This window comes from Mustela putorius, unplaced genomic scaffold (genome assembly GCF_011764305.1).
Source record: "Mustela putorius furo isolate JIRA1106 unplaced genomic scaffold, ASM1176430v1.1 tig00003909_pilon_pilon_pilon, whole genome shotgun sequence".
Taxonomy (NCBI): domain Eukaryota; kingdom Metazoa; phylum Chordata; class Mammalia; order Carnivora; family Mustelidae; genus Mustela; species Mustela putorius.
In genome coordinates this window covers 2,462,283-2,523,230 of record NW_025422057.1, presented here as the reverse complement: position 1 = coordinate 2,523,230, position 60,948 = coordinate 2,462,283, and the positions used below count along the sequence as shown (strand labels likewise).

At 53.1% G+C, this 60,948-nt stretch overlaps 1 protein-coding gene across 2 annotated transcripts; it reads left to right on the top strand.

Moving 5' to 3' along the window:
• Window positions 1–2,409: 2,409 nt before the first annotated feature.
• Window positions 2,410–34,980, top strand: GLRX3 (glutaredoxin 3). 2 transcript variants are annotated; one of them, XM_045068484.1, is made up of 11 exons: window positions 2,410–2,561; window positions 8,910–9,018; window positions 17,688–17,762; window positions 18,505–18,706; window positions 23,964–24,136; window positions 24,358–24,419; window positions 26,694–26,751; window positions 28,384–28,436; window positions 31,465–31,504; window positions 31,598–31,690; window positions 34,741–34,980. In XM_045068484.1, exons 1-11 carry the CDS (start codon window positions 2,473–2,475, stop codon window positions 34,789–34,791), a joined length of 1,005 nt encoding a protein of 334 aa, XP_044924419.1. In that variant the 5' UTR covers window positions 2,410–2,472; the 3' UTR covers window positions 34,792–34,980. The 2 variants fall into 2 exon arrangements, with proteins under 2 accessions (XP_044924419.1, XP_044924418.1); XM_045068483.1 differs by lacking the exon at window positions 2,410–2,561 and adding an exon at window positions 7,651–8,084.
• The last annotated feature ends 25,968 nt before the right edge of the window (window positions 34,981–60,948 follow it).

Here is a 60,948-nt window from a genome sequence, read left to right as displayed (position 1 = left end):
TCCGTCTTCAGGACCCATCACCCAAGCTTCCTCACGTTCCTGGTCCCTGAGGTGCCACACAGCACCCTTGGGGAGACCTAACACCCATTTCAGGACTGTGCTGCTGTCCTGGGACAGCTGTTCCTGCCTGAGGAGAGTATGGAAGCCCAGGAGAGGCCCCTGCCCCAGGGACATGTCAGGTAAAATATCACTGGGTTCCCAAAAGGGATGCCGTGAGGGAATAGGACATGGCTACATGGTGCTTAAATATGGGGTCGGCAGAAGGTCAGTGTCTGGTATGAACACACACTGGGGACAGAGGCCAAAATCAGCCACAGTATCTTGCTTTCCTGTGTTTTTAAGCTTCTGAGCCCTAACAGGGTGTTGGGAAAGCCAAGTCCAGAATATTCTGTAACAGGCCAAACCAGTTTAAAATGATGAGGAGGAGTTTTCCCCTTTAGGTGCTACGTGGTTAGAGACAGGACAGGGTATTAACAGCCTGTGGGTGGGATGGGGGCTGTGGTGGGCCGCCAGGTGGGCTTGAGGTGGTAACAGCAAGCCTGGGGGGGGGGTCTTGATGCAGCCCCTTCCCTGCTGTGGATCTGGGCGTTTCCTTAGCTCCGGTGTGTAGGTAGGTGGTGATGTCTTTACGTCAGCAGCTGGACAGAGCACTGAGTGATTAACGCAGACGCAGGGTGAAGACTTTGGCAGGGGCAGGTATATCTGCCTGCAGATCCGCCGCTCACCAGCAAGAGCCGCACACTGGTTGGGCTCAGGGCCTGGCAGAGCGGTCTGGTCTCTCTCGGCAAAGTTAGAGCGGTTTTGTTTTTTTTTAAATTTTATTTTACTTTATTTATTTATTTGACAGACAGAGATCACAGGCAGGCAGAAAGGCAGGCACAGAGAGTGGAAGGGAAGCAGGTTCCCTGCTGAGCAGAGAGCCTGATGTGGGACTTGATCCCAGGACCCTGGTATCATGACCTGAGCCGAAGGCAGAGGCTTTAACCCACTGAGCCACCCAGGTGCCCCAAGTTAGAGCGTTTTTAAAGCTCAGAGGTCAGCTTCTAACCCTGAGGCCTGTTGATGTCAACAGTGAGAGCTGCAGAGAGAGCCCAAGGCAGAAGTGGAAAGGTAACCTGGGAGTTTCCCTAACATTCTTTCCTGAAAGCGGAGAGGTGCTCTGTAGCTGGTGTGTGCTGCTCTTAGCAAATTCCATTTAAAGGGAAAATCAGGCTTTTTAAAACAGCCCCATTAGAGGGAGTGATTACTGCTGCTTTTTGAAAAAGAATGACTATAGCACATTTTCCTAGTGCATTACAGTTTCATTATTTTTTAAATGACAAAGTCAGTCCATGTCCTTTGAAAAAATGCAAATGACACTAAAAAGTACCGGTGTAAAAAGGGAAGGTCCTCCCTTTGATTCCCCTCTTTTCTGGGGGCAAGCTCTGCTAACACTTTGGGACATATCCTTCTGAAGACCTTTTTTCTGTGTACTGTTCAGCTTATATACAGTCGTGCTATTTTACTTACCTATAGTTCTGTTTAAAACGGCCATCGGAGTACATTCATCCTATTTTGCCTTCTATTGCATTTTTGCATAGTAATTGCTAGGTTTCATTTATTTTTTAAAAAAGCCTTTTTTGGGGTGCATTTTAAAATAATTTCGTGCCACGTGCAGTTGTTAGGAATCATAGAGAGAGATCCTGCGCATATTCTCCCCCAAAGATGACCTCCCGCAAAGCTGTAGCACGAAATCACAACCGGGATGTCCACATTCCCGCCATCCGCCCCTCTTCTTCGGGTTCCCCAGTGTTACTGGAAAGCGTGTGTGTGTGTTTTGTCCCATGCAATCCCATGTTTAGGTTTGCATGTGTACCACCGCAGTTGGGATACAAAACAGTTCCTCGGGGGCGCCTGGGTGGCTCAATGGGTTGGGGCCTCTGCCTTCGGCTCAGGTCACGATCCCAGGGTCCGGGATCGAGCCCCGTGTCGGGCTCTGCGCTCAGCGGGGAGCCTGCTTCCCCCCGCCCCCGCCTGTTTCTCTGCCTACTTGTGATCTCTGTGTCCAAAAAAACCACAAAAACCAAAACCAGTTCCTCGTGGCTCTTACTGTATTTTAAACGTGATTTCCCACTTTCGGTAATATCCCCGTCTTCTGCTTAATTTCATGTTAGGTTACAATGTCATCCTGTTGAATGCCCAGACCTCGTGACTTCACCTGCACTCAGCGACCCGCGCGCACCCCTCCCCCCGCGGCCGTAGGAGCGGCGCCGAGCGCGCGGGGCCCGGGGGCCGCGCGGAGCCGGCTGGGGGCGGGGGCCGGCAGCGCGCGGGTCCCGCACGCGGACGCTCCCCGGAAGCCCCGCCCCGGCTCCGCGCTCGCGGCCGGCGCCGGCCGGGCTCGGGGCGGGGCCAGGGGCGGGGCTTCCGCGCGCAGCCCGAGGCCCCGCCCCCGCCCGCCGCGCTCGATTGCTCGAGTCTGGCGGCTGCAGCATGGCGGCGGGGGCGGCCGAGGCGGCGGCGGCCGTGGTGGAGGTCGGCTCGGCCCAGCACTTTGAGGAGCTGCTGCGCCTCAGAGCCCAGTGAGCGGGCGGCGGCGGCGGGCGGCGGGCGGCGGGGCGGCCTCTCGGGCGGCGGGGCGGCCCGGCTCCTTCGCGCCCGGCCCTGGGGCCTGGTGGGGCGGCGGACCGGCGGCGCCCCCGGCCCCGAGCCCGGCCCCGGCCCCCGAGGGAGGAGGAACGGGGGAGACAGGGCCGAGCTCGGCCTCCGGCCTGGCGGCCTCCGGGGCCTCGGGCGACGCGGTGACTCAGCCCCGGGGCCGGGGCAGCGGGTGCGCGGACCCCGCCGGCCCGACCGAGGCGCGGGCCCGGCTGGCTTTGTCCGGACGGCGGCTCCGGGAGGCCCGGCTGCGGGGGCGGCCGTGCCCGGCGGGCGCGCGGCGTTCGGGGCTCGGGCCGTGCAGCTCACCGGCCGGCGCGCGCGGCTTCCCGGGGCGGCGGCCGCGGTCCGCTCGGGTCTGGGGCGCGTGCCTGCCTCTGTCGGGCCGCCCCGGCGCCGAGACGGTGCGGGGAGCGCGTGCAGGCCGGGCTTCCGGGCGGCCCCGCACCTGGAGGCCGGCGGGCGCGGGTGGGAGCCCGGCCCCGCGAGGCCGCCCCGGCCCCGCCTCCCGCTAGCCCTGGAGCCCCGGGCAGGTTGCCGACGGGGCCTCCGTTTCCCCGGAGGCGTGCGTCCTGCCGGCACAGGAGACGATGCGGGCCGTGCGACCGGGCCTCGCGTGCGGGGCCGAGGGGCTGCGTGGTTCCGGGCAGGGCAGCCCGTGCGCCCCAGCCCTGGGCGGCCCGCCGGACCCGAAGCCGAGGCCGGGAGCGCTGGCTCGCAGCGCGGGTGCGATGGGGAGTCGGTCGGGTGCGGGAAGCCGAGCGCGGCGGCAGGTCCCGCCTCGGCACGTCCCGCCTCGGCCCTGGTTGGCCGCGCGCCCTGGAGGGGTCGGCGTTCCCCGCGCCAGCCGGAGCGCCCGCCGGACGTTCGCGTTTCCGTGGAAACGTGTGAGGGACGAAAAGGGAAGTGACCGTCCTCGTCCTCGCTGACGAGGGGTGGGGGCGACCCAGGCCGCGCCGGTGACGGGCTCGGGCGCGGGAGGCGGGCTCGGGCGCCTGCCCCTCCTCAGCGTCCGAAGGACGGTTGTGCCGCGAGCTGCACATTTTCGTTCCCGTGTTTCATGTTTCATCACGAAGACCCGTGCGATCGCACAGGCGCACGATTCGGTTGTGCTGCCCGGCGGCGTGTGCCGAAGTGCGGCCGGAGCCGCGCACCTGCTCCTCGGGGACCAGGCCCTGGAAGCGGCCGCAGGGCGCACCGCTCGGCCGGTGTTGGCGAAAACGTAGTAAACGGCCTTGTCGCCCGGAGCGTTAAATACTCGACCTCTGAGTGCCGCTTCTCAGTTTTCAAGCGTTGAGTGAGCTGAAATCTGGGTGGCTCCGCGGGCGAACTGTCTGCATTCTGCTCAGGTCCTGGGCCCGGGGTGCAGGGCCCGGGGTGCAGGGGCCGAGCCCCGCCCCTCCCTGCTCGGTGGGGAGCCTGCGCCTCCCTCTGCCTCCCCGCTGTGCTGGTGCTCTCCTCGCTCTCAAGTAAATGCATCAAATCGTTAAAAAGCCTGTATTTTTAGCTTTCCTAAAGTCGTCTCAGCTGTTTGTTATCACTGCAACCTCACTCGTCTGCACAGTGAGGGTGCGGCTCCCACCTGCAGAGGAATTGGAAGAGGGAGGACCCGTTTGTGGAAGACCTGGTGCTCGGTAGACGGTCGCTGCGGCGCAGAGCACCCAGGAGGAGCGGGGAAACAGCTGCGCACTGAGCACTGATTGTTCTGCTGACGCGCGACTGCTGTCCCGTGCATTGTCCTAAGTCGTATTAGTTGGGATTTGAACCTGATCTTTAAAGTTTTTCCTCAGACAGTGCACTGTGCCAGTTGGGTGATTTCATGCAGGCAGCGGGCACTCTTGCTGGAACCTGAGAGAGGGCGGCGGCGTTGGTGTTCCTTTCAGGTTTATGACCTGGTGCTCCTCGCAGTGCTGCTGCTTTCGGAAGCGGAGCGCCTCAGTGGGAGGTCACTGTGGCTGATGTAAAGTTACTATTAATATTAATACCATGCTTTTATCTTTCAAATGTTTTTACATTTTTGTTTGATCGTTCCAGTATCCCAGGGTATCAGGTATTTCTATTGTATTTTGTTTAATTTTTAAATACTTTTAAAAAATATTTATTTGACAGAGTACAAGCAGGGGGAACAGCAGAGGGAGAGGGAGGAATAGGGTCTCCCATGAGCGGGGAGCCCAGTGTGGGACTCTATCCCAGGACCCGGGATCAGGACCTGAGTGGAAGGGAGATGCTTAACTGACTGAGCCACCTAGGTGCTCTATATTTAAAAAAAAAAAAAAATATATATATATATATATATATACACATACACACACACATTTATTTATTTTTAAAGATTTTATTTATTTATTTGACAGACAGAGATCACAAGTAGGCAGAGAGGCAGGCAGAGAGAGAGAGAAGAGGAAGCAGGCTCCCCGCTGAGCAGAGAGCCCGATGCGGGGCTCAATCCCAGGACCCTGAGATCATGACCTGAGCCAAAGGCAGACGCTTAACCCACTGAGCCACCCAGGCACCCCCCGCTTATTTAAAAAATATTTAAAAAATATTTTATTTATTTATTTGACAGAGCACAAGCAGGGGGAGCAGCAGGCGGAGTGAGAGGGAGAAGCAGGCTTCTGCTGGGCAGGGAGCCCAATGTGGGGCTCCCTCCCATGGCTCTAGGATCATGACCTGAGCCAAAGGCAGACACTTAGGCGACTGAGCCACCCAGGGGTCCCTAGTTACTGCTGTTTTACAGTATGGAAGTTAAGATCGCACATTTAAATTAAGATTTAAATTACTCTTCAAAACCATGTCAGTGGTAATGAAATTTAAGTTGTGTGGGTATGCCATTTTTTCCTTTTTATTAAACTATTATAGTATAATTGATACGCAATAGTATATTAGTTTAAAGGGTATCTTTTTTTGCATGTTAGTTCATATTGTTAAAAATATCTTAAAATTTTAAAAAATACAGTCATTGTGAAAATTTTTCCATGTCATTAAAGTTTTTTGAAATGATTTTTAATGGCTTGATAATATTTTGTTATAGGACCATTAAAAAAGCTATAGTGTTGTTGAAGAATTGGTTCTTCCTGTTAAATGTTGTGTAAGATCATGGGAAAGTACTCCTATATATACATCTTTGTGTCTTTAATTACTTCTTAGGATACTTGACAGTGTGTAAGAAATTTCTGAAAGGTTCCAATTTAATCTTTACCAGTAGGATATGGAAATGATTGGTTTCTTCCATCTTTTTTTTTTTAATCATAGAATATTATTATTTAAAAAATCCTTTTTCAATTTAGTTAGAAGTGGTATCCTGGCTTTTTTAAAAAGATGAGGCATTACTTAACATACCATAAGGAAATGCACAGATCTTAATAGCTAGCTGCGATGAATTTTGACAGTCATATATACAAAAGTAACCACCATTCCGAACAACATAGAGTCCCAGAATGTTCTTTCCCATAGTTTCTGCCACTGACCTGCTCTTTGTTACTATAGGTTAGTTTTGCCGGTTCTTGGTACTTGATGTAAATGGAGTTACACAGCTCATGGTCTTGTACCTCTAGGATGTTCTCTGCATCATGTTTTTAAGGTGCATGTTGTGTGCCCCTGTAGGTGGTTCCTTTTTACTGCCGACTAGTATTCTGTTGTTTAAAACGTATAAAACCGTATAAAACGGTTTCTCCAGCTTGTGGTCATTTGGGGTTATTTCCAGTTTTTGGCTGTTGTGTCCGATGACGCTGTGAGCATTTTTATTGACTTATGTATTAATTTTTTAAAAAATGTATTTGAGAGAGAGCGAGCGCGAGTTGGGGAGGCAGGGTCCTAGGGAGAAGCAGACCCCCTCTGAGCCGGGAGCTTGACGTGGAACTGGGTCCTGGGACTCCAGGATAGCCACCTGAGCCCGAGGCAATCACTTAACCAGTTGAACCACCCAGGCGCCCCTGCTTTCAGCATTCTTGTGCAGTTCTTATCCTTTTGTGGGAGCCCTGGGCCTTGGGGCCTCCCCAGCATCCTCTGCAGAGGCTCACTGGCCAGAGCTCAGCCCCAGAGCCCCAGACAGCGGCAGGGATGACTGAGCAGTGTCGTCAGGCTCAGTGCCAGGAGGAAAGGGACACAGCACAGTCTCTGCCATAGACCCCGAGGCCCGCCCAACCACACATGGAAGTTTTTGAGTTCTGCTGGACACCCACGGGTCAGGGACCCACAATACATCCTTTCCAGCCTTGGCTGGGTCTTTCGCGCTTTCCTCTTGCGTGCCCCTGGGCAGCTCTGCCTTCTTCCTCACTGCTGTCTATGACCGCAGGCCTCAGCAAATGACTTTGCTTCCTTGCCTGGGAAAACCGGCCTTCAGGAGCCTCCCCCACCCCCCCACCCCAACATCTAACATTTATTTGTAGCTTCACCCATTCTTGATTCCTTCACTCCTGACCCAGAGGAGGCTGTGCCTTCCCTCACGGTGAATTCTCTGCTCTTGTATCCCCTCTCCTGCCACCCGAGAGCTGGTATCCTCAGCCTCTCTCGCATCTCATCCTTCCCTCCCCCCTGGACTACACCCTATGAAACCAACACGAAGATTTTCTTGCATTAAAGAAAAAAAGCAAATCCCTTGATCCTGTCTTCCCCTCTGCCTAGCACTCTCTCTGTTTACAGGCAGCTCTCTTCGAGTGCAGATTTCTAGCCCCTGACAGCCTCTTCTTCGTTCAGTCCCTGCATGCTGCCGTCTGGCCCGGCTGGACTGGACGGTTGTCACTCCTTGGTTCTCGACATCCTTTTCTTGACTTTTGGGAGGTATTTATTTATTTATTTATTTGACAGAGATAGATCACAAGCAGGCAGAGAGGCAAGCAGAGAGAAAGAGGGAGAGGGAAGCAGGCTCCCTGCTGAGCAGAGAGCCCGATGCGGGACTCGATCCCAGGACCCTGAGATCATGACCTGAGCTGAAGGCAGCGCTTAACCCACTGAGCCACCCAGGTGCCCCTTGGGAGGCCTTTTAACCTTGCTGTGCTTTTTGGGCTTCATTCTCTGATCTACTGCCTGGGTTCCTTTTCCTCCATCTGTTCTAACTTACTGTCGATTAAGTCCAGAGGCTCTGACCTCTGTCTTTTATCCTCTAGTGTAGGAGAGCTCGGTGCCAGCTCTATTCTTGATTTCCAAATCAAGTTCTTTTCTGTGCTCTGGACCATCGCTAACAGCTCCCCGTGCAGGTGTCCTTTCCTCTCAGGCTGGCAGCTTCTATACGTGATGAGTGGCCTCTGCCACCCGGCCTCATCAGTCAGTGAGCCAGAAGCTAGGAGTCTCTCGACATGCTTCCAAGGTCACCAGATCCTGCCCCTCCTACCTCTCCCCCAGGCCCTCCCTTGGCTTCTGATCCCCGGCCCTGGGTGGGAGGCTCCTGCTTCTCGCAGCTGTATTGTTCCCCTGGTTTTACGGTTTGCCGCTCCTTTTCTTGCCCACAGGTTAGTAGTCCTTCGTTCCTTTCTCTAGATAACGTATTTTTCAATGTGTTTTCTTGCTGATTTTTCAGATTCTTTTGGTTGGGGATGGTTATAACTTGTACTTAGAATCCTATAGAAGGGGTTTCCAGTTCAATATGAAGACAGACTTGAAGGATAGCTTAGCCAAGACTTTTATATGAAAATAGTTGATAAGTACATGCTGAGATGCCCAAGAACTTAGTCAATAATTTATTAATCCACTGTTCTGTCTGGTTCATACCATCAATTTTTAGAAAATCTTTTGTGGTAGAATATAAAAAAAGCCCGTCTTTGTGAAAATGATTTCCATTTTTTCCCTTGTTTTCTGCCTGTGTGCCTTGCATTTTCAACATTTTATTCCTGTTCCTATGGTCACAGTTAGTCACTGGCATCACAGTGCTGTGCGTAAGCAGTGAAGGCTGCAGAGTGACTGTGCACGTGTGGTCATTTGTCACCGACGGGCGTCTTGGCTGCCGCAGTCTAGTTTCCACCTATCCTAAGGGTCTGAAAACACAATTGATTTATTTGACTATTAGTTGAGATGGATGAATATTTAGAACCACTTCATATGAGCTAAGTCTTCACTCAAGAAATACCATTAACTTGAAAATTCATCCAAAAGATTGCTAAGACGTTGCAAGCCTCATATTCCAGTCTGTGTTTAATACAGTAGAATTCTAGCAGTAGAAAAACAATTCAGGCACTTCTTGTGAAGGTTGTTTTGGTAATAGAATTTAACCTGTGTCAGTGTTTCCTTATTTCTAAAGATACTGTAACTTTAAAACGTTGTATTTTGTTGATTTCCAGGTCCCTCCTTGTGGTCCATTTCTGGGCGCCATGGGCCCCACAGTGTGCTCAGATGAATGACGTGATGGCAGAATTGGCCAAAGAACAGCCTCGCGTTTCATTTGTGAAGGTATGTTTGTGGCGCCACGTTTTTTAGGAGGCCGACTGCATTGTATCAGTACCAGGGAGGAGGGATGTGGAGTTCCCTGTGTTTGTAATTGCCGCTAGTGTTCTTTTTGCAGTAGATTATTATTATTATTATTATTATTGTGAAGGTTTATTAAGTGAAGATCTAGAAGAAGCTCTTAAAAGCAAGGGGATCTTGACAGGGTTGCCTGCAGTAGATTATTCTTAAAAATCTTAAAATTGTTTTGCATTTCTCAAGTACCAAGTACCGTGATCATCAGCACACGTTCCCTAACACACGTGTGGCGGGAGGACACAACCAGGAAATTGCAGCGTGAGCAGCGGGGATGTTTTCCGGCAGAAGCAGCCGGGTCATTCACTGCGGACCGTCATGGTTTGAGTATAGTAACAATATTAACGAAGCTTGCTTCCTTGAAGCGCAGGGCGTGATGTGGAAAGCCAGTGAAGGAAGGGTGTGTGGAGGCCGCCAGGGAGCAGGGGCGCAGGAAGAGCAGCTGCCTGCGATCGGGTCCATGCAGACCCCCAGGAGAAACGGAAAGCTTTTCTCATCTGTTCAGGAAGCGGAGGAGGAGAGCCCAGCATCTCCCCGCCTTGCCTTGTTTTGCCCAGTGTCACAACACTCTGCGTCCCCGGTTTGTCTCTTGTGGGGGCACGTGCCGGGAAGGTGATGGTCGAGGCTGTAGATCAGCTCACGTGGTTGAGCACATTTAATGCCGTCATTCAGGACTTAGTCCTGGTTGAGGCAACAAAGCCCAAATAGGAGTCAGGAATCTTAGAAATGAAGTTTTGAGAAGGAAGGCACACCCTGTATTCAAGAGCTTGAATCCTTAGGATTTAAAGAAACAAAAAGTACCAAATCCTTATTTTTTAAAACCAGAATTAGTGAGTTGAGAGCACATGTTGACAGATACACCCATAGATGGGGCTAAAAGTGGTATCTTCTGTATTTTCCGCTTTTTATATAAACTGAAAACAGAATTCTGACAGACTGTTTCATCTGTGTAATAGGCGATGTCATTTTCAGGCAATTTCTATACAGGTAAGTGTGCTTCGAATAGGTTTTGCAGTTAGATGTCTCAGAATCAGAACAGCGTAAAAGGTAGACAGTGAGAGCGCTCCCCTGTACCTTCCCCGTCGGCCCTGGTATCCCACCCCGTAAAGAAGGGCCTGCTTATATTAATTTTGCATGAATCTTTTCAGTGTTTTTTTGTGAAGGTAGAGCAAATATAGATGTAATAGTTAGCTTTTTAAAATTTAAGGACTTATTTAAAATTCCAATGAAATGTATAATGTAACCTTAGAATGTAACCCTAAAATGTCCAATATAAATAATAGAAGGAGACATTAAAACTGCATGTTTGGTCAGCGATAAAAGATAATGATTACCAGTGAAATGAATGATTAAACATTTCAATCATAAGATTAATCAAGATGATGGTAATTGTTGCATGTCTGGCTTTATGTGTATAATGTTACTGGTTAGGTAGCACATTGTTCGTAGTTGCCATCTGAATGATTTATTTAAGGCGACTATAGAATTACTTCTCACATTGGTACCACACTTGGCAGTGAGATTGTAAGTTGTTGAAGTACTTAAGTGTCTGAGTATGCCAGGGGTTGGGACGTCCTTATCTGTCGGGGACTCCGGAACCTGAGTGCACCTGCTCTTCGTGGGGAGGCTGACCGCACGAGGTGGGTAGCCCTCCCAGGAGGCGTTGCTTTCTGGAAATTCACTCTATGGAGTAGTTTTGCTTCTCTTTCTTCCTTTCCTGTTTTTTCTTTCTTCTTTTTTTTTTTTTTTTTAATACATTTTTTAGGATTTTATTTATTTTAGAAAGAGAGCACGTGAGTGGAGGGGAGCTGCATTGGGGGGGGCGCGGGTGCGGGAAGAATCTCAAAATCTCAAGAGACGTTGCACTGAGCATGGAGCCTGACACAGGGCTCCATCTCACAACCCTGAGATCGTGACCTAAACTGAAACCAAGAGTTGGATGCTCAAGCAGCTGAGTCACCAGGCATCCCAGTAGTGTTTCTTGTAAGTGGTAAAAATAATTTTCATGGAGTTTATAAGGTAGGTAATTTAAATGTTGAGCAAATAAGTGAAATATTTGAGCGATCTGTTGGTATGCCTCAGTAAGAGAGGATGCAGTTCCTTTAAAAAGAGCTCGCTTTTGTCAGGGAGAGCTCTTGAGCCATCTCGGGTAGAGAACCTATGTTCAGCCTCCTCTGTCTTTTAATTTGATTTCTTAGTTTTTTGTTTTTGTTTTTTTCTTTTTAAAGATACTGTTAGAGAGTGAGAGAGAGTGCACGAGTTCTGTGGTGGGGGGCGTGGCATAGGGAGAAGGAGAAGCAGACTCCCCACTGAGCAGAGAGCCTGACGTGGGACTTGATCCCAGGACCCTGAGATCATGATCTGAGCCAAAGGCAGGCGCCTAACGGACTGAGCCACCCAGGTTCCCCCAGTCTGGCATTTTTGACTTGTGAATTATAGAGATCAGTTGATTGCTTAACTTACATTTACAAAATCATTGTATGAGGTGTTCTTAAACATGATGTTTCGAAGAGTTTTGAAGGTCATAAAGTTTTGCGACCATAAGTAGTTTCTTACTTTGTGGATGATGGAAAAGCAATACCTGAGAAAAGCAAGCGTGCCTTTTGGCCTGGGTATCCTGCTCACTGGAACAGGTTGCTGAAAGGCAGGACCCGTAGGTTTACTGGAGCTGAATGAGCTCGCTTTTGCTTGTGCTGAGGGTGCGGTGACGGAGGGCGCCCGTGCTCCTCGGCACTGTGCGGTGCGTCCTCTCCCGCGCTGGCCACCCTGTCTAGACCTCCCTGAGGCTCTGGGCCCCAGGCGGAGGGTTGCCCGCATCCAAGGGCTTAGAGGAGTTACACGAGTTACTTGTACAGCTGAAAGTCTTATTGAAAACTTAACATTTGTTCAAAATAAAGTTAAATGACGAATTAAAATGTTACATGCCCTTGCTTTTCAAATTATGTAAAGTCAGCTTGTTGGCACTTTATCTTTAACTAAAATGGGAAAACACATTTATCATTTAATCGCTTGTTTGGGAGATAGAATCTTTCAAGATCTCGTGTCTGGTGGAGAGGGAGGAAGAGCAGCTCAAGGCTCCTTGTGCTGGGGACGCTGGGTGCCACCTGCTCTGTTTGAGCTCCAGATCAAGTTCATCTTTTTATAGGCGTGGCCATTCATTTTTAACTTTACATTTGATTTTATTATGATTTAGTTATTGAAATTTTATTCAATTTTTTAATTATTAAATTTATCATTACCTTTTCTCCATATTAAAGTTGTATGTTGTTAAAGTATTCAACGTGATGATTCAGTTCAAATCCATTTTCTATGAAATCTCCTGTGTACTCCTGTGGCTTTTATTCCTTTCATCTCTGAACTTAGTCTGTGCCATTGGTTCCACTATTAGTTAGAGACTCTTGTGTTTTTTCTGTTCTGTCATTTGATTTCTTGTTTTAATTGGCCTTTTTTTTTTTTTTTTAAGAGAGAGCACTTGTGGGGGTGGGGTGAGGGAAAGAAGGGAGAGAGAGAATCCCAAGCAGACTTCATCCCCAGCCCAGAGCCCAACGTGGGGCTCGATCTCACAACCCCGAGATCATGATCTGAGCGAAAATCAAGTGGGACACCCAACTGCCTGACCTACCCAGATGTCCCTTGTTTGTTCTTGACTAGATGCTGGGATACTTGAAACAGAGACCTTTATCTTACCTTGTTTTCATTGCTTTCTCTGTGAGGTGGCCCCCACCTTCTGTGTCACCCTCCAGCCCCCCTCTTCCAGCTTGGTATTCTGCTCTAGTTAGGCTGTGGTATTCATTTCCTTGACAGTGCACTTTAGTCCATCAATTCTCAAAGTCAGGCTTATTTTCTGCCTGGTTGGTGAGGTTTGTACTACTGTTTCATTTAGTAATGGTCTTGTTACACTGTACGGTACCTGCCATACTTGAATTTTATTATGTCCGTGGTCACTTTAGGTATGATGGCGGAGGTATAGAGGGGGTTATATACTTAAATTAGCATTTTTTTATTTTCAGAAACTAAGACTTGTTTTAGTTTGATTTATCATTGAATGTGCAAGTATCTTAAAATACAGTTCATAGTATTTAATTTCTAAGGGTTTATATAATCAGTGTAGATAAATTCTATATGGTTATAGAATTGTTTTATTCTAAATGTCTGTACAATTAGCTTGTGTAAACAGACAATGTCGGGCAATCTCCAGAAGGGTACTAACCAGCTGTCTAGCTAGGTACCAGTTAGCTGAATTCCTGTTTCTCAGCACCAGAGAATACTGGTATAATAATAATAATAGTAATATTGATAATAACGATGATGATGGCATTTTAGAGAACATATGTAGGATTCCATTTTGGGGGAACTCTTAAAAATGCCTCTCAGATAATTCAAGTAGAATTGCTAAATCTTAAAAATACCCCAATTTTTATTTACCCTATCTGGGTAATAAAAAAAAATACAAATAATTGACAAAGTTTATTAGTTATTCCTGGGCTAAGTTCGGTAAAGGGCTTTTAAAAGCTACCAAAAAATTTGATTTTAAAAAAATTTTCCTTTTAGATCACATGTCACAAGAGTTAGAAAAGAAGCCTCTTTAAGAAACTTAACAAAATGTCTCTGAAGGTCAGGTTTAATTGTTCGCAGCCTTGGGGATCAGGACCACCCTGGCCAGTGGGCAGTGCCATTGTAGGCTTAGCAGTAGTGACCAACATTTGTTCAGTATTGTGTTAGAATTTATTTATCTAATACTTACATAGACCACTATATGCTAGTCACTGGGAGTACAGAACAGTAGGGAAATGGAGTCACATATAACCAAGGTAATTCCAGATAGTAGTAAGTTCCGAAAAGAAGGAAATAGGCCATTGAAGAGGAGGACTTGGGGGTGGGTGGGCACTTTATTTGGGTTGGGCTAGAGAGGTGTATCTCGTAAGGGAAAGCAGGAACGTGAGAAGGAGTTCTTGGAAGAGCTGGGGATGAACATTTAGACCATACATCAGCACGTGAGCACTGTTGGAGGGCCGACAGGAGGCCGCTGGAGATAATGAAGAAGGAGAGGTTATGGCTAGAGGTTGGAGAGGTAGGGAACAGCCAGATGACCTTGTGGGTGCTGGAAGAGTTTGGGTATTATTCTGAGTGCAGTGGAAGTGACACATAATTGGATTTCTGTTAAGTTGATTCCTCCATCTGTCCTGTGGGGTGGTTTGAAGTGGGGGAAGGAAGGAGGCAGCCTAGAAGTACACTCATCACGAAGCTGTTTTCACAGGCCAGTGACCCTGTGACTCTAGTGGAGAGGGAGCATTGAAATGATGTGATGGTCTGATTTGGCTTATATTTTGGAGGGGAAACCTGGAGGACCTGTTGATAGAGTGGATGTCCAGTGAGGGAAATGGATTCATCAAAATTGTCTCCTTTTTGATTTGGTCATCTGGATGGATTAAAGAGATCAGGTTGCCGTGGGGAGGAACAGGTGTAGTGGGAGACACCTAGTAGAGATCTGAGTGCACATGTTGAGCGTCTAGCTTGGAGGCGATGGGCAAGGTCTGGCCTGGATACAGCTTGGGCGTTGTTGCCGTATTGGCGGTACTTAGAGCCGCAGGGTTGGAGGAGACCACTGAAGGAGAATGAGGATAACTAGGAGAAGTGCACTCAGAACCACGTCCTGGGATGTGCCAGCCATGTAGAGGTTGGCCAGATGTGAAGGAAGATGCCAGAGAGACTGTCTCAGTTTGGGAAAAAGAAACAATGGGAAGCCAAGTGAAGGCTTGGTGAGAAGGTGGGTGTGGTCACATGGATGATACTGAAAAGGCAGTAAAATGAGGAGAGCATTTGCTGAAATGGCAGCATGGCCGTGGAGAGCAGAACTTGGCTCTGGAGCATACTTGCCCTGCTCCACCACTCAAGGGTGTTGGAATCTTGGCTGACTTACCTAACCTTGTTAAGTGCCAGTTTCTTCTGGAAGTTAGGTGTGATAACTTCCTAATAGTACAGCATCTGTTATTGTGCCTTGAGTACACAGAATGCACTTAGAACAGTGTCTGGCCTAGATGAGTCATAGATACTAACCGTTACTGTCTTAGTGGTCTTCGGTGACCCTGGAGGCAGTGAATTCCCTGCCTCTGGATTTCCCTTGCTGTGGTAACACCTCCCTGCCTCTCTTCACCCCGCTCCACAGACATAAAGCAGACTTCAGGGGAAGTGTCCGACTTCGAGAGTCATGGTTGGCAAGCAGGTGGTTCCCACCAAAAAGCATGCTGTCTGAAAATGTTCATGTTTGGTGGATGCTCAAGTCATGTATAAATCCTGTCTTTGAAATTTCATCTTTATTTTTGATTGATCCAGTAGAAAAAGTGTACCACAATATAGTGAAAAAAGCATAGGTTTTATAGTCAAGCAAACTTGTGTTTGTTTCTTAGCTCTACTACTCATTAACCGTGTGTCTGTGGACAAGTTACGTCTTTACCTAGCCACCATTACGTATTAATTAAAACCTTTCCAGGTTTTAATTTAGTAATTTAGGCCATTGTCTGCAAAGGGCTTGTCATGGTTTGTGGTGTTGGGCAGGCTTTCCAGGAAAGATTGCTGTTAACTCGTGACCTTTGGTCTTTTCTGAATGCAGGTCAGTGTTCAGTACTCTTTATTTTTATTGATAGAACTGTCATGTTGTTTTACATCCAGTAAAAATATTCCCAACGAATTTCAGTGTGCAAAGGTTTTAGAACTTCAGGTACCCTTGATGTTCTGGGGAATGGGTTTGCCTTCAGTGGCACTGCTGGCCAGTGCTCGGGGGAACTTGTCTGTCACCACCGCCTTACTAAGATGTCACCGCTGTCTTACTAAGATCACATCTTCCTAGGAGCTGCTTTGCCAGAGGTGCATGTGGTGATCTTCCTGGCTTTAGGAATTTCAAAATTTTTTGAAATTTTCTGGAAAATTGTCATTAAGGAAGACTGTTGGAAACCAGCAGGAACATGAGACCAGGCCAATTTTTAGCCACAGAGAGGCCTGTGTTTTTGAGTCCCGATGCTTCCTGTCTGGTTTGGTTAAGACTATTATGTTGTGGGTTTCTTTTTTTTTTTTTTCCTTCTCTTCTTAGTATTGCCCCTTTTTAAAATTTGTCTTATTTTGTGGTTAGAGTCCAGTAGTACCACAGGTGGGGACAGTAACTGAGCCTAACCCAGTGCCAAAGTGTGGTGGGCCCTCGAGAGATTATTTGAAAGAAAGAAAATAATGAACCACCTTAATCATTGCCTTTTTTGTTCGTCTTTGGTCTGAGTGTGCAATTGTATGAAAGAAAACAACACAGAAGTTTTAAAAACTTTGAGAAAGTATGTTCTAAATAGCTGTCTTCAAATGCTTTGTCTTCTCCTTGCTCATTTTTCCAGGTTTATTGGACAGTGGATATTGATTTAAAATGTATATAATTTTCACGTTAGTACATTTTGAAAAATGAAAGTAATTAAAAATATTGTTTCAAAAAGGTGTTTTAAAGAAAAAAAAATAAAGTAGGAAAAGAGCACCCAAGAAATATTTGAAATGGAAGGTAGGAAGCAGAGACAAATGACTCTGCCTCCCACTTACCGTCAGGCTTCACTGGGATGGATAGATACTGGATCGGGGGAGTGCTAGGTAAAAATAGTGTTTTAAGCCCAGTGGAAATCTTTCATTCCTGGAAAAATACAGGATATATATTTTTAAATCTTTTAACAATATAATTTATCAATAAATTTTATTTCCTACAGGTATAATGTGAATACAGATTTTTATTGGTTTTAAAGAGTTTATATTAAATTGACAGTCCTATGAGGGAAGGATATAATATTATGTCTTGGTTTTTCTCAAAGTGTGTGGTTGAGAAAGTCCTACATAAATAGCTTACAGGAATTGTGTTCTAATTACTTAGAGTTGAGTTACTAAACATGTTTAAAATTCATATGTCAGATACACATCAGATCGTGTTGAGGGGCCTCAAGGAGATTACCAAGCAGAATGCAGTCATCTTATTTAAAATGCATTTAAATGTGTGAATAGACCCAGAAGCAAATAGCCTAGCAAGGTATCTGCTTAGCATCTGGCAGCCTTGCAGGAGTTAACGGTAAAATTTATCAGACATCAATAGTTTATTGAAGAAATACTCCTTTTTGCTCCATAATTTGCAGAAGGCTACAGCTGTCAGTCGTGATGTACTGCCTCCTGAAATCCGTCAATAGAGCAAACAGCAAGAATTGCTGTGGGCAGAAAATAAGCGCTGTAATCATGACATAACTGGGGTCAGTGATTTATGGATTCCAATATAGTAGTAGCTGCATATGATTGAGAATTTACTAGGTCACTAGTGCACCAAAAATTTTATTCACAGCCTCCAGGCATCTTTTGAAATGTGCAACAAAATAAAAACCTCTGAACCTGTTCTGACACTGCAGACTCAGTGATGACACACAGGCCCAGTGAGTCTCATTTAAATGTAAATGTGTCATAAACTTTCCTTCCCTACTCTTTAAAAACATCAACAACTTGAAGGGATGATGCATGTGAAGCTGATTTACATATTGAAGTAGTAAAAAAAAGGACCTTTTTATAATCAAGCTTTAAATTCTTTTATTTTAAAGTTGGAAGCTGAAGCTGTTCCTGAAGTATCTGAAAAATATGAAATTAGTTCTGTTCCCACCTTTCTGTTTTTCAAGGTAAGGATAAAGATGGCACAAGAGATCCTGCATCTGTCGTGGGCCACGGGGCTCTGCTTGGTCCCTTTTCCCTCTCCCCGATCCCGGAACATTCAGCACTTAGTTGTTCCTCGCTGTGCCCTGTCTTCTCATAGTCTCTGTGTGTTTGCACTGACGCCGAAGCTTGGCCTGGGGATCCTGAAGAAGTGACATGGGCAGTCAGAGTTGGGGGTTCTAGACAACAATCCAGATACTTGACTGTAGACTCAGAATGTTCCCTGAATTGCGTAAAAGTTGGTTAATTAGGGCATGTGCCTGGGCGTAATGGAACATCTGGCTGGTCCTGGTTTGATTAATGACTCTCTTAGGAAGCAGGTGCACAGCTGTGCTTTAGGGCACCCGGGAGTGTTACCACGTCCCCCCCCCCCCCCAGTACCGCATTTATACCCAGTGATAGACTTGTCCCAGTGAGGGAGGGGAACTCTTCTGTTTTAGGTCACACTCTGATCCGGTTTGAGTTTGAGGCATAGTGATGTTCTCCTAGTATGTTTACAAAAAGAGAAAACAGAAGACAATTATGTATTTCTAAAATTGAGATGCATCTGACAGTTGGTAATCAGGTTTTAAAAGACATATCTAATAATAGCTTTGACGCCTTTACAAATTGGCTAGAGCTGTGAGTTCATACTTGTTAAAATTTTGGATCGTAAAAGGGATGATGAAAGATTGCCACACATATTCTAAACGACTTTTTTAACTTCAGAATTCTCAGAAAATTGACCGATTAGATGGTGCGCATGCCCCTGAGTTGACCAAAAAAGTTCAGCGACATGCATCTAGCGGCTCCTTCCCACCCAGTGGTAACGAGCACCCTAGAGAAGATCTCAGCCTTCGCCTGAAGAAGTTAACTCACGCCGCCCCTTGCATGTTGTTTATGAAAGGAACTCCACAGGAGCCGCGCTGTGGTAAGAAGCTGCTTTTCCAAGGACACACACTGAACGGGTGCTTTACGAGTGGGGGCGCGGCCAGGTGCCCGTCTCTGTTCTGTCCGTCGCTCTTATACCTGTGCTGAGGTGCCTTTAGAAAATCCGGAGAGTTGTAATTCCCACTGGCGTTCTGTCGTGTGGTGGTGAGAGTTCGTGTGCAGCAGACACAGAGAATGCTGGAACCCAGAGGCATCTTAGAAATCATCTGATTGAAGATTTTTGTTTTATTTACATAAATACCCGAAGAGGGGGAGGCTGATCAGGTCACCTTGGAGCGGAGTTGGGATTAGGTTCCAGCCACCACGTTGCTGTCACCTGAATGGGCCTTTTGTCTGCTCAGTTCATTTTGCTATTAACAGTTCCCTAGCTTTCTTAGCAGTCTCTCTCGACTCGTGTCATCCAGATTCAGCAGTTTAAAAATATGTAGAAGTTTGGTGGCGTTCCTGTCTCCCCTGTGCTTTTACCTTCCTTCTTGTCCCAGAGTCGAACTATGTGACTGCAGCGTTCACCTGTTGCTTATAGGTGCTAATAATGGAAAGATTCTGAATTCTGTGGCTTATAGTCACTCTTATTTTCTGTACATATATGCTTGTAATTTTGTCCTTAAGTGAGTTTTAGAGTTTATTCGACCCCTCTGGTATTGGGTTTATGTTATTTTCTTTTTACTATGCCTAGTGCAGCGTTATTATGCTTCATAATTGAGCATTTAATGCCCTTTGATGGTGCTGTTGAGAATCTGAGAGTGTTTGTTTCAACTGTACAGGAGGGAGTTTATTAAGATACGCAGCAGTAAAATAGAATGTGCTACGGATCCAATTACTGCGTGTCCAGTGTGACTTTATAAAAACAACCCAGCTTCCAGTGTAAATTTAATTGTAAGTTCTTCCCTATATGGTTAGCAAATTCCATATTAGATTATGAAAGTCTAGTTTTAAAAATAAAGTTTCATCTTGAGGCCTGTCTTAAAAAGGTAAAGAAGTGGTTCCTTTTTCTTTCAGTTCTACTTGAAAAATGTCCTTGCTACTATTTACATATCAGGTAATGCCTGCTATTTATATGTTGAAAAACCTCGTTTCTAGGGGCACCTGGGTGGCTCAGGGGGTTAAGCCTCTGCCTCCAGCTCAGGTCATGATCTCAGGGTCCTGGGATCGAGCCCCACATTGGGCTCTCTGCTCAGGGAGGAGCCTGCTTCCCTTCCTCTCTCTCTGCCTGCCTCTCTGCCTACTTGTGATCTCTCTCTGTCAAATAAATAAATAAAATCTTAAAAAAAAAAAAAAAAAGAAAAAGAAAGACTTCATTTCTACTAGAATTAAGCCCAGATAGCAACAGCCGGCCTTTGTTGTGCTGGTTTGTTTTTAATAGTGGTTGCAACTGGTTTACTTTCTCTCAGGCAGGAAGAACATTTCTGATACTTTCTGTGGTGACCTGAGAACAGGGACTGACAACACGAGTGTGATGGGTTTTATTCAGTGCCTTCCTTGCGTCCTGAACCGCGGTGACTGCTGTCAGATGCTGATGAGCCCGTGGGACAGGTTCTTCCCCGTAAGCCTGCAGTAAAACCCATCGAGTCCTCTCTTCTTGGGATTGGCACAGGAGCCTTCTCTCTTGCCTTTCTGAGTGAGAGCCTGAGAGGACAGGCAGGTGGTTAAAGTGCAGCTTGGGAAGAGTTGCTAAGCAGCGGGGAGGCGCTGCGGTGGGAAGCGAGGTGGCCCGTGTCCGTGCAGGTGAGCTGCATCCCAACACCACCTTATGCTCCTGCCCTGGTGATGTGGGTACCGGTCAGTAACCCTCCCTGTGCCCTCAGTCCTTCCTTTGCTGGTGTTGGGGTTGGAGCCGGTCTTGGAGATCCTTTTCAGATCAGGTATTGTATGATTATTCAAGTAAGTTAGAATGACGCTTAGAGATAGTCATTTTCCTGCTTACCTTTTTATTAGACTTAATGTATAATATTTTTCTAGCCATTTGTATATTAACTGCCTGACATTTAGAAGACTATAAATAAGGTAGAATAAAAAGGAAGCTTTATAACATGTCAGAACACTCTGAAAAACACAGTATATTATAGACATTTAGATAATAAAAGATGTAATTAGGGAATTTGAAAGAATTTTTTAGATATATATGATTTACCAGTTACAGTTCCATTCCAAACAAGTACTTGTTTTATTCTTTGTAATTTCTTAAAAACATTTTCTCTATTTTGGAGAGAGAGAGAGAGAGAGATTGATTGATTGGCGGAGGGAGGGGCTCAGAGCCCGACAGCAGACTGGATGCCACGACCCCAAGGTCATAACCAGAGCCCAAATCACGAGTTGGATACTAACTTGACTAAGCCCCCCTGGCACTCCTATTCTTAATCATTTTTAGAATTACATTTTAACAGGATTCTGTTTCCTAATGTCCTGATTTCTGTAACAGCATCATTCTGTACCTTCTGTTAGAGGTAGTAAATATGTGACATAGGGTCAACAGATCTTTTTAGAATGTAGGTATTCTTTAAAAAAATATCTACTTAAGGATCAGCTGGAAGGGGTTTTTGCTGTGACTGCCCTGCCACTTCCCTCACTGACGCGTCTCTGGCCCCGTTTCCCCCTCTCTGTGCCCGCGACACAGCTGTCCGCCTCTCCGGCTGTGTTCTCACGCGGGCGCACCTGACTTTCACTCTCATCCTTTCTGCGCTGCTAGGGGAGGGGGGGTTGCTCTTGTGTCGGCACATCGGAGACGGAGGGTAGCCAGAGTCTCCTTTATAGAATCAGCAGCCGTTCGTGCTCATAGACGCACCTGGCTGGTATTTCCATGTTTCGTACAAGATTCCCGAGGAAGGCCCTGCCGTCGGTAGCACCCAGGGCTCCCTTGGGTCCCGTTGTGGAGTAGGGCTGTGGTGAGTTTTGATGAGCTGGCCCTCACCTTGCTTTCGATTAATCAAAAACCATTAGTGAGTAACATTAAATTTTTTCTCAAGGAAGCCCTGAAAGCCATTTCAGGGTCTGCTGTGGAGCCCGCTGGCTCTCAGCTCGACCCTGTCTCCATCGCTTTTCCTTTTGGGCTCTACCGGCAGAAAAGTGTGTTTGTGTGTTATGAGCCTGGTGCGTTGATAGGGTGTGGTGTCTGTTGTTGAAGAATCAGATCATCCTTATTCTGTGTTCCTCAGGAGGACAGGAGAGAGAGGGCGCTCATGTTTTAGGCAGATTTTCCAGAAGCACCGAGATGTCCGTGTTTTTGAACAGAATGTCAAGTCTTCGAGCGCACCGGTTAATGACGCTATTGGGGAGTTCTTGTGTTCGTTTCCGTCAACAAGACTTTGAGCGAAGCAAAGGACATTGGAACCACGGGACAGACATTTCTTCTGCAGGAGAAGTCCCCCTTAGTGGGGTTTTCTTTTTCAATCAGACACAGCAGTGTAGGTTCAGAAGTGGGTTTTAGGGTTTTACTGGGACTGCATAGTGCTGGCCTGGCTGAGGTCAGTGCACTGTTCATGCCTCCTGTTGTGAGTACAGACAACCGTGGACTGAAGCACTGGTTGTGCGGCAGCTAAACGTGGTTCTCCCTTTTGCAAATATTTCTATGGCATGCGTGCATTTTTCTTAAAAAAAAAAAAAAAGTGTGTAAATATTGTGTTATTGGTAGGAAAACTTCTCACTATTTTATCCTTAAGCATAACATTTCCAGTCTGCTACTTTAACCCTTAAAAATGAAACATTACCCATCAATCTTTCTAGTCTGCATGTAATTGCCTAAAGCTAAAATAAAGCTTTTCCGCAGCCAGTTACAGTAGAAATGAGTTAATATATTGGCAACAGAATAACCATCAGCAATCAGCCGTTAGCTGTTTACTAATGAACTCCCAGATGAATGAAAAAAATCTCAGAATCAGTGTTTTACTTCAGGCTGTACATGAACTTAACACTTGAGTTGGAGGAACAGCAACTTATATGCTGTACAAATAAATACCAGTGCTTCATCTCAATAAACTGTAGATCTGAAAAATGTCTGGAGCTCAGTAAAACATCCAGGTTTTAAGAGTAGAAGTGTTTTTGCATGACAGCAGGTGATGCCCATTTTTGCAATTAATCTTACACCGAATTTTATGATTTGATTTTATTTCAAAAGGCTGATGAAATCCTGCAGAAATTTTGCCCCTGAAGAACAGGTGATTTTCTCGTGAATTATGACTGTTTGAAAAGAAGGATGGAAAGTGAGAGGCGTGATACAAAGTATTGAAAAACAATTGGGAAGAATTAGCTTATGGAAAGAAAAATACCCTCTTTTCAGATAAGACTAATAGATTTACAAAGACTGATATTCACACTCTCGCTCTCCAGTGCTAATGTCATAATCAGAAAATGATGTCAAAAAAGTACAGGACAAAAATGTGTCACAAAAGTATAATAAAATCATGGAACATAAGATTGTCACTACAGTGCAGTAAAAAAAAATCACATTACATACTTTAGGGAATGTAAATAGTTTTAAAAAAGAGACTGTCAGGTTACGGTACCAGATGAGAAAGAACAGTGTCAGTCTGTTGACAGTGCCTATATAACAACAGAGAAGACAGGTTTGAAATTCAATGCACCAGTTTCAACTGAAAGAGCACATTCCTCCTTGACTTTTAATATATTCTATTAGAGATGGCAAAAGACAGAGAAGAGCTGGACCGGGCACCCAGACCTAGTACAAGGCACTAGAAACCAAACAGTTGGGTTTCCATTCTGTGTGCACAATGAGTGGCTAATGATGGCTGCTGTGGGGCCTTTCCTCCATCCAGTGGTGATTCCTAGAGATTCACAGACAGCAGAGCTGGGAGGGATGGTCTGGGGCATCCGGCTCCGTCCTCTGATTGGTGGGGAAGTGCAGGGAGCGAGGGAGCTGGTGCAGGCCCCAGCTGCTCGTCTCCCTGCTGGACGGAGCGGGTGCCCGGGCCTTCTGGCTAGACTTGTTTCCCCTCCAACAAAAAATGTGCCTAAGAGTAAGAGGAACATTGATAAATATGTACAGACTTTTAGACTCAAAAGTGTGCTTTACACTAAGCCATACTGGAGCACGTGATACAGTTCAAAGTCAGATAAGGGGTTTTTGGAACTCATTTTTCTCCTTACGTGCCGCATAGGCGTGCTGATGAAGTCGTGGGTGAGACAGGCAGACTCTGGTCAGTAGCTCATGTGTGCTGTGAAGCAGTATGAAATCACGGGTATGAGAAAGAAGCTAAGTTCTTGATTTTCTTTTTCCTATGCAGGTTTCAGCAAGCAGATGGTGGAAATCCTTAACAAACATAATATTCAGTTTAGCAGTTTTGATATCTTCTCAGATGAAGAAGTTCGTCAGGGCCTCAAAACCTATTCCAACTGGCCTACCTATCCCCAGCTCTATGTTTCTGGAGAGCTCATAGGAGGACTCGATGTCATTAAGGTTAGAGCTGAGAAGTCTGTACTTTGTGATGGATTTTCATTTAGAGATCACTTTTCTAAGTGCAGTAATCAATCTAGAATATAAATTAATTTCTGCATTTACAAAAATGAATCTGGGATGCATATGAAGTATTTCTGATGAGTTGATTGATATCTGTGTTAAACAAAGAGATTTCTGTTGTGGTGAATGTTTTCTTAAATTTAGACCTGGGTTTATTTCAGGAGCTGGAAGCATCTGACGAACTAGATACAATTTGCCCTAAAGCCCCGAAATTAGAGGAAAGGTAAGTATTTTAAAACTTTCAAATAGTCTACTGTTTAGTACTTTAAAAATATTGCTTAATTCTTGGTTTTTGCATTGCTCTTTCCATATAGATCAGGGATTTGTTTTTGTGTGCCAAGCATAATTGTGTTGTTTGCAGTCAGATTGGTCATGCAAACTTGGGACGGTCTCATTTGCACTGGAGAAATTTTTACACGAAATTAATGATTAGGTGGAGGGTATTCTTTGTTTTTATGGAAATATCACTGTTTCAGTGGAACAACTCCGTTTTTCTCTGTGTTTTGGAGCTGGGATCCAGCAGTCCTGGGCCTCAGGTAGCAGTCCCTGCCGGTGGCATCGTCAGAGCGCTGAGCGCGAAGGGTGCCGATGTGAGGAGCGCAGCTTTGCGTGTGGCGCGCGTCAACACTTGAGTCTCACACCGCCTTTCTAACCACGAGAACCGAGAATTCAAGGACATTTTGGAGCTGTAAAATCGGTCTTTGTTTTATGAAGGGTCTCAATCAGCTTTTAAAGAGTGTGTCTTATGGAAATTTCGGACTTTGGCCTGTAGGGAGGGTTAAAGGGATCTTCATTGTGATAAATTTGAATTAATGTAGAGATTTAAAGAAGAATTTTATTTCGAGATACATCAGTGTATCAGCCATTCATAGTTTGGGCCTGAGCCTGTAAGGTGGAACTTCCTCTTGGAATTTTCTTGCTATTGAGCATTTTGAGAATTTCTAAAATTGTTTATAGTAGCACCTCGTTTATCTGTCCTTGATTAATAAGTAGTATCCCATATATGTCAAACTGACCTGTAAGTGCCACATTTTCTCAAATGATTTGTACCCTTTCTCGCCTTTTGGATAGGACAGTGATGCTCCTAGTCCCTTTGTGGACTGCGCCCCGAGTTGTGTTCTTCGGGGGGAGGGGCAAAGGGAGAGAGAATCTCAAGCAGGCTCCACACTCAATGCAGAGCCTGATGCGGGGCTCGATCTCACAACCCTGAGATCATGAGCTGAGCGAAATCAAGAGTCAGAGGCTCAACCGACTGGGTCGCCCAGGCGCGCACCTAGTCGCGTTCTTTTTCATACCCCTGGGCGGCTCGTGGAGGCGCTGCAGCCTCCCACATCCTCTGTGCTTGCTGTGTGCTTGCGTCCGCTTCCCGCCTGTCCTTCTCTGTCAGGTACACTGTTGCTGTCGTTGTGTCCCTGTCTTCATCACACCTGCTCTCTCTTCCTGACGTGCCGTGTCTGTCCCGTGGCTCAGACACCGAAATTAAACCAGCCAGAGTCACAGAGAGGTTGTACAGGGATGTGTCTTCGGTGTACTCAGAGTGATCCCTTGAAGGACCACCAGAGCACAGAGAGCCGGAGCCTGAGCTCTCCGGTCTGGTGACGTCTCTGCGTGTGGGACGGAGGGACACGTTTGGGTTTCCTGGATCCAGATGGTTGTGTTACTGTCGGTGACAGGTGGTGATCAGCGCCGTTTTTCTTACTTCTTTTCGGAGAGTCAGTCCAGAGTACTCTCTCCGAAGTGATCGTGACCTAGCTGTGAGCTAGCGAGTTGTGTGCTTCGTTTGTGGTCACTTTGTTCTCTGAGGGGGTGAGCTACGAGTGACCCAGAGCACCAGTGGGAGGAGGAGCCGGTGGCCTGACCACCACGGGGCTCGGAGGGTCTTCAGCAGCCCCTTCTCATGCCGCAGACTGTCCTGAGCTGGCGGACTGGACCTCAGGCTAGACACAGACAGCGGGCGCTCCTGGCAGCAAGCGAGGGTGCGGGGTGTGAGAGCCGGCAGGCAGGGGGACACAGACTGAGGGTGGGGGCGCTGGACTTGAGCCGCTGGTGCTGCCGGGTGTCGCAGCCCTTGGCACTTCCCCTGCTGCTGTGACCTCGTGGGCGCTGGGGAGCGTGGAGCTGTGTGCGGCCTCGCAGTGGAGCAGGGAGCACACAAGATCCTGGTTTTGGAAGTGGTGGGTGGGCTCCGTGTATGGCCCCTTCTTGAACAATTCCTTATTGAGTTGGTTATTATTATTTTTTTAGTGCTGTGAGTTGATGGGCTTGAATTGCAACTTGAAGGAACATTCATTGCCTTAAAAGCCATATTGTGTTTTATGGTGGCTCAGGGAGTGAATGAAATAAAGGAAAATGTCAGTGCATTTGCTTGTTTAATGCCACTCAGAGCTGTGAACTATCATCCTGCTCTCCTTCAGATATGCATGTTACTCCTGAAGCGGAGCAAAAGTGGTGTTTAATAATTGAGCTGAGCCATTTTATATCAATTTTTTCTCTTTAGGCTCAAAGTACTGACAAATAAAGCTTCTGTGATGCTCTTTATGAAAGGAAACAAACAGGTAAGGAACTCAAAACTGGTTTTATTTGTAATTTCTTTCGATGTTAACATTTGCAACAAGGGGACACTTAAATCTTTTTTCCTAGCTGTGGCTAATGAAGCTGTAGTGGCATCAGGAAGTTACCAGGCCTTAATTGGTGCTTATGGAGATCAAATAAAGTAATCTGCATTTTGCCTGACTTCATCGTCAGCATCTCAGTGGGGCGCATTTCTTTCTGCTGCCAAACTTGGTCAACACTGTTCACTCTGTCCTGGTGCCGTTAGCTGCTGTCCCGGCACCCGTGTAGGCCGTGGGCTCCTGTACTGGGCTCTTTGGTCCCAATACTTCCGGAGTACAGGGAGCCTTGTAGCTCTTGGGGTGCACAGCCCTAGATCACCCTTGAAGAAGTGAGCACTGGAGAAATAAGCCCCATGGCATCGTGTGTGGTCAGCACCATTTGGTGAATGAGTGAAGCAGTTTGGCAGTTCTTGTTTCCAGTGGGTTGGTTCCCGTAGCTTTTTGGATGAAGATACATGTTGGCTGGGCGTCATTTTGAATATCAAGTTTGATAGATCACTCCCCCCAACAGCTTGAGCAAAACTGATGATCGTTTGTACCTGGACTGGAACGGAGATCTCCAGACACCGGGCTCTGCTACCTTCCTTTATTCGCAACCAGTTGCGGAGGTGGGCAGAGGGGGACAGTGTGGTCTGTTTCGGAACTGGGGAGGCTAAAGCCCTGAGAGGCGAGGCTGACGGAACCGAGAAACGCGTATTTATGTTCCCTGCGGCTCTGGCAGTGCCCAGGTGTGTCGGCGGCCCGCTTAACCTCCCCGGGTGTCACTGCCCCGGTGTACCTGGATGGGTGCCTCAGGGGTCATTGAGAATGAGGTTGTGGTAGCCAGGGTGAGAGTTAACGTAACAACTAGTTAACGTAACTAGTGTAGTGTAACTGTTACAGTGAAGGTAGCGACTGGGAAGCTGGTGGTAAAGGTTTCCGCATCCTGGGGTCACTAGGGTAGGACCTAGATTCTTTGAGTGGTTCACTGATTTTATTAAAACAAAATAGAGGAAGTTAATATTTCTCAGGATAAAGTTACCGTTTTATATTTTCTTGGTGATTTTTTAAAGCAAATTTTTATTCTCAAAATTCTCCAGTGTTTTCTGGAAGTCTGGCTGGTGTTGATATCTTTGGAAGCAGAATCATTTGTTGAGAAGTTTATGTGGGGCCTCGCAGCTCCATGCGATTGCAGGGACTAGGGGCCCGACAGGAGCCATGTCGCAGAGCCATAATCTCAAAAAAAAAGTCAGTACTCTATAAAGATACATTTTACAAAACGGGACTGACTGTCTAGTTCGGGACGGGGAGATAGGATTGTCATCATTGCAGAAAGGCTAGGTGAGTTGAGCTCGTCTGTTGAGAGTGAAATGGAGAAGGAGTCGCACTGGAGAGCGTCAGGGCTCCACTCAGGAAGGTTAGACCACAGAGCTTGTCAGGTTCCAGGACACGTGTCCTCCCCGATGGTCAGAGTGTGTATGCGCTGGGGTGTGTCCACGCCACCCTGGTGACCGACGTACCATGGGACCATGCCAGTGGGCTGCATAGAAAATGTAATACATCTTAACTCATTTTTTTTTCTTTTTCTGCATTTAGGAAGCAAAGTGTGGATTCAGCAAACAGATTCTGGAAATACTAAATAGTACTGGGTACGTAAATCTTAGTTTCAAACGGTGTGTTTAAGAAGTTCCAACTTTTCGGGGCACCTGGGTGGCTCAGCGGGTTAAGCCTCTGCCTTCGGCTCAGGTCATGATCCCAGGGTCCTGGGATCGAGTCCCGCATTGGGCTCTCTGCTCAGCGGGGAGCCTGCTCCCCCTTTCTCTCTGCCTGTCTCTCTGCTTGTGATCTCTCTGTCAAATAAATAAGATCTTAAAAAAAAAAAGAAATTCCCACCTTCCAGTCCTGCCTCTGATGCCTCTTAGTTATTACGTCTGTAGCTATTTCCTTTATTTTTGCGACAGTGTTTTGTGAATGATGTAACAGACCACAGTAGGGTTTCCTGGCCAGTGTCAACCAGTTGGTCCATAAAGGAGCTTCTTAGAAGGCGATCATTAAAGTTACTGTTTGTCTGCTTTCCCAGAAGGAAGTCCTTAACATGTGTAAAGATATTTTAGAGAAAGTGTATCAGGTTTTTAATTTTCCTTAAAATTACTCTCATTTCTAAACAGTTTAAGAAAGGGCTGGGCAATCTGTGGAGGTCGTTAGGTGCATCTGAGAAGTGGGGGAAGTTAAATGGCTGTGTTCATGCTTTTCAGTCTGCTCAGTGGCGATGCTGACAGTTAAGAAAACTGCATTGAGGGGCGCCTGGGTGGCTCAGTGGGTTAAAGCCTCTGCCTTCGGCTCAGGTCATGATCCCAGGGTCCTGGGATCGAGCCCCGCATTGGGCTCTCTGCTCAGCAGGGAGCCTGCTTCCTCCTCTCTCTCTCTCTGTCTGCCTCTCAGCCTACTTGTGATCTCTGCCTGTCAAATAAATAAATAAAATCTTTAAAAAAAAAAAAAAGAAAGAAAAGAAAACTGCATTGATTTTTCTGCTTAAAAACAAAACCACTTGTTTGGAGATGTTTCACTCATGTTCTATAGAGTTTATCAAATGTTTTGGCTTTTTTAAAAATTTCTTTTCTCACTATAGCTTCTATTTAATATTGTAAGTATTCTAGCCATAGCTTTAATCAGATTAACGAAACCTATGAAGCTATGGGGAAGGTAATCTCTGAAATACGTAGATATTCATGGGCAGGGTTGAAAGTAGTCAGTTGTGTAGCATATGTTAAATATAACTCTAGGGACATAAAAAGCAAGATGACTGATTTCTTCACAAGAAGATTGTGACAATCTGCAGAGCAGAGTCTGATGTCTTGTCTTGCTCCGGCCTGCCCCTTCCGCACTGCCCGTGGACGTTGGAGAGGCGGGCCAGGTTCTGGTCATCAGTTTCTGTGGCCTGCTTTCTTTGTCTTCCCTCTGTCATAGCTCCCTGGCATGGTACGCTCAGTCCACCTGTCCCTCGTGACGGTGCGTCCCCTCGGGGTGTCCCTCCATAAGGCTGTGAGGCCAGAGTGCCGCAGTGCCGGGCTGTGGCGACCCATGTGTCTGGTGGAGGGCCTCCAGAACGTTGCTTTCTGCACCACCCCTCCTGGTCTGTTTGATGTTTGGGTTTGCAAGCCCGGCTGCCCCAGAGCAGAGGGGCTTCTTCTGAGATGGAGTCCTCCCACTGCGGACCGGTGATGTGCGGGGCGGGAGCCTCTCTGGCTTTTTAGTGTGACCAGACTGATCTCGCTGAGAGCCGTGGGGCCGGAGAACGAGCTCCTGGTTTTGTGTTCTGGCGCCTCCACTCTGATGCTTTCCCTCCACTGGCCCAGTGACACATGTCTTGAGGGGCTGTGTGCCAAGTGTCCACCGCATCTCTGTACAAGAACTTTCAGGAGATGCATTGGCTATTATGACCACACACGCACACACACGCACGCGGGCCCAGTACCTCCTAGGACCCTCGGAGATGGTTCTGTAACTCATCACTTTTATGACATTGTCCAGATTAGCACCTGCCTCCTTCAGCTCACCTTGAAGGGCAGCCTCCACTGGGTCTTTTTTTCTTTTAATTATTTTGCTCTTTCAGACATTCCTATTTTGTTACTTGGTGCTGATTTATTGTGTCATCTTATTTATTTGTTTTTGACTGTTTTCTGCACCATGGACCATTTTCTTGGAAACTTGTTTACAAGTGAGCAGGATCTCCCTGGAAAGGTGGTTTGGGTTTTAAGGAAATCGAAGTTTTTACATGTGGCATTTGCTTTGGCTGGTTTTGGGGACTGCACATATTCCCAGTCTCCCTGTGGGAATCGGTGCGACACTCACGCTGATTCCATGACCACCTGATGGTGACATCCCGCCGAGTACGTGTGCTTGGGTTTCCACGCAGTGACTGGCACTCATTCTACAAGTGGTGTTCCTTATACGGCGTGAAGCCAGACCGTTCTCGCTGGTGTCTGCGTATCGAGAGCAGCACCTGTGCGCTGAAGTCTGATTATTTTCACGTAGGAAAGCACAGCTCCGTAGGGTGGCGTCTGTTGGCGGTGTCGTTGTCCCGGCTAGTGAGCCTCTGGTCCAGCTGTGGGTGTCCATGGGTGTCCGTGGGCCTCAGTGCTGCTCCCTCCTGCTCCCTGAGCACCTGCTAGTAGGTCAGAAGCAGCAGCCCCGGGGTGGGCGGTAGAAATGCGGTGTTAAGGACAGACTTACTTTGGGTACAAGTCTGACCTGCGGGTTGGCACACTGCAGCTGGTCGCCGACCCGTGCATATACAGTTTTACTGGTACACAGCCGTGCCCACTCCCCTCGGCCCTGGCCAGCTGCTCCCGTGCGGTGCAGCCCAGTGAGCGGCTGCAGTGGACTGGCCGACAGAGCCTGTGTGTTGACCGTCTTGCCTTTTGAGACAAGGTTAGCTGACCCCTGTCTAACCCAGTACTGTCTAGAGAAAAATCCAAATAAATTTGTATCTTGGGCTGACTTGTTCTGTGGGGTACCTGACGGATTGAAGAGTAAAGTCATTTCCAGTGTCCACTGTGAATGTCAGGAGCAACAAAACTCTTTCCTTTTCTTGACTGTTTCTAAAACATGAAATAGGTTTTATAATTTTTGTTTAATGAAACTATTTCCTTTTAAAATGTTTTCTCCTTTTTATAGTGTTGAATATGAGACATTTGATATATTGGAGGATGAAGAAGTAAGTTCTATGTTTTATGTTTCTTGACCTTTGCCTTAGTTTTACTCCTTAGGGTCTTACAGTAAGGCTTCAGAGTTCCTGTTGTTTCCGTAGGTTCGGCAGGGGTTAAAAACTTACTCGAATTGGCCCACGTACCCTCAGCTGTATGTGAAAGGGGAGCTTGTTGGAGGTCTGGATATTGTTAAGGTAAGTTCGGAGTTCATCTGGTATCCGGAAGACGGAAATGTTGGCGTGTTTGAAAATTATCCTTTTACACTGAAAGGTAACTGTGGGGCTTCCTTGAGTGCTTTCCTTCCTGGCCTCCTGTCCGGTCATCTCTGACCTGGTGTTACCATTTCTGTGTCTGTAGTACCGTGTTCTTTCCCTGCCCCTGCGGGATCAGACCATCCTCACCCTCCCCTGAGCCAGTCAGGTCATCCCCCTGCCGCGGGGCCTTCTGTACAGCCGCTGCCATCTCCTGAGGGACTGCCCGCTCAGGGCCAAAGTAACTTGGCATTCTGACATGTTCTAATTATGGCCAAATTCAAAATCTGATTTTTACTCCCACTCTGCTAAGTCCATGTTTTTAGCTTTTCTTTCCTCATCTCCTCTGCTTTGGATTGCTGGCACGTTCCATACTTGCGTGTTTTCTGTGTCGCTCAGGGCCCCTCTTGTCTACAGGGATATTGTGCTCCTCCTTAAGTTCTGTCCTTTTATATTTATATCGTACTATTTTCTCGTGTTCTTTCATTTTGCCTTGTGTGCACTTGGGGGATGGAGAGGAGCGCACCAGGCCGTGGGCAGAGGCCGGACTCCCAGTGCTGCCTGGCCTGCCGGCTGTGTGACAGATCTGAGAGCCAGGGCCCCGGTTTCCCAGAGCACAGGGCGAAACCACGGTGGCCCATCTCCTGTCCACCTCTGGTCTCAGATGCTTTAAACCTGGTTAGGTCTGTCAGGTTGTAAGCATGTTTGGAGAATACATCTTTGATGATTAACTTACTCCTTTGGTTTGCTTTCCGTAAACTCTCAGTGAACTTCAGTGGGCCTGGCTGTCCTCCGGGCACGCCCGCCCGATGGCAGCTGTGTGCTCCCCGGCGCAGTTTCTCCGCTGGCACAGGGGAGCTGCGGCTCTGCGTCCTCTAACCCCCCACCCCAGCTGGGCATCGTGGTGGTGGGGGAAGGTAGTGGTGGGCGGGAGTGGGGGTGCCCAGGACGGGGCCTGAGGAGGAAGCCTGGCTCTGCTCCGGGAGCACAGACCTCCTCGGCAGGAGCGGCTGCTCCCGTGTCCAGTGCTCCGGCCGGCCTTCTGCTTGCCTTGCCGGTTAGAAGAGTCTCTCTGAGGGCAGAGGTCTGACTTTGTAAGTGGAAAGCACGTGATCAGTAGCACTGTTTTCAAGTAAGTTTTAGCTTCTATTTTCATCACGTGAGAGGACCCAGCCCAGCGCTCAGTGACGTCAGCTCCGTGGGCCGGGTCGTCTGGTCCGCCCTGGCACAGGAGCCCTTCGCCGCCGAGGCCCCTCATCCTGCCGGGTTCCCCACGCAGCCCCTCTGCCGCAGCGGTCCTCGTTTGACTTCACACTTCTTAGGGCACTGAGTGAGGTGGTTTTCCTAGTAAAGGGTCTCATTCCTGGAGGAGAAGAAAAAGTTGAACATAGTAGCTCTTGAGTAGCCCAGAAGCACCAAAAATGCATGTGCATCTGTTGTGTTATATGTACTTGTATTTGTTTAAGACACAAACAGTCTTCAAACCCCAAATACTCTGGAGCCTTTATCGTCTGAGTGTTTTGTAGCCTCTGCCTGAGCCACTGTTAACGCTTGGGAAGATAATGCTTGATAAATCTCATTTAATTCTAAAGCTGAGCTTTATGGGCGACTTCTCTGTAGGTGTGTATCCGGACGTTAGAGGACTCTTGTTCACCTGCTAAAAACTCACATTTGGCAGTGTGGGACAGCGGGAACGTGTGCCCCGCGAAGACAGCTGGGGACGGTCAGGTTGCCACGTGGTGGTTTCCTGGAGAGCCCAGTCCTTCACCTCTAGTTCCAGGACGTCGGTGGGTTCCGCTGTGTGTGTTCTGGCTGGCCTTTGGGGCACCGGGAGCCTTTGTTGTGGAAGGGCTGGATAAAGGGGCTACCCCGTGATTCCGTGAGTCGGTCAGTCTGGTGTCCTGCGAAAAACGGCCACTGATTTAACAGGTCAGTGCTCGGCGCCCTGCTGCAGAATGTGTGCCCAGACGGTGAGACTGTTCAGACCAGCTCGGCTCCCGGTAGCAGCGGTGCTGGTGAAGAGGGTCCCACCGCGTGCCAGCCACGCTGCCTCTGTGCTAGGCCGTCCTCACAGTGCCCTGAGATGAGGGGACACAGACCCACAGAAGTTCGGGCAGCCAGGAAAGCTGTGGCTGCCGGGCCTTGCCACGAGCTGCGTGCTCCCCACTCCCCACCGCCCCCCCTGCCCTGCCCTGGCCCAGGTCTGGCGCTCAGAAAAGTGCCGCCTCCTCCTTCAGTGCCGTAGGACGCCTGCTTGTTAGCGGCCTGGTGGTAGGAGATCTCAGGATATCGCCGAGAACGGTCTGCATTTGTAGGACCGGATCATACCTGTTAGGGTTTAACCAGCGAGGCGGTCAAATGGATTTTAGTGGTTTTACTGATTGATGTTCATGTTGCTTAGTAAGAACCTGAATACTGACATCAAGTTAAGTGCTTATCTCAAACTAGAAAGTCTCAATTACCATTTATTGTCACATTTTCAATTTGATAGCTGTGTTCCAAATTTTAAATCTGAAAGCAGAAACTATTTCTGGATGTTGATGTGTTTTTAGTGGTTTTTGGCCTTTATGTGTACACTTTGTACGAGTACTGTGGTCTTTCCGGGCTGGCCTGAAATCGTGATCCCGTGCGGCTGCAGGTGTCACGTGGCCTTGACCAGCACGTTGCTGCTTTCTTCCACATTCGTGCTTGCACGTCGCTCACGGTTGTCCCCCATATTTATTGCTGTTGTTCAAATAGGAGGCGTCATTGTGTTGCTCTGATCGTCATCGGCGTTCATGCTGAAGGAGCTCTTGGGTTTTGAGTGCCTTTTGTAGTGCGATGGTACGCTCTGGTGTACGGCATGGCACCTGCTTCCGGCGTGCTGGTGCGCGGGAGTTTCATTCCCGTCCAGTGTTTCTTGTTCGCAGATCGGGGTACAGTCTGGGATGGTTCAGAGGTTTCTGTTTTTCATCTCTGTGCGTACATACTATCTTTTCTGTTTTTGTTGTTAGGAGCTGAGAGACAATGGTGAGCTGCTGCCGGTGCTGAAAGGAGAGAACTAGGGAGCGTCTGCTCGGCGCCGAGCGCTGCGGGAGACCGTCGCCACGGCCGGGCCGCGCGCCACTCCGTTCTCAGACCGCTGCTCACCCGTTAGGCTCGGTGTATCCCACCAGCTTGTGCTAAATACATGTATGTTTTGTTTGTTTTTCACCAAACAGGATGCAATAAACATCTTCAAATCCGATTAAAAATACTTGTGTGAAAATGCGGTCTTTTTTTATAGATGTTAGATATATAGTAATTAGCCAACTTTAAATTTCTTTCTCATACTCTGTGGGTACCTGATAGGAGCTGAGAAGCAGGCAGGCTTCAGAAGATGCAGAACAGTGATGGTGTCTGAAATCCACAGTCCTATTTAGAATAGCTCATAGACCAAACCAGTGGCTCCCCTCAATGGCCAAAGATCTCTTTGCAGCTTGGAGAAATTCAGCTGAAAATGCGTTTCTGACAGCGCCCCTGCATGTGGCCCCAGTGAGACCGCAGAGGCGATGAAGGGCTCAGCTGATTCGGAGACTCGCGTCAGAAGGCCCCAGGGCACGTGTTAGCAGAGGACGATCCGTGCTCCTGACTGTTCCTGGCCTCACGCTCTTCACAACGGGAGAAGAGCTGGACACGAGGGTGTGTTACACACCACAATTTCTTTCAGTCATTCTAGCGAAAGCACTGATTCAGCCCTTGCATAGGCTGAGAACACCTGACGTCCATGAAAATTTCAACAGGAGTTTTGATCCTGAATCTGTTTAAAAAATAGTTGTCTCGGGTGCCTGGGTGGCTCAGTGGGTTAGGCCTCTGCCTTCGGCTCAGGGTCCTGGGATCGAGCCCCGCGTCGGGCTCTCTGCTTGGTGGGGAGCCTGCTCTCCACCCACCACCCCGCCTGCCTCTCTGCCTACTTGTGATCTCTCTCTCTGTCAAATAAATAAAGTCTTTTAAAAAAAATAGTTGCCCCATTAGGCCTTTGTCGGGTTCACTTTAAGCCGACTGAGTTCGTGGCTGAGTTCGCCTCCACGGTTCTACGACTTCAGTGGCCACGACCGTGTCCCTTCATCAGATTCTCCCAGCTTGTCGGCCTGGGCGGCTGAGGCTCCACCGAAGCGTCTGCTGGTCGAGTAAGGAAAGGGTGCCGAAGTCAGCAGTTTCCGTAAGAAACCAGAGGGAAGTGAGCTCTCACCAGGGCTCGAGCACCCGGCCAACCCCTTGCCCCATTCTCTTGTGTGCAGGAGAGTGCCGACTTCTGTGCTGTGTGTGTGACCAAGGGTGGTCTGCACAAGACCCTAAAGGCGGACATGGCCCCGGGCTTCCTGTCGGAAGACTGCATCTGTCGTGGTGGCTTTCCTCGCCAGTGTGTGTAATTAGATGGGTCTCCTTTGGGCACTGGTCCGTGAATTTCTTTTTTCCATTTAAAACAAATCATTGCATAAATGAAACCTTTAAAATGTAGATAGAAATGAATTGTAACAAACTCTATTAAGCGATTGGCTTCAGGGATGCCGTGAACCACGGGGGAGAAGTGCATAATCTTCTCTTATCCTGGGACCCACACTGACAGTATTGAGCTGGGCTTTCGTGATTTTCGCTGGTTCTGCAAGTGCCGCCTGTCAACAAGCCCGCTTTTAGCTTCACCTTAACCTAAGCAAGAATTTATCACTGCAGAGTTGATAAGCTACTTTTTTCCCCTAATGCACATTTTAATCCACACAACGCATACGTTTTAACAAGTGCCCATCTCCAATTTGGGAAACAGCGTTCGGGCCTGGGGTGGTGATTCTGATTGCGTCTAAGCTCGCCCATGGCAGGACGGCCTCCCCTCCCGCTGGGTGACTTGCATGGTGTGAAACCGGTGGTGTCGTCCTGGAGCATCACAGATTGAGTTAGGGTGAGTGTTCAGAGTTTCCGGGGAGTCGGCCCTGGGTTGGATTCTGTAAATGGTCGGCTCCGTTGGCTCCAGCAGTGTCACAGTGGCGGTGGCACACATTTCTGCTTAACAGGTGTTTCCAGCTAGCCGTTGAAAAGGTCAGAGATCTCAGCCATGCAAACGGATTTAGCTATCCTTAACCTGATTATTAGGTGTATTTTAGGAGCAAGGCAAGCGATTCTTGGGCCCAACTGAACTTAAGTTTCTCTGGGCAATCCTGGATCCAATTTTCTAATAAAAATGGAGCCTACCCTTGTAATGTTTTGTCAAAATTGAAATCTTCTCCGTCTCCAATCTACAAATCCTAGAGAAAGCTGTTCCCAGTGCTCAAGAGACTGTGGAGCCCTCTAGGTAAGGGGACCGTGTCACTGGGATGTTGCCTCGTCCAAGCTTTGCTGGGAGCTTGTGGGGGTAGGGACTCCAGGGAGGTGCTGTGGGAGGGTTTTAGTGAGTTTGGATGTTTTGGAGGAGTCGGGGTGTGCGTCTGGGCTGCAGGGCCCTCTGCACATCCCAGCTGTGCTCGGTAAGCTGCCCAGTGCTCGAGTTTCCTTGTAAGATGGAGCTCACGGTGGGATCCTGAGGGGCTGTGGCAGGCGGTTAAGTCCCTACAGGGCACAAGGGGCAGCTGGCATTGTGACTGGCCTGTTACCCGCACTCTCAGGATCGCCCTTCCAGAAAGGCCTGGAGGAAGGGCGGGTAACTCCTCTTGACTTGTCTGTCCAGGACCAGAGGGAACTTCCTTTCAAGGGAAGCATTCTTAGGGACTTGGCACCCACCTGAGAAGCCTATAGGAATGGACCACCACCCCCTTTAAGCTCTGATTTTGTTTCATAACCAAAAATTGAAAAAACAAAACCAGTGAGAGGAGCTGGACATTCTGCGCAGGAAGGAAGGCAGGAAGGTCAAACCTTGCTCAAGGGCACAGCCGTAGGGTTGGAGCGGGGGTCCCCCTCCAGGATTATGTGTCTCCCTAAGGCTGAGGCCCACTGCCACCCCGAGGCTCCCCCAGTGAGGCTGTGCAATTAAATTGCCTTCACGCGTGTGGGAGGTGCGGGGGCTGCTCTCGCTGGAGCCGCCCCTCGGTTGGGCGTCAGAGCAGGTAATTCCTCCTGCCGGCTGCACCAAGGGACTCGAGGATTGACTTGAAGGAGGCCTGGTAGGCAAGTGTGTTAGGAGTTGCTGTGTTGACGTAAATGTCCCTCTTTGAGCAAGAGAACAGGATGCAGGGCTGGCTCTGCCCGTGCGGCAGCGGAGGCGCTTTCCTGTCCCCTTGTGGGACAGCTGAGCCTCGCCAAGTCAGGAACTCCGGGCCTGTCCATCTTGACTCGTGGACGACTTGCTCAAGAAGGATGAGAGCAGGGTTTCCGTTTTCAGTCCAGAAAGATCGAACCAAGGAGTTGGGAAATTGAGATGGATTTTTGTAATCTATATTTTTTATTTCTTTGAGATTGGTTTTTAAAAATCGCATGTTTTTATAAATAGAAAGTCTCACTTTAATAACCTAAAACTACATCATAGTCCTGAAAAGTTTAACTGATGAGTAAAACCACGGCTGGACATCTGAAGCGCCTGACTCAGGTCATCCTGTCTCCTTGGAAGGCGTCACACAGCAGACCTGTCCTGTGGTCAGAGGGGAGTTAAAAGCTTAAGACTGAAATATGAGGGGCGCCTGGGTAGCTCAGTGGGTTAAAGCCTCTGCCTTCAGCTCGGGTCATGACCCCAGGGTCCTGGGATCGAGCCCCGCATCGGGCTCTCTGCTCCGCAGGGAGCCTGCTTCCCCCCCTCTCTCTGCCTGCCTCTCTGCCTGCTTGTGATCTCTGTCTGTCAAACAAACAAATAAAATATTAAAAAAAAAAAGACTGAAATACGAAACACGATTTCTGATTTAATTTTTAATTAAAATCCGTTTTCTTAAATTGGACGATTGGTACTTATTACCAAAATCCAAACCTTTTTTTTTTCCCTAAAGAAAAGCAATTTGGTTCTTTGTAGATGAATTCAGTGTTTTATACGTGTTTCAGATGTTGGGTTCTGGGGATGGACAGAACTTGCAAGAGCTTGTGGATGCATCATTCCCTGGAATGGGTAGTTCCCAAGACAAGGTTTCGAGGTTTCTCCACAGTGGTTTCAGAATCTTGTCCTTCCCCCTTCCCTGCCCTGGCATTTTGTCTGCTACCTAGAGATGTTCAGATTCGAAGGACATCAGTTGACCTCGAGGACAGAGAGGTGCCCAACCAGGAGGGTGACCAGGCTGTGTGCTGGGCATGTGCCTGTGTGCTGGGCATGTGCCTGGGCTCCCCATGTACTGGCTTATCTTGGACTGAGCATCCTTTGGGAAAGGACTCCTGGTGTATTTACGTTACTGCAAGTTTCCAGGGCCAGGAGCTAGAATTTGAGCCAGGACCCGATCCAGGCCCCACGGCTGTGCTTGAGCAGGCCACAAGCCCCAGGAGGCCATGCTTGTGAGTCTCCTTGCAGAAGGCTGGCTTCTGAAATGACAGCAATTTTACATCCATTTTAGGAGTATTGTGGCTTTTTAAAAATGAAGTGTCAAGTGTTAGGCCTTGGCAAATTGTGACCATAAAGAGCTTCTATGCCCTCACACCTTTATCTAAATGGTTATCATTTGTAGATCATATTATTTAATCTTCCCTTGAAACACCAAGTTTTATCTGGGGAAGTTCCAAGTCTCCCATAGGAACTCCTACAGGGAGAGCCTGCCCTTTCTGGGGGTCGCCTGGGGGATGCCTGCCTTGTGGTCCTGGTAAGGATTCCTCTCTAGGAGCAAGTGTTGCCGTCAGACACAGTCTAGCCTCTCAACAAGGCCTTGGACCTGAATGGGGACATCTGTTCGGGAAGAAGGGACCTATAGTATTTTTACAGGAGTTAAATTTAGTATTTTATAGTATTTTTCTGTGTGTTATGTTTTACAAGAAGGACCATGACATAATTAAACAGGGAAGGAGATTGTGTATCTTCAAAGACCCCTCCCTCCTGAGGGAGAGCTGGAGGGGTGGCCTCTGGGCACAGTGCTGGGGCTTCCCCGTCAGCCTCTGTGCCAAACAGCCGGGCCCTCCATTCCCAAGAGAACACATTCCAGATGCGTAAGAGAATGCTCTCCAAGGCGTGTCCTGCCGCTGGGAAGGAGCCCGGGCTTCACTTGGCTGGGGCCTGAGCGCCGGGCCAGCTGTGTAATTCCCAGAGCCCAGTGCAGAGGGAGAACTTGGGCCCCTCGTTCAAAACGCAGGAAAGGAGCACCTGGGTGGCTCTGTGGGTTAAATGACTGCCTTTGGCTCAGGTCATGATCTCAGGGTCCTGGGATGGAGCTGCTCCCCCAGCGGTGGGCTCCGTGCTCAGCCAGGAGTCTGCTTCTTCCTCTGTCCCTCCCCTGCTTGCGCGCTCTCTCTCTTAAATAAATAAAATCTTAAAAAAAAAAAAAAAACCCAAAACAAATAAAAAGCACATGGCTGGCTCAGTGGGTTAAGCCTCTGCCTTCGGCTCAGGTCATGATCCCAGGGTCCTGAGATCCAGCCCGGCATCAGGCTCTCTGCTCAGCAGGGAGCCTGCTTCCCTCTCTGCCTACTTGTGATCTCTGTCAAATAAATAAAATCTTTAAAACAAAACAAAAAAAACAAGCTGGAAGAAAGTGCCCCTAGAGGTGCTAAAACAAGGGATTTTTAGTTTTCAAAGTTTTTAAAATTTGCATTTTAACGTTTTAAGTAAAGCTAAAAATTAATAGCATGAGTCCATCTTTGCATCATGCAATGGTGGTTTTAAATGCAGATCTAGGAGCATTCGACGTGTCCCTGGAATACGCCTGACGTCGGGGTTGCCACAGCTGGCGCAGAGCTGCGAGTTAACGCTGGAAGATGCACACACCAGACTTGGCGGTTCAGTCCTTGATGGGCGCACGATCTCTCAGTACTGCGCCTTCCGGGGGTGCCGAGGGCCGAGGAGGTCCGTGAGGCCCACTGCACCAGACCGGCTGGCCCAGGGTTGACCACTCAGGGGACAGGGTTCCTTGGTCGTCTGTTTCTAAGAGCGCTGTTTTCTTTTGGTGAATGAAGCGAGTTCTGGTTTGAGTGGAAGGAAGGCATGGTTGCTTGGGGCTGTGTGGTCCTCACGGCTCTGTCATAGGTGTCACGAGTCACCTGTCCCTGATCTGAGCCCCACTGACCTCCGCGTGCGGTGGCCACTGGGATCTCGAGCCCACCGGCATCAGGCATGCTGTGTGCGGGTGGGGTGGGGGAGCACAGGGGACCTGCCTGTCGCACTGTCACCTCGTCCCACGGCGCGCTCCATCATCCCACTAGCCTTGGATACAAAACCCGAGTGCAAAGGTGCGATCAGAATTTCCCGGTGACACAGTATGAAAATAGCGTGGACCATCTGAGTGCAGGGCTGGGTAGGGCCCACGAAGACTGCTCTGCGTCCGAGCAAGCAGTCGGAGGAGTGCGGGGCTGGGGACCCATCCCTGACCCCCGGACACCCCCCACCCCCCGCTCTTCCCTAGAGATTCTGTTCAAGAGTCGCTTAGCCTAACCACTGCCTGCTAAGGCCGCTTCTCTCGAATTATCAAAACTCTTCGCTCGAGAAATGTCCCCCCTGCCCCACACAGTGGCCCGTCGTCCGTGGGAAGGCCTGCGGCGACGACATTCCGTGAGGAAGGGTCAGCTACTGCCGCCCCGCAGAGCTCACGGACGCCAGCCCCGCCTCACAGCTCGGGAAACGGCGCTGGAAGAACTGGTCCAGGTCACCTGGGAGCTGCTGGACCCGCGAGGTGGCCCTGGGTCCCCTCCTTCCTGAGTCCGCCGTCCCGCTCGCGGAGACACGGAGTAGGCGCCGACCTCCCTGAGTCAGGGGGCCGAGGGCGCGGGGCAGGGCGCGGGGTCGGGCTGCGCGGGCCACGGCCGGCCGCAACGCGCCCTGAGCGGGGCAGGAGGTCGGGCAAGGTCGAGCCTCCCCCGCGTCCAGCAGGAGGGACAGCCGATGGCCCCAGGGGCGGCTCTCGCGGGAGGCCAGGCGCGGCCGGGCGCTCGGGGCCGGGCACGGAGGAACTGCTGAGGGCCCAGCACGGCGGCAGCCGAGGGTCCGGCTCTGCCCGCGGGGAGCAAGTGCCCAGTTCGCCCAAGTCGCTCGGCAGTGACCGCGCCAGGCCCCATCCCCGCCGCTCCGGACGCGGCGCGCGCTCCTCCTCCGAAGTGTGCTCGGGCCGGCGCGGTCCGATGGGAAGTGCGCGCGGGGCAAGGCCTCCGGGGTCCTCGCGCCCGGGGGCAGGCTGGGGCGCCGACCTCCAACCCTGCGCGCACACACCGGAGGTCGACGCCCAGGGACGGGAACGCTCCCGCGTGCGCTGCCCTCGTGCCCGGAGCCGCACGTCCGCGCGGGAGTCGCGCCGCGGCCCGCCCCGGCTTCCGCGGGCGCCTCCAGGGCACAGGTGCGCGCCCGGCCGCCCGCCGCGCTGTGCGCAGGCTCGGCCCGCGGGGAGGGGGCGCGCAGGCCCCGCCCCCGCCGCCCCCCCCGCTCCCACCGCCGCCCCCGCCCCCGCGCCCCCCCCCGGCTCGGCCCGCGCGCGCCAACTTTCCGGAGGGCCCGGCTCCAGGGCGAGTCCCGGGGGAGGTAAGTCCCACCGCGCCCGTCCTGAGGCTCGGCCCGAGCGCGCCCCCCGCCCCCCGCGGGCTCGGAGCCGGGACGCCCCCGCCTGTGGGCCGTGCGTGCGGCCGGCCGCGGGCTCTCGCGGGTGCCCGCAGCCGGGTGTGCGGGTCGGAGCGGGCCCGAGCCCTGCCCCGCGGGGTCCCTGCCCCGGCCCCCAGCGCGCCGCGGTCGCGGGGTCTCCAGGTGCGCCCGGTCCGCCTGCGGCCCCAGCGCGGCGGGCGGCGAGGCCGAGCTTTCCAGCCCGCGCGGCGGGGCGGGGGCCCCGGGCGACCCCGGAGGGACCGGGCCGCGAGCTGCCGCGTCCGGGAAGAGTCAGAACCTCTGAAGCCTCGGCTCCCGCGAGGGCAGGCCGGCCCGGCCAGGGCCCCCGCTCCCCGGCCGCCGCTGGGTCGGAGCTGCGGGCGCGAGGTCAGCCCCGGGGGGCCTCCACGCGGGCCGCCCGCCTCCGGTCGGGCCGAGGCCGCACGTGTCCACGCGGGGGCGCTGCGCACCGCGTCCCGAGCGGGCCCGCGCCGCCTGCAGGGAGGCTGCCGGGCACCAGGGGGCGTGCGAGGACCGAGGAGCGCGCCGGAGCCGGCCCGCGGAGCCGGGCACGCGCGCCTTGCCGTGAGCGCGCCGAGAGCCGGGCCGTGAGCGCGCCCAGCCGCGCCGTGAGCGCGCCTTAGGGCCCGGAGTCCCGCGCCTCCCCGGCTTCCCGGGAGCGCGCCCCGCGCACCTGTGCGGAGGTCCGCAGGGGCTCACGTGGTCTTCCCGCCCTGGAGGCCGCGGGGGGTCCGGGCGGCAGGGGACCCCCGCAGGGCGGGCGCCCTAGACCTGGGCCTGCTGGCAGCTCGGTCCCTGCCTCGGCCTCGCTCGGCCTCCGGGGGCCGCGCACCGCCCCCGACGGCCCAGCCCGCCCTTCACTGCCCTGCGGAGGGGGCAGCGCTCAGCACGCCGCCCCCAGGCCGCCCCAGGGCCGCAGCCCACCGGCCTAGGGCCTGCGTGGGGGCGGCTCCCCGCGGGGTCTCCCCGGTGGCCCCTCACAGCCCGAGCCCAGGGCCCTGGAGGGCCACTTGAGTAGATTTTCGGAATCAGCGCGTATTTTCTAGACTGGTGTCAGACTCGGCTGGTTACAGAAACTCGGAGCGGGTAGACCGGAGGGTGCCGGGTCTACCCCGTGTCTACACCCTGAGTACCCAGAGTCTAGTGCGTGTCTACACCGTGTCTATGCGGAGTCTACCGTGTGTCTATACCGTGTCTACACCCTGAGTACCAAGAGTCTAGTGTGTGTCTACACCGTGTCTGTGCAGAGTCTACCCTGTGTCTATACCGTGTCTACACCATGTCTACCCCGTGTCTACACTCTGTCTACACCCTGTCTACCCAGAGTTTACCCTGTGCTACCTGGTGTCTACACCATGTCTTCCCAGTGTCTACACCATGACTACACTCTGTCTATACCCTGTCTACCCAGAGTTTACCCTGTGTCTACGGACTGCTGTCCACAGGGGCTGCTTCTTTGGAAGGAGGTCACCACGCGCAGCCTGCACTGCAGGCCATCCTTGGTGGGACTATCTGATGACACGGCTTGGAGTTCTCCATGGAAACGTTGGCAGGTTTTTCTTTTCTTCCCATTTGTCTATTTATCCGATGACTTGCGTGTGCCAGTGGGGACTCATGGGTACTTATTTTAGACTTCAAGGCAGGAGAGAGAATGGTTTTAGACTTGGGTAAGGCTGGTGGTAGGTGCATGGCTTTTGTTGTAGGCGTCTCGATTCTGGTCTGTGTTTGGAGTATTTCAATGAAGCGCAAAGGAACGGAGTCAGGGCCATCACTGGGGGATTGAACCTAGCAGGTGGACAGTCACCATCCCCATGGCACCCTGTGGTGGGGATGGCGGCTGCTCTGGGTGTTTCTGGCCTATCTCTGACCCACTTCCCTGTCTGGGGCCCCATCCCACGCCCCTGCGGCACGGGCCCAGCTTCCGCCGGCGTCCGGCACCTACCATAGTCAGTGCTGTTGCTCCGCGGACACAGACTGAGAGCAAGCGTTAGACCTGCTGGACCGGCGCCCTGCGTTCCCAGACGGCCTCCTCCGTCGGGCATGTACCCTCTCTTTTCCTGGCCAGCAGTGTGGGCACCGCGGAGGAAAGGTGACTTTGCAAAGTTCTGGGCTGGAGTGTGCTGTGCCTGCTGGGTTCCACGGGGGCTTCAGGCACACCTGCAGCTTCTGCCTGGTTTGGGGCCACGCTCACAGCCCGAGGGAGGCATGTCTGTGGGGCCTAGGCCCCTATCCTGTGGCCCCCCCCAGCCTCCACCCCCCGACCCCCACCTGCTTGGACTGCATCCTGCCTGGGCCGTTGGATGTGGCCTCATTATCTTGTCTGTCTTGGGGAACGGTATTGGCTTGGCAGTTAATAATGGATTTTAATTAAAGAAGGAAGAATCGTTTGGCGAGGTAGACTTGTTCCCAAACTCAAATGACCCATCAAAGTTATAAGTTTGGTTTATTTCCATATGAGACTCTGCAGTTTTGGGGGGGAATTCACTCCGGAGCCTGGGGGAGAGGCTGGGCATCCTGGGAGAAACCTGTTTTCTCTTCCTTCCCTACTGCGGAAGCCCCGCAGCCTTGCTTCCTCTGACTGTCCCCACCCGCCACCCCTCAGAACGCCCAGGAGGTCCAGACATGCGCTCTCTCCCTGGGTCTCTGCTTCCCCGGGGTGCGGCCTCCTGCAGGAGCTGCCCGGCCCCTGCGAGCTTCTGGGCTGCTCCAGCCTGCTGTGTACACACTGGCCAGTGGGATTTGGAGAAAACTCAGGGTAATAGCCAGTTCGCAGGCACTTGTAAGAAATAACAGAAATGCGGGTGCGCTCACCCTGGTCCCCGTAAGGGCATCATGGTGCTTTACCAGCACCGTGTCAATATCAGTGCAAGCCGCCAGCCTTGACCAGACGACACCAGCTCTGTTTCAAAGCTGTGCCCGGACAGGTGGCACCTACCTGATTATCCCAGCAGGAGACCGGTGTCCGGGGCGGGGGAGCAGGGTCGGAGCTCTGTGGCCCCAATAAGACCACTCTGTCCCTTCACGTCCTGTCTCTGGCCTGTCTGCACCCTTGTGGGTCTGCTATCAGCTGGGGTGCGGGGGACACACACATGGGATATGTGGGCCGGGCTCTGTGGGGTCTCTCATCCTCCCCCCATCCCCCGGCCAGCCTGGGCTTGTTCTCAGGGTAGCACGGTGTCCGGGAAAGGCAGTGGGCAGGTTCAGTGCCTCTGGATCCCGGGGGAGAGCTGGTCCCTGGCCTTTCCTCGGCAGCTGCTGAGCCACCCCAGGTCCAGGCACACACATTGGGGTTACAGGGGTGCGCTCGAGGGGCCAGCGTGCAGGGGTGCGCTCGAGGGGCCAGCGTGCAGGGAGGGAGAGGTGGCATCTGTGCGCCGGACCTGGCACAGCGGAGCTGCTGGGACAGAGGCTGGTGCCGGGGTCCCAGGCCGGGTCTGGGAAGGGAGGCTGCTGTGGCGGGTGTGTGCACGTGTGTAGACGTGTGTGCACGTGTGTAGACGTGTGTGCACGTGTGTAGACGTGTGTGCACGTGTGTAGACGTGTGTGCACGTGTGTGGGAATATATGGCCTGTCTCCAGTGTGTCTTGTTTGCGTTCTTGTCCACAACCCTGGGATATTTTGCGGGAGGTCGGCATCTGAGTGCAGAGGGGAGCTGGGGCGGGAGAGCCAGCAGAGCTGCAGCCCTCAGCAGTGTGAGTGCCCAGTGTGCTGTCCAGGAGAGACCCCGAGATGTCTGCACGTGGTTCTGTGCAGTGGTGCTGGAAGCACGTTGGATTCAGTCCCTGCCTTGGAGTGACTGTCCTCAGTGACAGGATCCTGTGGGGGAGCCGTGGGCACAGCGGGTCACCATGGGGCACCCAGACCCTACTCCTTAGATGCGGCCAAGGTCGATGACTAGCTGGTCCTGTCCACCCCACCGGAGGCTCTGAACTGAGGGAGGCCTGCAGGGCATCTGGACTGCCCTCCTGGGGCAGCGGCTCCGGCTGATGCCCACCAGGCTGCTCCTCCCCAGGCCAGCTGGTCCCATGAGCTCTGAAGTGGAGGGGACATGCCCCAGCCCCCACATTCCTGTCTGCTCCAAATCCTCTCCGCTGGCTGGACCCTGTCAGATTCGTTGCGGCTTTCTTCTCGAGGCGTGGAGCGGGGTGAACCAAGAGACTCTTTCTTCTATTCGCAGATAAGAAACTGGGGACTGATTTCTTTCAGTGCTTCTGGCTGAGACCCTCGGCCCAGAAGATGATGCTGTAGGGAAAGGGATAGTGGTGCTGCCAGTTTCTCCAAAAACCCCAGTGACCTGACCGTTGTGTGGGAGGGTGCTGGGCAGACCCCGTGGGGAAGGGCCAGGTGCGTGGACAGCCCCCCCCCCCAAGCCCTGCCTTCTCTCCTCCGCACGAGCATGGACGCAGCCATGGAGGCAAGCTGCTCGTGGACGGTTTTGCGGGGAACATGTCTGGCTACCTGTGCAATGTGTGAATGATTGATTCCAAACATAGCTGGAGATAGAAATTGTGAAAAAGACACCAGATGTCTGGCCGGTTGAAATTTGTGCTTCGTCACAGCCCTTGGATCTCTCTGAGAAGAGTGTCCTCTTCCACCTCGGCTGGAGAAGGGGCTGGAGTCCCCGCTGGAGCTGTCCCGGCCCCCGGCTGTGGGGAAGAGCACCCCGCCTGGGTGGGGGCCCGGCAGCTCTCCGGCTCAGCGGGGTCTGGGTTGCAGAATATGGAGAAAGCAACTTGGGAACAGTAATATGAATGTCCAGTTACTGCTAAAAACACCCTCGAACCTTCACTACTTGTTATTTCTGGAAGCCCAGATGACCACGCAGCGTCCCCGCCCCAGGGCCAGCGTCCATTCGGGGTCCCGGCCTCCCCTCTCTGGGGCCAGAGGCTTCGTCGGGACCTCTGGTGGCTGGGTTCCCGAAACTCGCTTTCTGAAACGCACTGCCCTTTGGTGTGGACTTCCCTTAGAAAGGAGACCTCAGAGCGCAGTAAAAGCCACAGGCCTGGCTCCAGGGATTTACACGGAGCGTCTGGAGGGTGGAAATCGGGGACTCTGGGCTTTCCTCAGGTTTCAGTTGCTGTGTGCCTAGAGGGATGTCAGATTTCGAGATATTTGCATATCAGCTCTGCTGGCTTTTCTGCCCTGTTAATCCTCGGAGTCACCCCCCTCGGCCCCCTCCGGGTCCCAGCAGGCGTCTGCCTTTAGTGTCCTGGGGAATCCCGTGGTGGGGAGGGAGGCCTCCTCTATTCCCGCAGCTCTCTGAGTGGATGGGGTTGGGGGACGAAGGGGCCTGGTTTGGGGGGGCAGGGGGCGGGGGAGGAGGAAGGCCGGCTGGGAGAGGGAGAGGACACAGCTGCCCCCCATGGGTTCCTCCTGGCTGAGGGAGCTCAGAGAGCCCCCAGGTCTCCCCAGGTGGTGGTGGGGCAGCAGGAGGGGCCGGCACTGGCTTGGGGTGGAGGGAGGCTCCCCTGGGCAGGGTAGAGATGACCCTGGGGGGGGGCTGTGGCTCTGCCCTCCTCAGCCTGATGTCTGCGCATCAGGCCACAGGGAGGCCCTGGGAGTGACCGAGGCAACCCAGGAGCCCCGTCCCTCTGACTGGAAGAGAAGGCAGGAGGGGCTGTTCCTGGGTGTGTGCTCGGCCGACTGCACCCCCACCCCGCCGGCTGAGGCACCTCCCACCCCACCCATCTGTGAAGCTGGGCGCGCTGGGCTGTCCGCCCTGGCTCTGCCTCCCTTTGCTCTTCAGGTGGGGCCGGTGGGAAGGGTGTGCTGGAGGCCCCCAGCGGTCACTCCGGGTGGCGGTGTGCCAGCAGTGAGTCGGGCCCTGGAGGGACAGCTGTGTGCTGGAGGGGGCAGAAAGGGCCCGGCGGGAAGGGTGGGGGAGCTTCCCGGCGCAGTCCATGGGGGGCAGCGGTGGGGTGCACCTGTCCCTGAGAGCGGCTGTCGCGTGTGGTTGGGTGGGGGTCCGAGCCGGGAGCAATGGCGCCGGCAGCAGGACCTGGCCGAGGGGTGCGGGCGGGGGTCGGAGGGATGGGGCCAGCCTCACTCTTCAGGGGCCGCTGTGCGTGTTGAGTCCAGAGGGGCTGCTCGGGCCGGCACAGAGGAGGGCAGTCCGTGTGGGGGCCCTAAAAATGTGTTGGGGGTTGAGCCCAAAGTGTGTAGTGTGCTGAGCAGATGACACGCAGACAGGATGCTCTGGGCCGCAAGGAGCAGGGTGTCCCTGCGGTCGGGGGCCCTCCAGCCTCCTGTGTCCCTGGGACTGGGCCCTCCCGGTGCTGCCAGCCTCACCAGGAGTTCGCAGGATGACGGTGGTACTGGGGCTCGCTCTCCTCCTGGGGCTGGGGTCCAGGCACGCAGCGAGGGTGGGTGGCTCCTTCCCCCTCCTGCTGGGCTGCTCACTCTGCAGGAGGCCCCGTGAGAGCCCGGCATCTGGTCCCTGCCGGCATGTCAGCATGGTCCTCAGGGCCGTGACCGCCCTGCCAGGCCCCTCGGGCGATGGCCTTCCCCTTGAAAGGAGAACCGTAGGTTAGCGCCGTAGCTCAGCGCTCAGTTTTCTTGCACGTGAACGTGGAAGTCCCGTCGCTTCACCCGAAGCCTCGGAGACCCCATTCGGTTTTATTAATGCGGAGGCTGCTCCTGGAGTGGCTGGGGGCAGGGGCTCGAGAGGCAGGGGCTCTTCCTGAGGGTCATGGTGGTGACCCGCCGCCGTGACCTGCGGTTCCGTCAACGGCTGGCCTCGGGGCTACCCCGGGGGCTGAGGACTGCTTTCCGGTTTTGACCCCCGTGCCCACCTGCAGTGAGGTATGAGTTAACCTTAGAAGGCGGGGAGGGCTGACTCGGGCCGCAGGTGCGCCTGGGACCCTGCGGAGCTCAGCTGGCCGCCGGGTGCCACAGGGTTCCACTCCCAAGTGGCTGAACCAGCCGGTGTAGACGGGAAGCAGACGGTGGTGTCCAAGGGTCCGGGGCATGAGGGCAGTTCGTGTGTCATGGGGACAGAGCTTCAGTCGGGAAGACGAGACCGTCCTCGAGGTGGACGGTGGGGACGGCCACACCACAGGGTGATGGATTTTGTGCTGCTCTACTGTGCACTTAGAAAATGATGATGTCCACGTTCTGTGTGTTTTACCATAATTTGGGGGCCCCGGTCAGCTTTGCATTAACCAAGACCGTTGACTCCTCCGTGAACCCGGATCGCCAGCACCGGAGACGAGGTCGGGCTGCCGGCTGTGAGTGCGGGGCGCACGGGGCCGACGCATCCTGGGAGCTGGCTGTCCGTGAACTTGGCTGTCCGTGGCCCTTTGCCCCTTGTTCCTCCTTCCGTGAATGGGAACGGCGCCCTCAGCATCTTAGCAGCCGTGGAAGTCGGAGGACCGTGATGGGTCCTGAGGAAGGGCTCTGAGCGGCGACTGTGGTTGCTTCAAGTGAGGCTTGTTGTTCTGAGTCCTAGGGTGAGTTCTCCGTACCCAGGGTGCCCGCGTGTCCCTGCGCGGCTGGCTCCCACAGTTCACGCCCGGCGCCATCCCCAGGCGTCTCCGCGTGGCGTGACACATGGAGCCCCCATTCGTGGAAGACGCTGTACCGTGCCCAGCTGCTGTTCTGGTGGAAAGCGTCCTGTCCCCAGCTGTGGGGGGCTGCCGTCCGCAGGCCCGAGGTCCTCCCCTTTTAGGGGTGTCAGCCCTGTGGAGGGCGTCCCCGTGGCAGAGCTCCCTGGGGGTGGGCTGAAGCCCTTGGGGGGACCAAAGGAAGCCCACCTTGCCCCTCACCCCCTACGGCTCCCCTTGCCCGGAGGGTCCTGCTCAGAGGGCCCCTAGGAAACCTCCTGCACACTGGCCTCCAGGGCAGGGCGGGTCCTCCCCAGGGGGGCTCTGAGAGCAGACACTGCAGTGAGATTTGGGAGCGGCTGGTGAGGACCGGCCTCTGGGGGTGTGTGTGGGGGCCCAGCCTGACCCAGAGTCACTTCTGAGAACTGTGAGCTGCAGTGGGGAGCTGGCCTGGCGGCTGGGGAAGGGGCAGCCCGTGGCGCTGGAGGAACGTGGAGCTCGTCACGGCAAGGAGGGCAGGGGACCGCTCTCCGGGACAGTGGATGTTCCAGAGGGAGGGCCCTTGGCAGCAGCCAGAGCCCCCACCCCAGCCATGGGGGCAGCCAAAGCTTCACCCGCGCAGAGCTCAGCCTTGGCAGGGGAAGCAAAAGGAACTGAGATGTGGGATGGGGTCCCCCAGGGTCTGGGATCAGAAGGGGCTCATCCTCCCACTGCCGATGGGAGCTCCCTGCTCCCCTGCGCTTGAAGACAGTGCAGACCTCTGCCCCGCGACCCAAGCCTCCCCTGCGGGCCCCAGGACACTATCTTGGCCCAGTTTGGACCTGCCCGTGGCTCAGCCCTATTGCGATCCTTGCCTCCGGCTGTGGCTGGGGAAGTAAAGCGGAGGGAAACTCCAGAAGGACCTTCATCTGCTGAAGGAGACTCTTGGGACACCCAAGGCCTGGCTGTTGTCAAAGGAGGCGGGTTTCCCCCCAGCGAGGCCCTGACATCTGGACTCAGGGAGCTTCCTGGACGGGCCTTCCTCTCTGTCCGCCTCTGGTGTTTGTCTGTGGGCGGCAGGTTATAAGGACACTTAATTTTTTTTAAAAAGATTTATTTGAGATCAAGAACATGAGCTGGGTTGGAGGGAGAGGGAGAAGCAGACCCCCCACTGAGCGGGGGGCACAGTGATGCGGGTCCCGGGACCCCGACCCGAGCGGGACCCCGACCCGAGCGGGCCCTCCGCCGACCGAGCCCCCAGGTGAAGGACATTTGCTCTGACCTCCGTTTCCTTCTGCCTTTGTTTCCCAGACCAGGGCTGGCCCTCAGCTCTAGCACAGCAGGTAGAAAAGGGGATTTGTGACCTGGGATACCGGCGAGCGAGCAGGACCCTGGGCAGTGGGGGCCACTAGAGGCAGACTCTGGGGGAGCCGACTGAGGGGAAAATGCTGGAAGCCCCCATCCTCCTGGGGTGTGTCCCTTGGGAGAGCCTACAGGTCGGGGGGCACACCGTGCAGGGCTCTGGCACCCCAGAGGAGCTCCCCAGTGGCCTCCCTCACAGGGGCAGGAGGGGTCCCCACACAGCAGGAGCCGGGGGGGGGTTGTTGCAGAGGGAGGCCCGGTCCCACGGTGAGCAGCTGGAGGGGCCCTGCCCTGGATCGTTGTAGAGGTGTCCGTTGCAGGAGGCTGTCAGCAGGGACAGCTGGGGAGGGGGTCTAGAGGCCGGGGGGGCTGCCCGGGGCAGGGCACAGCCTGGCCCCATTGCCAGAGCCTGAGTCACTTTCCGACCCCAACTTCTGACTGAGGGAGGCCTGGTGTCCTGGAGGAAGGATAGGGTGGGGGAGGCTGGCACCATGTGGCCCCAGCGCACGCAGGTCTGGGGGGGGCGGGGGCAGGTCCCCCGGACAAAGGGCTGCCGCCCCCAGGATGGAGCCCCGAGCCTCCGTGCCGAGCTGAGGTGCTCACGTCCCGGGGCTGTGTCTGGCTGAAGGCCGTGTGCAGTGGGGAGAGGACTGGCCAGGTTTGTTTTCTGGCTGGGGACCCTGGGAGCTGGGAGAGGCCCATGGAGGTGCCAGGGCCCAGCCCGAGGGAGCAGAGACCCGGAAAGTTCTGGTGAGCGGGGAGGGGTCCCCGCCAGGGAGCGCCAAGGACATCCAGGAGGTCCGGGTCCCCAGTGTGTGTTCGTAAAGCTTCCGAAAACCTGTTCGTCTGCATGATTCTGGCGAAGTCAACACAACCCGAGACTCATCCCCGTCTCCGTTTTACGTGTCCAGTCGCTGGTGCTACCTGCGTCCCCATTGTTGGGGGCCCTGCCCCTGCCCGCAGTGCCCGCAGCCCCCAGAGCCGGTTTTTGCCGGGAACGAACAGGGGATCCCACTGATGGGATCCCGGCTGATGGTCCGGGAACAGCCCGACCTCCTGGCGTCTCTGCGTCTCTACAACCCGCTCCCCCTCACCCCCCCCCCCCCAGAGCCCCCAGACTGCGCTTTGCTGTCTTCCTGGGTTTGTAACATCAGAAAGCTCCTTACGCTCCAGAGAGGAAGTAGCCTTTTAGGAGAGCTTCTTGAAAGTCAAAGTAATTCCCACAGGTTATTTTTAATGCTCTTGTTATATGAATTGCACAAGAAATAGTTTCTTTCCCATAAGCTTTGGCTGCTGTGGATCTGCAGAACGCCCCGCCTGCTGCTGTGGATCTGCAGAACGCCCTGCCTGCCCGCCCTCGCCCCCCCTCCTCCTGAGGCCTCCCTCCTCAGAGGGCCTGGGGCTCCCCCCTCACCCCCTCCTGCTCCCTCCCCTGCCTCCTCCCTCCTCTCCCTTCACCTTCCTCTCTCCTCCTCCCCCTCCCCCTCCCTCCCCTGCCCTCTTTCCCCTCCCCACACCCTCTTCCTTCACTTCCCCCCTCCCCCCTCCCTCCTCCCATGTCCCCTCTCCACTTCCCTCCCCCTGCTACCCCTTCCCTGTTAGGTGGCCGGGGACTGGCAGGTGTCAGGTGATAACACAGTAACTCGTCCAGGTGTGGTCCTGTGTCCTGGGCCTGGAGCTCTGAGGGGCAGATCCTCGAGTTGGCTGGTGGGTGCTCTGCCTTCTGTGTCCCCCACCATGCCCAGGGGCACACCTGTGCCTTGGCGGCCACTCTCAGCTTGCCATCTCAGAGATGCTGGCTGGAGGAGGACCTCTGTCTAACTGTGGGGGCCAGAAAGCCTGGTGTTGCTGGCACGGTCCGCGGGTCAGGTGATTTTCTGGATAATTGCCTTCTTCGTGTTCAGGGAGGCAGTGCCCTCCACGCCTCTGACCACCGTGGGCAAGGCACAGGGGAGGAGGTGTCCTTTCTGCAAAGCTGGGTGGCCTGTTGGGCAGCACGGGGCTCCTGGCCGGTGCCCTGTGCCTTCAAGCCAGCAGGTAGACACGTACCGGGACCTGCTGCCACCCCGCCTGCAGGTGAGTGTGGCCCAGCACAGTGCTCCTGGCGCCGGTCTTCCTGACCTTGGCAGCCAAGGCTATGAAAACCCACTGAGAATCTGATATTGTGATTCCTTAAATGCTCTTATTTCAGGTCAAAAATGCTGGCCAGATCACTTCACCACATTCTTGAAGGTCACAAAGGGTGTATCCAGCCAGTTTGAAGGGTTCGTGTTGTGAGCACAGTTTCTTGTGGGGTCTCACTCTTCGGTGAGCAATGACATTTATCTCCTGCGTTTGTTCACGTTTTCCTCCAAAGATCATTATCCGTGATACACTCTGGCACGCCGAGTTCCCCTTTCTGTGTTCCTTGACTTTGAAGATGTGGAGATATTATAAACTGTGGAATAAAAAGCTGATTCTGTATTGAAGGAGACAGAAAGTCTCTCTTTCTAATTGCGCGTGTTAATCTTGTCCACGTTTTCATTAGGGCTGTTAGTGATTGGGAAGATGCATCAGGGTCGGCGAGTGAGAGAGCGCCCTCGTCCCGCACAGGTTCATACATTTGTCTCTGTTGTGAGCGTCCTGGATGGTGCTTAGGTCTGCACGGGGGATCCTGCCTCTTCTGCAGCGCCGGGCTGCACACAGACGAGGTCGAGGGACCGTGCCAGGCTAGGGTGTTTAGTGCCTAGTGAGCCGGTGCCCTACTCACACTGGAGCCTCACAGCAAAGCTGAACAGTGACTCAGACTCCATTTTGGAGGGCGAAAACCGGTCCAGAGAGGAGAGGATGGGGGCAGGGTGCACAGCAGGGTGTGAGCCCGGGTTGGTGGGTCTGAGCCCAAAGCCCCAACTTCTCCCCCTCAACCGTAGGTCTCCGTGAATCTGGGGGGCCCTCTGGTTGGGGGGAGGCAGCACGGGCACTGGTCAGAAGGCAGGCCTGTCTTCCCAGGGGGCACTCACTCACGTTCCAGGGCTGCCTCTGGCCACCCGCTGGTCAGAGGGGGAGCGAGGCCCCACCCCAGGACTTGCGCCTATCGGTTTCCTCGTTCAGCACCAAGGACAGAGGACCAAGGAGTTAAACCTTCCTCCCAGCCTCCAGAAGCTTCTCGGCGTGGGCGTTTGGTTTCAGAGCTGCGGTGACGGATGAAGAAAGCTTTTAAGCAAAAAACAAACAACAAAACACTTAAGTAGCAGCTTATTGGTCTAGTCGAGGAAAGAATTGTGGGAACTTATCTCCCAAAGGAAGGGGGCGTTAGTCGGGCGCTGAGAAGTAGCCTGCTTGCTCTTGGGGTTCATGCAGACTGTGTTTGCCTCTTGCTGCCGCCGTGGAGGCGGCAGGAGCTCCCGGTGTTCTCATCGTGATGTTCCTTCTGTTAATTAGCTCAGCTGGCCAGCGTTTGTGAGCGTCCTCTGGAATGTTCTGCAGAAATCCGTTCCCCTGAGGGGGTCTCCCTGGGAGCCGGCCGGCGTGCGACTGGCTTTGCGAGGCGGCTGTGAAGGGCCCCATGTCTGCTGCCTGCGCCTGACCCTTTGGAGCCCCGGGCCTGCGGGACGGAGGCTGGGGCTCCCCCGGGGGAGGTCGGTCTTCCTGTGGCAGGTGGGTGGGCAGAGCAGACATGGCAGGTGTTTACGAACAGGAGAAGCTTCTAGATAGAACCCTGCGGGCCTAGCAGCTCTGCTGGAACAGTTGGAGCCGACCGGACCCCTCCCCCACTCCCACCACAGCAGTGTGTGCTGGACAGTTTGTGGCTTTAGAAACACGATGTCAACATTTACAGATTTCGTCTCTCCCTGGGCGTGGTTTACCTCAGTTTGCTTAATCCCTCCCTTACCTCACGGGTGCTTGGGTGTCTGGCCTGTGTACCCCCCCCCGGCTTTCCATGAGAAGGGCTGCTGCGTTTGGTTCCTTGCACTTTCATCTTTTTGAAGGAAGATTTGGACTCAGTGAAAGAACCAGCATGTCCAGTGGTCTGAGAACTGGCTGGTGACTCTTGTGTTCTCCATGTCCAGAATGTTCCAGGGAGGGCAGGCTGGCTGCCTATCGGGGTGTCCTGGAGGGATTGCTGAGCCATGGGTGCACACTTCTGTGCACGCAGAAGGATTCCGGCAGTGAAATTAGGAGTCTAAGTAGACTGTCAATGGCAAAATGGTGAGAATTATGTTAAGAAAATTTTATTAAGAGAAATATTAATTGACACATGGGAGTGTATCCAGGGGAGGATTTCTTGGGAGTAAAAGTCTCCAGAACTGTGTTAGAGGCAGCAGAGGGATGTTTAGCTGGAAAAGGCATTGGAACCGCCCTCAGGGAGCACATATTAGCAGGACATCAGACGAGGCTGCCTTCCCAGGGCGGACAAAGAGCAGGGAGGGGCGGATTGAGGCTCAGGATGCAGAAGGGCCTTTGAGCACCTGTATTTGTCTGAAGAGCTGGGCGGCACCTCGAAGTCTAGGTTGGGGAGTAGGGCCTCCCGTCTCTGGTCCTGATGCCAGCGATAAGCAAACTGAAATGCATAAGTACGTAAATAGAAGAAACCACGTTCAGGAGGAAACCCCCAGGCCCAGGGCTGGAGGAAAGGATGGGGTGCACAGAGACCGAAGGGGGTCCAGGAAAGGTGGGGGCCGGATGGAGCGGAGAAAACAGGGCTCTTCCAGCCCCCGATGCTTGTTGTAAAATCTGCTTGAGCCCTACAGGCTGTAGGGCCAGGCTGAAGCAATTTAAAAACAGATAAAAGGGAAAATATCCACGGGAAAAGTAGCAGACAAAACGACAAATCACAGTAAGAAACTCGTAGCCCAGAGGCGCCTGGTGGGCTCAGTTGATGCAGCGCGTGACTCTTGATCTCCAGGTTGTGGGATCGAGCCCCACGTTGGGCGTAGAAATTCCTTAAAAATGAAATCTTTAAAAAACAAAACAAAACAAAACTCACGGCCCTGAGAAAGTGCGAAGAACCCACAAAGGAAAATGCACACCAAGGAAAACAGCTGGAGGATGGGAGCGCTTGGATCCCTCCAGGAGACTGAAGAGGGGATGGAGTTCTTGAAGTGGGGGCAGGAGGGTGTTCAGCCAGGACAAGTCCAGTTCCCGGGAAGCGGACTCTGAGGCAAAGGCTTTCGTGTGAGGAATTTCTCCAGGGGCTTTTGGAGCAACGTCTGCAGGGGCCAGCGGGCAGGACAGACCAAAGGGGGATCCTGAGCACAGCGGCGGCCCCGACAGAGCAGCCCCCGGGAGCCCTGGAGCACAGATGGCCTCAGAATTGTCTTCAGGGAGGCAGGCAACCTGTGTCCCCCAGGGCAGCACAGCTGTGGTCAGCTGGGCTCGGGGCCCAGGGCCTGGCCCTGTGCTTCTCTGCACCTGCGGCTGCGGCGCTGCGTCCTGCAGACGCTTCTGCGAGCTCAGGTAGGCGTCCAGGAGCTCAGTGTCTCATTCATGTTGATTAATACTTTGCTTTTCCTGGTCCAGACGTGGTTATTGGCTTTGTGCTTCCTGCAAACGTGGTTTCTCCTGTGTTAACCTAATCAAATGGCTCCGAGCTCCGCACCCTCTGAAGCAGGTTCTCTAACCGTGAGGAAATGTTTCTAGCTAAAAAGCCACGCACGGTAACGTTCATGTATATTTCATCACTGCTTTTGTTTGAAATCACTCAACGTTAAAAACAAAAACAAAAACGAAAACAGAAGTGTTGCTGTGAAAAGGCAAAAGAACCTGAGACCAGCCAGAGTCCCAGAAGACCGCATGTTTCCCGGGGGAGCGTTCAGGTCAAGGTGCTGCCCAGTGTCACAGATGTTGAGCTGAACCCCGGTCTCTGGCCGGCGGGTGGCCGCTCCAGGGACCAGAGCCCGTGCTCTGTAGGACCCCTGTCTCTCCTCCCCTTGCCCCTTTTGGAGTCCCCAGAACAGGCCTTGCCCACACTTGGTGATTTCGGGATGTCTGCCAGATGCTTGCTGCTCCGCACGGCCTGTCCCGGAGCTGCGGAAACCCAACTCCAGGACAAGCAGTTCTGAATTCTCGGTGCTGGAATTTCTGAACGAGGCTCCGGTCCTTACCCTCCAGGGGCTGAGTGTTTAGATTCCTTGGCTTTTCCCGGGATCCCTTCTTTTCCCTGACTTGCCTGAGGGCTGCTCTAGGAACCGCTAATATTTCCCTGGTGGCTCCGTACCAGGGAAATGGTCTCTGGTGTATCTCTCTGTCTCTCCTGTGTATGTCCTTCCCCAGACGTGCTTGTCAGGGCGGGAGTAGGACGTTAGCTCTTCGCCCCCCCACGGGCACACCGCGTGCTAACTGTATGAGCTGTCCTGGACGGCTGCGGCCAGGGACCCACACTGGCCGACTGGAGCTGATCCTCGCGTGTCCTGGAGGCCAGAAGTCTGCCGTCAAGGTGGGGCAGGGCCACGTTCCCTCTGGAGGCTCTGGGGGTCCTTCCTGCCTCTTCCCCTCCGTCTCTGCCCCGTCCTCGCGTGGGCGTCTCTCCGTGTCTTCCTTTCTGTCCCTGCACAGGACACGTTTACTGGATTTAAGGACCACCCAGATAATCCAGGACGAGGTCCTTACCTTACATCTGTGAGGACCCTATTTCCAGATAAGGTCACATTCCTAGGTTCTGCGTACCACGGTGTGGACACATCTTTTGAAGCCAGCACACAACCCATCGCGTCACCCAAGGTCCGCACGAGATTGTGGACTCTGAGTGGACACGCGGCGTGGGGGAGCCGTCAGTGGCTTCGCGGTTGAGGGTGGGAATGAGATGGACTTCAGTGGGAGCTGGAAGGTCCCTTAGGCTGAGCAAGAGAGCACTGGGGCAGGAGCAGCCTGACTCTGGGCCAGGGGAAGCCACTGGAGCCATTCGAAGAGTCCATCAGCAGCGAGGACCCTAGGGTCCCACAGAGGCTGGGTCCGCGCCTAGGTGCTCAGTCCCCGCTAAGGGGCAGGGTCGGGCTCCCTCAAAGGTATTTGTGTGGACAGTTCCCTCCCTGCCACAGGTAATGTCTGGCCTCGAGTGGCGGAGCTGGGAGGGGTTTTCTGCGGAGATGTTGTCCCTCAGGGGTGGCTGTCGAAGCCGCATAGGGGCTGGTGGGGGAGGGGCTGGGTGGGGGCTGGGGGGTGTGATGGCCCTCGTGGTAGCACAGAGCTGGCTCCCTGGTCTGTGCGCATATGTCGGTTGTGTGGACGATGGGAGTGCAAGGTCCGTTTTTACTGCGTGAGGTCCCGGAGACGGACCCCGGTGAGGTGGGAGGAGGGCGGTGCTCGCCCCCAAACCCCCACTTCCATGGGCTGCGCTGACTGTCCCACTGCCTGGAGCTGGCTCTCCTGCCCCTCGGCGCTGGCGCTCGTTCCCCTCACCGTCCCTCCATGCCTGACCTTGCCTGCGCCCTGGGGTCCGTGCCACAGCCCCCTCCCCTGTTCCTCTTGACTCTGGCCTCTGGCTCTGCTGGAGGTCCCTCTCTGCCACCTCCCTGTCCTCTCCCTGTCCCCCCCACCCCCCGTGTCCTCTGGCCCTTCTCCAGGGCCAGGTTATGACTTCCCAGGCCTGGGGCACTTCGGCCTTCCTGGGTCTTCCTCCATAAAAACACATTAAACGTTGTATTTTGTGATTGCGTTGCGGGAAGATGGACAGAGTGCTTGTGAGAAACGAAGCATTTCGGTGGGCCTTTGCCTGGTGCCTGTGGGGCCGGTGGTTTGCTCGTGCTCTGAGAAAAGCCCCGCTGGCCTTGAGAGACCTGGTGGCACCCACGGTTACTGCAGCCCTGCCCACCCCATACCCCCAGGTTGGGCGGGGCCCCCCAACAATACTGCACTTCCGACTAAACCCAGGTTAGCATGCCCGCTGGCCCGTGTGATCTGGCCATGGCTCCCTGCCGCCCTCAGGCCACGGTTCTCTGGCTCCGGGATCCTGCCGCCCCCGCCACTGCTGCCCCGGGAACCAGACTGGCAGAGTTAAGGACTCACACTTCAAACTCCGAGTAAATGCTCACTAAGGGAGTACAGCAAGCAAGCCCTGCCGGGGCTTCTGGAACGATCTCTGTACTTTTACCCCAGTGCCGGGAGAGGTTACAGCGGGAGCCTCTGGTGCTGGGGGATGACACTGCAGCGGGTCAGGCAGTCAGTATCCAGGTCCCAGGACACACGTGCGCGGGGCTGGTGCAGCAGGTGCAGTGTAGCGGGCCGTGTTTCAGCTAGAAGTACAGCAGTGGGAGTTTGCGGCTTCCTGCGGGGGACACTGGAGGGGACCCTCGGCTGCAGCCCTTGGAGGGCGCAGGTGCTGTTGTCACATACCCTCACACACAAGAGAAAGCACAGACCCGGCTCAGCCTCTCTGCTTAGCCAGGGTCCACGCGGGGAGGTGTTAGAGGGAGGACACGTGGCCTTCCCCACTGCGGAGGGTCTTCTGCTGCCTTGTATCTCCGGGACTGGAGTCGGGACTGGCTCCGCAGACAGTGGGACGCACCAGAGCCTGCACTTGAAAGGATCTGGAGGCCTCGCTGCCCTCCGTGTCCTGCTGGTGCTGGATGGTGGCCACTGTGTTGCTGCAGCGTGTGCGGGGTCCCGCCCACTCCCTCCCATGGACATAGCCCTACGCCGTCCATGGCCCTGCCCCTGGCGCTCACAGCAGGCTCCGGGGTCACGCAGGCCCGCGCGCTGCAGCCAGGGGAGCGCGGTTCTTCTGAGCCCAAGTAGCTGCCGGAAACCCTCGAGGTTCGCAAGGACGGTTGTGTGGGCAGACGGCGCTGAGAGCCCTGGGCTCCTGCCGCCCGGTGGGCCCTGCTGCCCCATGGGCCCTGTCGCCCCCGCGTCCTGCGTGGCTCCTGGTCCTCTGCCCCGCGAGGGCCCTGAGTGGACAGTGCGGACGAAGCGTTCATTAATAATGCATTCCCAGGGTCAGCTGCGAGGCCCTCAATTAAAACAGAAAGCCGCTAACTTCTGACACAAAATCAGTGCCGTCCACAGCAGCAGGGGCAGACCGGGATGGGGGGCTTTGATGTGCCCCCGGGGGCCGACGCCACGTGGCCTGCACCACTGACGGGCAGCCCCGTGCAAGCCGGCGGCGGTCCTGGCGGGCGCAGAGCCTGGGGGGCAGCCGCCGGCGCGTGTCCTCTCCCGCGGCCTGGGCGCGGCTGCGGGGGGGGGGGTGTGCGGGGGGCGGGGCAGCTCCCCGGGGCTCAGGCCCTCGATCTGCCGCAGTGTGTTTGCACTAAGCATTGGCCCCGCATGGACGGCAAAATCCCATCACTTGTGCAGCGAATTTAACGACGTCAAAGCTGATTCCCCTTCGAGGTTGTCACTGACCCCCGCAGAGTGCACCCCGGGGCGGCTTTCCGCAGCGCCCTTGGGCCCCGGGCAGCGAGCGGCACGTGCGCGCCCCTCGGCCGGCAGAGTTCCTGGCGGGAAGGTGCTGCGCATGCGCGTCACGGCGCCGCGGGGGGCCACGGGCCGCAGGGTCCTCGGCGCCCTGAGCGTGGAGGCAGCCCTGATGCCCGCCGCGTGGTCCGCGCACGCGAGACGCCGCTGAGCCGGCCGCGGCCTGTGCTCCTGCGTCCTCCAGAGCGAGGGCCGAGTCGTGCGGGGGAAGCTTGGAACCGGTGCAGTTTTACACAGACCAGAGCAGACGCAGCAGTTTTTATTTTTACTCTTTT

Coding starts and splice junctions, on each gene's coding strand:
- GLRX3 (XM_045068483.1), top strand. CDS start 7,870: ATGAGTGGCCTCTGCCACCCGGCCTCATCAGTCAGTGAGCCAGAAGCT. Junction 9,019..17,687: donor CTCGCGTTTCATTTGTGAAG/GTATGTTTGTGG, acceptor TTTATTTTAAAG/TTGGAAGCTGAAGCTGTTCC. Junction 17,763..18,504: donor CCACCTTTCTGTTTTTCAAG/GTAAGGATAAAG, acceptor TTTTAACTTCAG/AATTCTCAGAAAATTGACCG.